Raw genomic sequence first — 71,864 nt, forward strand, 5'->3', positions numbered from 1 at the left:
CCTTTTTCTCTGGGGCTTCTCAGGTTCCCAGGAGCAAAATCCTGGGCGAAGGGATTTTCCCAGAAAATGTGACTGCCACATCCAGGTGCTTTTGCAGCCATAAAATTGTCTAGATTGGGAAAAACATCTAAATCATTAAGTCAAACCTGGACAAGCAGCAAGGGGAAAGAAAGATGTAATGTCCTGGCTGTAGGATGGAGGGTGGAGTGCATTGGTGTGGAATGCTGAGGGTGTCACTGGAAGGGTGGTGAGATAATTCACCCGCTGGATGGAACATCTTAATTGGTGTGAGCCGAGGGAATCCGGCAAAGGAGAATCCTGTGTCACAGGGATGGGGTCTGGGAAGGTCCTGGCTGCCATCTAGTGGAGTAGGGATGTGTCTTTGGACTAAAATAAATATATAGGTAGCACATATCACAGAGAAGCAGTCTGTGATCTGTGGGATAATTCGCATCTTTACTCCAGGAAAAAGTCATAAAAAACAAAGTAGCTTAGAAACCAGTGAAACTGGGGACAGAACCACACTGTAATTGCAGGAAACGGGATAAAAGATCAGGAGGTAAAAGAACCCCTCGTCACTCTTTTTCTGGAACAGTTTGTGTCCTCCTTCTTACCTCCATGGAAAACCACAAAAGGTTTTTCATGCAAACTAAAGAAATTTGGGCCGTTTTCAGAGTAATCAAATGAAATTTCTGTTCCCCCACCCCAGTGTGTGGTCTACTGTGTGCTCTTTGCAACACAAATGCACTTTTTTTTGCTAGCAAAGGGGGTAGATGTTTTAACTGGAAGTTCATTTTGGAACTTTCTGATCAGCATTTTGTTCATGCTGTCCACCAGTGATGGTGGTCAAACCTCACACCCGGAGAAGAGGGGAAGCTTGGGGCAGGCATGTGGTCTGCTTCCCAGATTCCACCTGGTCATTTTCCAAATTTTTCATTCATTTCTCCAGCCTTGTCTTGAACCCACTTAGACTTTGCCTCTCTGGCGATGCTTTCAGTGTTGGGCAGGGTGTGAGGGAACTTTTAAGGAAAAACGCTTTCACTTCCACCCTGTTGCTGCTCATTTTCCTTTAAAATGCTTTGTTTTCCCTCATGGCATTTTACCTTCTCTCTGTAGGTCTCAGTGGCTGAGACGGCACAGCTAACACAGAATAAACAGAATATCTGGGAGTTGTTTTCCCATCAAGCTGATTTGGACTCAGAGTTCTGTTTTATTCAGTGTCATTATCTGTTCGCTCAGGAGATGGAGAAAATCCTTAACTTCTTAAGGCACCCTGTGGATTAGGTGTGGGTATTTCTCTGGTTTCTAAAATCCCTTCAAATCATCAGAAATTAACTCTTTTGCCAAAACCAGGTGTTTCTACAATTTCCTGTAGTCCTAATCCTCTGGAAATTGGGGCATTTTCTGGCTGGAAACCCAAGTTATGAAAATAAAGCTTGTGCTTAGGAAGGGGAGGAGAGGCACTACCTCACCCTCTCATCATTTCCTAAACTTGATTTAGCTAAAACAGCTGGAGATAAATCCCACTCCCAGTTTAAATGTGTGGTTTTAGTTTTTCCTGAACCATAGAATTCAAGAATGAGTTGGAAGGGGCCTTAAAAATCATTTTGTTCCAAACCCCTGCCATGGTCAGGGACACCTTCCATAGACCAGCTCTGCACAGGCCCAGCTACAATATACATAAAATGTCTCAAAAGTTAGCTGAGTGTTATAGAGGAAATAAAGAAACACAGATCCATTGCAGACATTTGTGTTAAAAAAATTAAAGATATATTGTATGTGCTCCTGTCACTTTAAGGAAAGTATTTATTGTCCACTTTGACACAGAGTGGTTTTGTTCAATCACATCCAAAATGACAGGAAAATCCTATTGATCCATGAAATTACAGATAATATTTTAGCATTCTTTTGCCATACTGTTAAATTTTAATATATATTAAAAATCGGTGGCGTTTGAAGCAAAATATAGTAGAAACAAACATCCCATTCATTTAATTCATGTCAAGAAATACGAACACAATGCATTTTCATTTGCAGCTAAACAACATTATTTTCTGCAAGCCCAGGAATCATGAAATATTCATAGAAACTGCAACTCTTTTTTTTTTTTTTTTTTTTTAGCTCTTTGGATATAGGATTTTTCATAGTGTGCCATAAAACAATTTCCCCTGACCAAAAACTTCCCCATCATCCTGACTAATTTTGCAGTGGGCAGGAGCTGATGAAAAGCTTTGTCCTTTAGGGACAACGTCAGAACTGAAGAGTACCATATTAACATCTTAATTTGGTAATGCCAGAGCACAATTCAAGCCAGACAGTGCTGGTGTAAACGCGATTGTGTCTCTTGCTATCAAAGCTGATCTCAATTTCAGTTTCCAGAGCTCTCCCTGACCAGCAGGGGAGAGCAGAATCATCATTAAAGGATGTTCCAGGCTTGCTCCCAACCCATCACAGACTGTGACATCTCCCTGTTCCTACAGGTACCCACAGGCATCACAGCACATCTGGGATCTTACACGGAAGGATTTCAGCTACAAATTGGTTCAGGTAACAAATGATGCCAGTAGAATTTTATTGCAATAATCAATCTAAAGGCCCTTTGGGCCATTTTTAATATTGCTATGTTTTCTTTTCTCCAGTGTCCTACTCCAAGGTCGGTGTCATCACTGTGGGACATCCCTTGGAAGAGGTACCAAGGATTTGCTGCACCAGAGCGTGAATCATAAGTCAAATAAAACAAAGTATTGAACAGTTATCCTTGCTGTACTGAAAATCAAAATTATTTCATGGTATAAAAACAATAATAGTGACCTGTCCTTGATGTCAGATAAAGACAGAAGAACCAGAGGTGATCTCTGATAGTTATGGGATACACTGTTTAATTTTGTTCATATAAAATATATTCTGTTAGTAGAAGAGAATTTGCCATTAAACTTAGCAGTTACAGTGTGTGGGGAAGCATGTAAGGCACTAACCTAGACAGAAGAAAATCAGTGTAAAAGGGTTATTGCCTGACTGAGGGAAGATGAAAAAATAATGACAAAACTAGTGGGCAAAAGCCCAACAGAAAATGCCACCTGAATGTGAATGTAAAAGAAACAAACCAAGTGCTCCTACAAAAAAAATGCGATGTTTCCATTCAAAAAACTAATTGGAAGGCATTCCTTATTTTTAGGTATCTGGCAGGTATTTTGGAGGATAGGAGCAGAAAAGTTAACCAATATCATACAAACTAAGTGATTTAACTTATACCTAAGCAGGCAGAAACTTGAAAATTAACACCAAAAACTGGTTTTTTTTTTTACTTTTGTAGCCTGCAGTGAGAGCATCTCATACCCCCAGGCCTTGAAGCAGCTTTTCATTTCTGTCTCTACTCATTGCATTGTAAACCCTGTAGCAATTTGCACACCCTTGAATAATTTTCTGTCTTCAACCCAGCTTTTTGTTGCTCTGGCCCTACTTCAAGTGAAAGTAAATCACACTTAGTCAAATTTATTCTTCAAAGGTTAAGGAGTTTCTGCTGCCTATACTTTTCATACTTTTGTTATCAAACCTTGCATGTGACAGACAAGAACGTGTAGAAAAATAATCTTGTGTGATAAGTGTGCACATGCTCCTAAACTCATGTTAAGGCCATAAAAATAATCTAAAGTGAATGCAATTCCCATCCTGAAAAGCTGAATTGCTTCAGTTTTTGAATCCTGCTCAACATTTTATACTCAAAATAGGATTTAGTAAAAACGTAATGCAATCCTAATCTCCATGTCATGCCTTGTCATAACTGATATTAATACTCTAATTAAATCATTTGAGTCATATCTTGTGATTTTAACCACTTCTGTTTCCAGTTTCAGCTATCCCTGAGAAAATATTCCCTGGATAGTAGCTAGGGTTTCTTTCAGGAAGGAACAAAATGACATCTTTAAGATTCCTACTCTTCTTCTTGCTAGAAAAGCTGAGGTGACTGGAGAAAGACAAAGACTCAGTGTGTAATAACCCTATTTAGGTGAGCATGGATGCCACAGGTACTGGAATGCAGCCAAATAATTGTGCCTATTATATATGATACAGAGCCAATGGAAATTATTTGGGCAGACCAACTTATTTTTGATGCAGAGGGATTTGGGTCAATCCCTTAATCCAAATTTCTCTAAAACCAAGAGCCCTGAGAAGTCCCTGTGTTCATGTGTCTTCATATCTGTAACTAACCCATCCTTTTAAAGTCAGAGTCGACGTGGAAACCCCATTTCAGAATGTCAGGGGCTAATTACAATCCAGAAAATCCATTTGATATGGTCAAGAGTCTTAATATGACACTTTGACCTCAAACAAACATTGTTTGAGGCAGGGAGACCAGAAAGTGCCATCAGACATTCAGAAATCAGCTGAGCCTCACAGTGGTTGATATGTTCAGCAGAAAAAGGAATTTTATTTGGTTTTTATTGCTTTTTGTCTTATGCTTTTAGAGCATGATGGTATTCACAGTAAATTTGCTGATTTTTCCACCAGCAGCAATGCAGCAGCTGCAAGAAATTTTCCATCTATATATTTAAGGGAAGAGATGGGTAAAAATTATCTAGTTTTCATGAGTTATTATAATTTCAGCTGATAGAGACCATGATCTTTGGGAGGCTGAGAAACATTTCTCTCCAGGAAAGAGCTCATGTTTGCTGGTTATGCCACTTTTCCACCAGAGCTGGGTGCTGTGGGACACTGAAGGCCATGTGAAGGCTTCTCTCTGTCAGTCCCTTTCCACCCAGATCTGTTTGAATTCTTCTGGATAATGGAAGGAAACCAGTAAAACTATATCTTGGGCTCCACATTGTAAAATGTGTTCCATGGAGTCACTTCAGAAATGGAAATAAACAACTTCTCCCACACTCAGGCCTGAATCCTGCCATTGCTGCAACTTTCACAGGGAGAAGAATAACCAGGAAAAAATACTTTCTTTTTTTTTTTTTAATGTAAGAGGAAAATGCCTCCTGGGCAGTGAACTTTTATACAAAAACTAGGTGAAGCAACATTCTATTTCTTCATGTTAGCTGTAATTACCTGGATTCAGCAAAGGGAAATTTCTGGTTTTTAATCAGACTTTGCATCTCACTGAAATGCCCAGAAGAGCAGGGTGAAGTGTATTGATGCAATGATCCTCACTGGTTGGTACAGCTTAACTTTCTTCACACCTTTCCAAGCCCTGATATTCCCATCAAAAAGTTTAATCAATCTTTTAATCTACAGGTTACAATCACCATTGTGGGGAAAAAACCCAAAACCAAAATAAAACAATACAAAACCACTCAAGTACAATCACTGGGAATCCAAGTTTATTTTCAAGCTTCTCAATCTTTTACAACACTGGAGAGCAAAAACAGTCACACATAAGAAAATATTTAGCAATATTCCCAGCAGTCTCCCAGTCCATCTCCTGGGGGTATCATTCTCTTTCTGTGCAAAAATTGGCTTTTTCTTTTCATTTTCTTGCAAAGAATTTCCTTAATGATTATCATATGGAGCCTTGGCCTTCCCAATGCCTCCCTTTCCTGCTACTTGGCTGTCAGGAATTTTCTAACCTGTAACTCCTGAAATAACATCAGAACCTGAGAGTGTTCTATGGTGAAATTAAATATTTTTTGCTACTAAATAGACAATGTAAAAAGGCAACATAAAAGGGCTTTTTGTGGCGCAGTTCAGCAAGACTTTGGGTGTCTTATTTTTATGCCTGTGGAATCAGAGCATGGAACAAAGCTTGAAGAAGATGGATAGACTCTAGCCCCCACTAAATTAGAATTGAATTCTGTTTTCCAGGGGGGGTCATCTGTGGTGTCACTCGAGGCTTCTACTGGTGTCCACTTATAAGTACTTTGTGCTCTATCAGTTAAAGTGTAGAAATGAACCAGAATAAGTGATTTTTATGTTTGCTGTGCTGCAGAGTTGCCAGAGAGAGGGTTATTTTGTGTTTGGAAGGTCAGTCAGGGTTTAATCTGTCCTTGCAATGCTTGTCCTGCAGAAAGGCCCCATGGTCAGAACTGTCGAAGTGGATCCTCCTCCAATTTGCTCAGGATAAACTGCAATAGTTACGTTTGGTAAAATTTGGTTTCTTTGGTTGGGTTTTTTCCCCTCCAGAGCCCGAGACCATTTTCAGCACACAGATGTGGTCATTTTCACCCCAGAGCTGGAGGGCACAGTCCACCTGGTCCTCCTCCACACTGGCACCAGCCCGTAGCGCTTCCCGTGCCACCTCCGGCCGATTTCCGTTTGCACCTCAGGAACAAAGGAAAAGGTTCTTTTGTGGTTGAATTCTGGGGAGCAGACAGTGGGAAAGAAGCAGGACAGAGAGAGGGGCTAGAAAAGACCTTTTTAGACATCTCTGGACAAGTCAGTTTCCTTTTTAGCTGATAGGGAGAAGTAGAATCCTGTCTCAGCGTGGCCATCTTTCTGCACTGATGAAAACTCCTGAAGTTCTATCAGTACTAAGCTTGAGATCTCTGGAACTGTAAACTATTTTGTCCATTTCCAAAATATCTTAGCTTTTTTTCATGTACCTTCTCATTTTTATTCTTAAATATTCCTATGAATATTTATTCTACCATCAATCTCACCAACATAGCCTACACAATTAAATACGTTTTCTCCACACTGCCTGCTCTTTCTCAGTTGCTAAGGGATGTTGTCTTGGTTCCATCTGCTTCTAGAAAAGTATAATCTGCAGCAAGTTTCTTAATCAGCATTCACCAATTTGTGGCTGGGAAACAATGCTGCTTTGCCATTTGAGATGATGAGGGGAAAGCCAGCAGCAGCCAGGAGAGGTTTGCTGCGTGTTGTTGACAGCTGTGTCATTGTGTGTCGTGTACTGGCATGTTCACAGGAGCACAGAGTGGGTCCAGGCCACCCACTAAAGCCTCCTGTCACATCTGATTCTTGTTAGGAGTGTGCCTCCCCGGATGTTTAATAGGGAGAGAATTTCTGTTTGGAAGTGCTGTGTGTCTGTGAAGTCGAGCTGGATGTGTAGCTGTGGTCTGTGGTTAGAAGGGATTAGGGTTATTAATAAACCAATGACAGGATTTTTATCTAAACACAAGCATCATTAGAGCAGCCAGTAATTCATGGCCATAAACTGAACCAAAAGGCTAAGAATGTTAATATATTTAAAAATATTTAATATTTCTGATATATTCTGATATATTCTGATATTTTCACCCATGGCACATGTAGGTGATTAAATACTGTTTGAAAGTTTAAACAGCCCTTTAAACTTTAAACTGGAAAATGAAGGTTTGGTCAATACAGTCCAGGGAGTCTAGAGTGATCAGGGATGGGATTCATCTCCTAAATACACCTTTGACACTCCAGGGATGCTTTTTCTGGAGGGAAGGGTGGGCATATATGGAACAGGATTCTCCTTTCCAGGAGCTGCAGGCAGAATCCAGCAGAGTGTTAGTCTGAAACTGAATCCCAGTCATATTCCAAAGGAGCAATCTCAGCTACTCTGGAGTCAGAAAATGAGGGGAAATTCCAGAGTTTCAACATATTCTGAAATATGGAGGATAAACTTTCACGTTTTCTGTATATTTCTTTCAAGATGCATTATTATCACATCTAGACTGGAAGTGGACACTAACCTAAAAGGAAGATCTCCTCTCCCATCAACGGTAAAATTCTGACTTAAACATTCTAAACAGAAAACCAGATTTACCAACGTGAATAAATACTGAGATGCTTCATGAGACTATTAAAAATACTAAAAAAATATATTTCACTATTGGGCAAAGGTGTGCATTTAAATTCTTTCCAATTTAAACATAGACCTTTAGTAGATGGAGATGTCTCTGCATCACTGAGGTAAGTTGTATTTCCAGTTTTGGACTTAGCAGGGGTTTTCCAAGCCCTGCTATAGGACAAAAATGTGCAGAAAGGATCAAAAATAATTGACAGAATAGCAAAGTAGTAAAAGTTCACTTCTCCACTAGATGGCTTCATTCCCATGAAGATCATTGAAATGCAATTCATCAACATTGTTACCCATGTAACAGTCATAAGAAAATGAAAGATTTGGTTATCTTTTGTATGAAACTGATTGTTAACTATATATTTGCCACTGAAGGCAATATTGTAGAAGATATATCTGATATAGTTTCCTTACCTCTTGATTCAGGAAACAGTAGAGAACTGCCACAATAAACCCCTGAAAAAGACCAGGAGAAAAAGTTTTGAGGGTTAACACAGTCTGAAAAAGCTACTAACATTATCTGACTTCATGGTATGTGAATTAGTATCACTGTAGGGGTGGGAGGTTGCTGGAAGTTGAAAGATAATTTATGGATCTCCAATAAAGCTGAACAGCTTTAAAGATAAACACCTGGTTAGTGGCATTTCATCAAAATCAGTCCCATGCTATAAATTCACAAATGTGATTGATGATTGTGGAAGTATGGTCCATTCTCCAGCCCAACTGACAGCTGATTCTTTATGCACTCTAAAGGAAGTAAAACAGAGACTGCAAAAGGAGATCCGTGGATGGAGCTCACACAGCTCTCCAGACAAATTCTGTGTCTCTGTAGACTACCAGATGAGATCCAGCTCTGGCCTATTGAATGTATTTGCTAAGATTCTGAACTGAGATAAATCCAGGACAAATCCTAGGAGGTCAAAGGACCTACATGACCAGATCCTGGCTCAACACCTCAGGCTTTTATTCTATTAAATTATTCATTAAGTATTCATTAGCTCAGTGAAGGTCCCCTCCCTGTACAGAGGGTCAGGATTGATGGACAGGGTTTGCTGGGCAGGACTGACACAACAGATTCAATCCTCAAGAGGAATAAACCAGCACAAAATTCATAGATTGCTGGTGGTGCTCCCTGAGAACCATCCCATGAACCAGCCCATGGAACCATCCAGGGAGAGATCTGTTCCCTGGGGAGGTTTGGAGGCATTCCCACAGCTGCTGCTTTGGACTGAGGTGCAGCACAGGGAACAGGAGGGAAGCAAAGGGAAATGGGGTCCTGCCCAGCTCATAACTCAGGCAGCAAAACCACCTGGAGGGGACATAGAGCTGGAGTTTTCTTGTCAGCATCAAGCTCCTCAAGCTGTCCATGCCCTGTGTGCCAATCCAGAGCAGTGGGGAACCATCAACCCAGTATTTGCAGGAGGGGAAGGGATGTGGCATCCCCACAGCAGCCTGTGTGGGGCTGGTACATGCACCAGGCACTGCTTGATGCTTATGTTGAATTATCCATTCATTCTTTGACAAAGAATTAGCAAGGCAGCTGGACACACAACTTTGATTGCCTCTGGAGGATTTAAATCAGCTCAAGTTTGCTTGAATTTGTTAGTGAAGTCAGAGAAGGCAGGTGGACAAGTACTGGTAGCAAGGAAGATTTTCCACACTTGACTTTGGCCCCCACATCCAATTTACACACTTATCTGAAATTTTATATTTCCAAAATCTGGAGGCCAGCCTAGAGCCAGGCAGGATTTGTCACCTCTTCAGACATTTTAACTCAGCAAAGAACCAGGAATGTTGTGAGCAGACTCTGGTTTCAGGATCCAAGGATTTTTTTTTGTGCGGTTCTTGTTGTCATAAGGACACAAGGCTAAAAAAGAAAAACAGGTAAGAAGGAACCAAAGGATCTTGGTAATTTTACCTGAAAAGAGCCAATGCAGAGCTCCAAATAAAGCCGAACCCCCAGGCTGGTATATTCTGGGAGGAAGTTGAAGACAATGTAATGGGTTCCAAATAATGGAATTAGAAGCAGAGTTGACCTTGAGAGACGTCTAGCACAGAAGATGAGAAGAAGTAAGGTAATATTATTTTTTCTGAGTAAAAACTAAGGCATGCAGTGTGCCACAGCAGTGAGCAGAAGTAAAAAAGAAACTAGAATATATAAAAATATAAATAAAATAGAAATAAATATGTTGGCTTCCTTTATGGTTCTCATATAGAGAAAGGCAGCTATAGAGGGTAATTTTTCCTCTCTTAATAAGAGATTTATTGCCAATTCAATTAATTTTGTTGTCTCCCCATTTATTTTAATTGGAAGGCTGACATCATCTGACTACATCCCATTGGCCAATATGAGGTGACTTGAGTATCACCCTTTGACCAATTTCCTTTGGAATGGGATAAGGTTGGGAATTCTAAAATTTAATTCCAGTTAAACTGAGCCTTTCTTTGGCACTGAGCAAGTACTTTTCTGTTTAGAAAAGACAACATAACTTTTTATTATATAGTTAAAATAATTGAGTTTTTAAAAATTATTCCATACATTACCTGTACTGAGAAGAATTATTGAAGTTGATTTGTCGAGGGTCTAGTTTTTTCAGCAAGATTCTGATGATGTTGATAAATAGGACAAAATTGACCTGTTCACAACATTTGAGAGGTCAGAGGGAAGAAAAAGATAAAGATAATTTCTGATATAAGACTTTGCAGAGAAAAGCTGGTAATGTTTGTTTTAGTTACAATGTAATTTGTGCAGTTTCAATGTAAGGTCGTTAATATTATTCCTGTTGACAGCATTCAAGTATTTAAATTAGTTGCATTCCTGCTTGAAGAAACAGCTGAAGTTGAAAACTTGATAATTTCACCTTTTTCAGCAAGATATTCTCATCAATAGCTTGTGTGACCCTCTTTTACCTTTTGTAGCTCAAATCAGTTGGATTCTCCATAGAGACAAATATTGCATTAAATTCTGGCTGGTATTTCCGTGCACTATTAGTAGAATTTTTCTGCCTAAATCCCTCTACAATGAGATATTTCCATCAGAGCTGATCACCCTGTTCTGCCTTTGCAGTCAGTAGAGAACCAGCCAGGAGAGTTAACAGAGCTTCAGGTGGGCTTGGGGGCAGCTCACCTCCTCCCAAGGTAGACACTTGTTTTAAATCAGGTGAATCTGAAACTTGCCAAAAGTGCATATTTCCCTTTGTTGGCTCTGAAGGAGCCCTTGAGGAGCATTAGCTGAGGTCCAAAGCAGTTAGGGTCAATCCTAATTTGCAAATCAATTCTTCTACAGTTGTAATTTGGCACAGCTTTATGCAAAGTCTGTGAGGCTGCTCAGTTTTCCATGATCAGAGGAATTCTCCCCATGCATTTTTGGAGTGTCTGTACACACCAGCTCTTCCTTAGGTGAGGCTGAATGTTTAATTTTGTCTAAGAATGTCCTCATTTTACCAGAAAATCCAACCTCATTCTATCCATTAGTGATGCTCTGTGTGAATTCCAGCAGATGAAATAACAGAGGTAGAAGGACATGAAATATTTTATTGAAACACAGTGAGATCTGGCCAGAATTCAACTTGATCTTCTTCACTCACATTGTTTGTGTGGATCTTTAAGGCCCCTTCCAACCCAAATTCTGTGATTCCGTACCCCTCATTTGCATGCATCTATCCTCCAATTAAATTAAGATTTTTATAGCTGACCTTGAGGTCATCCATTAACTGCTTTCTCAAACACTGCTTGGGTTTAATGACTTTTGGGAGTAAACATTTATGATAATCATTTAAAGCCCATCAGTTTATTCAATAAATGTCAGGCTCAAGAGCTGTTATCAGTTGTCAGCTCTGAACAGAAACCTATTTCCCTTGACAGTTTTGTTTTAAAATTTATGGCTGATTCTGAGCTCTTACGCTAAAATATTGTTTTCAAGTAAGGAATATTTAGTCCACTCACTTGCTATTAATTTCAACTAAACTGACAATTCTAGGAAAGTTTCAATTTGTTTGAAAGACAAACTTTTTCATTTGCATTGGACACGGGCAGTTAACAGTAGAAATTTACCATCCCTGTTCCTACAACTCAGCAAACAGCAACCCAATTTTAATACAAAAGCCTTTTTTTCTTCTAAGTAATATCAGCAAACTCAGAAGTACCTACCCCCACAGAAATCATAATTGGTCCCTTGATTAGCCACCAATAAGGAGAACCTTGATTAATATCCCAGCATCTGTGAACATAATAGTAAGTTTAGAAAAAAGATGAGCATGTAATCACTGCAATCAATTAAAAATATAGTCCAAGGATAGGGAATAATGTGGGAAACGATGACTTACGCTGTGTCTTCAAAGTAGAATTTGGTCAATATCCATATAAGGGTGAAAAGTGTTGGAAAACCTGTTAGTTATTTTAAAATAAGGTATTATTAATCCAAGCCTTGTCCACTAAAACTGCTGCAATAATACAGATCATTTTTGAGAGCGGGAATTATCTGTTGGGGTCAGTTCCTGTAAAAAGAATTGTTTTAAATACAGTCCCTATTGTATTGTTCTCATTTGTTTTAAATACAGTCCCTAAAACAGAAAAAGTTATTCTATTTGCTGAGTTGTCAGGCCTTTCTTAATCTTTGGTGGCAACAGGCAATGGATTTCCCTCCCTGAAGCAACAGAAAATTCCTCTGGCCAAATACATTCACCTGCCAGAGAGGAGTGCTCTGCTTTTTCCTTCCCACAGCAACTCCCTGTGGGCACCCACTTGGTTTCAGATTTCTAAGTGTGAACAATTCCAATTTATTCCAGACAACAACAAAATCAGAGGGGAGATGTTGCTGCTTCCCTGCCTGTCCTGTTATTTAGCTTCATTCATATGATAGCTCAGTGCAGAAGATGGGCTGTAGAAATATCAGGAATAAAAGATTTCCCGCTTAGGAAAAAAACAGTTCCCTTTCCCAACCTGTGTAACCATTCTGCACAAACAGGAGCAAGGCAGATTGAACTCTGGTGTTTGTGATAACTTCTTAGAGGTGCTTTCAGTGGGGTGAAGAAGGTTAAGACTGGAGGATGCCTCCTTGTGCATTCTCAAATATAATTGATTTTCCACCCCTTTCACAGGGGCTTTATTGCCATGGAAAACTTGATTGCTTCTGGCTAGTATGTACATAAAAATAAAATGGAAGCAAGGCCCAGGTTAGGTTCTTTAGTTAGATAAATTGGGAACCACATCCAGTATTTTTAATGGGAATGGACAATGGAATTACAGAATCATAAAATTGTAGTCACAGAATTGTAGAACCATGGAATTATGGAATCACAGAGTCATAAAATGGCCTAGGGAAGAAGGCACCTTAAAAATCACCTGGTTCCAACCCACAGGGACACCTTCCACTGTTCCAGGTTGCTCAGATCCCCATCCAACCTGGCCTTGGACACTTCCAGGCATGGGGAGTCCACAGCCTCCCTGGGCAACCTATGCCAGAGTCTCACCACCCTCACAGTATGGAATTTCCATGTCCCATCACTCCATTCCTTAGGAAAAGTCCCTCTCCAGCTTTCTTGTACCCCTTGGAAGCTGCTCTGTGGTCTCTGTGGAGCCTTTTCTTCTCCAGGCTGCACAGCCTCGTTTAACACCTTGCCTTTCACTAATTTCCTGTAAAATCCAGACCTACCCCAGCCAAAGAGAACCAGCCACCAAAAATATCTTCTTCCATGAGAAAGGGATGAGAGCAGCAAGCAGTTCAGGTAGAGAGCCTCCACCAGCAACCACATGAAATTGGTCATCATGAAGTAGTGGCAGAAAACCACGGAGATCTTGCATTCGGTCTGGGGAACAGGAAAGTCACAGTTTAGGCACTGCTTGGAGATACAGCTCTTTGGTTTGACCATGGAGGAGACATCTGTGATATTGGCTGAGTTCTACCAAGAACAAGATCTTTAAACTGATGTTTAAACTGAGAGCTTCAAATGTAAAATGGATTTCTGAGTAGTAAGGCTTTAACCATTGTGGCATTCACATTTTCTGGAAAAATCCCTTCACCCAGGATTTTTCTCCTGGGAAGCTGAGAGGCCTCAGAGAAAAGGAAAAAAAAATTCTTATCTCATTTGATTCTCCTGTGTTTTGCTTGTCTGGAATGTGTTTGGAGATTGTTTACCCACAGGTGATTGTTTCACTGGTTTCATGTGAATTGTTTTCACTCTTTGGCCAATCAGGGCCAAGCTGTGTCGAGACTCTGGAAAGAGTCACGAGTTTTCATTATTATCTTTTTAGCCTTCTGTAAGTATCCTTTTTGTATTCTTTAGTATAGTATAGTACAGTATTCTTTAATATAATATAGTATAATAAAATAATAAATGAGCCTTCTGAGAACATGGAGTCAGATCCATTGTTCCTTCCTCCATCTGGGGACTCCAAATACAATAAGCCATCATAACACCTTGGAATCCCCTCTACATTTTGCTTTCTATCTCTGTGTTAGAAATGTAATTTGGGCTGCCAAGCATGTGAGTTCTCTCATGTGAGCTCTCTCACAAATTTCCTACCTTGAGTTTCAAATGCTCCTTGAATAAAGGTTCAAGGACCCATTTTTCTCCTTCTGCTCAGCTCTAAAATTCTGTGTGGCTGTGAGCAGTGCAGAACCATCCCATAAACCTCTGCTTGAAACCCATTTCCAAGATCTGGGGCTGGGTGAATGCTAAATTCATTGCCTGGTACCTTGAGTGCTTTGTGCTTTGCAGATCAAAGCTTCCAACCAGAACAGAAAATCCAACATTTCCAGAAGAATAAGCTTTAAAAGTTGTTCTTTGATGTACTCAGAGATCTTCAATTTTAGGCTTCAGATTATTGGAACATAACAGCGTGATGATACTATTTTGTTGCTATGTGAAAGTCCAAATTTCATTTAGAGTGCTGCAACATCACAAATTGATGCTTTAAGAATATAGGAGGGCATAATGTACCTATTTATGGAAGTAAAATATACTGAATGAAAGAATGATATCATTTTCACTACCAGGTTGGAAGGGGAAAAAAACCAATAAGTAGTAAAACAGAGGGATGAAAAGTGAAACCATAAATAAATGGTACATAAAAACATCAAATACCACAATATCCCGCTTTTCATGTGCTTACTGTAGAGAAGCTGCAGTGATCAATGCCTTCCTCCTGGAAAAGGACAGCATCCTTAATGAAAATGGCAATGGCCTTTAAGATGAATGTAAAAAAGAGCTGTACGTGGATATAATTCCTGGGACAGCGAAGCCTCCTGGAAGAAAAGAAGAGAGGTCCCTCTGAGGTAATGAATTTACTTATGCTGGCAGGTATTAAAATAAACAATAGCCCCTTGTTTTATCTCAGGTACTTCCAGACACATTTAGGAAGAACATTTTGATCCACTGAGCTCTTTCAGAGAGAGGCAGAAAACTTCCTCATGTGAAGCAAATCAGCCACAATCGACATTTTAATCTCTTTCCTTGTTAACCAGAATTATAGTTTTTTCCCTTACTGTGCCAAAGTTATTTTGATGAATTAAGTGAAAGCACAGAAGAGCTTTAAAACAATTTGGCACATCTACTTTAAAATCAATAAATTCAATTTACACATCTACCTTAAATTCCCAGTTAACTAAGAATAAATTTTTGCTGTTATTATATACAGATTTTTGAGGGAGTTAAACAGCTTCAACTTCATGTTTTCATTTGCAGATGAGGACTTGAGTTAATGATCAAAAAGTTCCACTGAAAGCCAAATTCCATCCAGACCCAGTAATCTGAGGATCACCTAATCTGAAAGTTCACCTGGATTGTGCAGAATTTTATTGCTGACCTCAAATGTCAACCCCATTGTTAATTATGACTTTTTCCTCCCTATTACTACGTCTCCTTATGTCCATTGTTTCTTTCTTTCCCCTCATTTGGGCTGGTTTGTTTTCCTGAGGTCAGAGTGGATGTCAATAAACATATCTGGTGGCTTCCAGACATGAACTAGGAACCAGCAGAGGTCAAGAAATTTTCCCTAGAGAACCCTGATTCTCACAGCATGATAATAAAACTCCTGCCTTTTTTTCTTTCTTGATTGTTTTTTGTCTCACAGAAATACAAGAAATAAACAAAGATCAATAAAATAAATCCACATGGTGGAAAACATTAAATCTGCATGAAATTATAAAATACTTCAAATACTCTTAGATAGACCTGAAAATACCTAAAAAATAGGTATAAAATACCTAACTCAGTAAGAAAGAATTCTCATCAAATGTGACCAAATTCTGAAACTAACTTTAAAACATGTCTTTAGTGGTAAATGTTTCAATAGTAATCAATACAATGCCATAGGAACCTTCATTCAGAATCGAGTCCTTTGTGTATATTATTAAAAATCCCCTGGAGCTGTATCAGGCAGGCATGCATAGTTTATGAAAAAAATCTTCATTCCAGCCTAAAGCAAGCAAATTTTTCTGTTGGTTCTTCAGGATCAGAGTGAGTTGCTGAGTTTTGCCAAGAGACAGCCAGGGTTTATTTCCCAGATCTGAATCTTCTTATTCCTGGCTCTCTCTGATGCCTTTTAATTTCCAGCGTCAGTTTCATGGCTGGATTTTTAAATTTTTATTCACCTGAATTTCTATTTCTATTATTTTGTTATGTCTACTGTTGTCTTCCATAGTCTGAGAAATTAAGAACTGTGTAAAGAATTGAGGTTAGAGGACATTGTTACCTGAATGCAATCAGAACTGTCACAGCAATGATGAGGGAGGTGATGGACACGCTGTATCCCACAGTGTAGATGATCTTTATAGTAGAAAAGTAGGATTGCTAGAAAAGAAGAGAATGGTTTGTCACACAAGTTGCTGTTAAATGACAGCTTTTTTACTGGTTCTGTCAGTTTTGCTTTGCTTGGTGCTTCCATTCTGTTGATGTCCCTGACTGCCTTTCCCCCCCTCTTCTAATCCCACAGCAAAATTCAACTTGAATCACTCATTATGTTTTTTTTGTGCAGTCCCATTCCATAGTTGTGTGGAAACAGCCCAATCTGATGCTGAAATATGTATTGATCAGGGTAATTTGAAGCTCATTCAAAAACCATAAAACCTTGCACCACTCTTTCAAATGCTGTGTTCTATACCATGTTTTCTCCCCAGCAGCAGCAGGACAATGCTGCTGGCAGCATGGTTAATGCAGAATTCTGTCAGTCCTTCTCTATTTTTCTCTACTTTCCTGCTCTCTGCTTCCCTAGTTCCATTTTTGCTGTCTACTCCTCCTTTCAATGTTTATTGTGTTGTGGTGGGTTGTTTTTTGGGGGGTTTTTTTGTTTGTTTGTTTGTTTTTCTGGGGTTGTTTCTTTCCTCTTTTTCTTGCTGCCAAACTCAGCTGCTGCTCTTTGGAATGCCAGTCAAAATCCATTTCAATTTAAGTGGCTCCCCTATCAGACACAATCCCTGAGTGAGGATAAGTTGACTTCAGCTATCACAGATTAAAGCAGAAAACAGAATGAATAAGCTCTAGGCTGGAAATGTAATTCCAGTCTAACATGATCTGTCTCTGGGGTCCCATTTCAATGCTTTTATAACCTAAAATCTGCACAGCTGTGCAGTGCATTCCTGCAGTTCACTTGGGGAAGGGGAGATGCTCATTTTGAGCCTTAAGTGGAACTTTAGGCATTATAAAACTGACATTGAGAAGGGTCTATTTAATTTATTTATGTGCTTAAAAATTAGCTGTCTAAATATGAGTCTATAGTAGAATGAGAAGAGCCTGGCCACAGGACTAATCTGTTTAATTATTAATAGAAACCTGGGCTTTTTTTTATTAATAAAAACTTGTTTTTTATCATCCTTTTTATTTTATAATTAATGAAGGAAAACACTTTCAGAAGACAATTCAAGTCTTCAGAAGACAATTCAAGTCTTCAGAAAATCAGACCTTATTAGTTTCTGTGACCAACAAAAAGGATCTATCACTACACCTGCCTTAGAAAGAGCAGGTCATAGAACCATAAATCCTTGACTGGTTTGGGTTGGAAGGTACCTTAAATATCATCTGCTTTCAACTCCTGGATTAGTAGAGTGAAATCTTTTATGCCAAGGACTTTGCATCCAAGTGTGCAGATTTATGATTGTCCACAGTCTGTTCCATGGGCTGAGCTGTTATTACTGGTCAGAGCACAGCAGGTGCACCCCGGGTTTGCTTTCCAGTTCAATTTTAACCATCAGAAACCAGATTATCCTTTCTGAGAGCATGCCTCAGTGTGAATGCAGTAAGTGGGGACAGCCAAGATATATCCCTGGAAAATTCCCACCTGATCCTGACCAAAGCACTGAGACATGGTGCAGAGATTAGCTCCAACTTTCACAGCATTTTTTTTGAGATGTATGAAGTTAAATGGGTGGAAACCAGGCATAATGGGTTCTTTTTGTCTAGTGGGTGAACTGTGAGTTATATAGAATTTCCCAAATCCCTGACTATGCACAATTCCAGCCAGCACTCACTGAAGTACCTCAGAGCTCCAAGGCTTGCCAGGAAGTCTGAACGCACCACTCCATGAGAAATATCAAAACTGTTCTAGGCTGACCGTGGCTGGCAACAAATCAGATGTGTGAAACAGAAAATAATCATCTCCTTAAGTGGATAAACCTACAACTGAGGAGTTTCCTCTAGGTAGAATAATGGGATCATCACAGAATGGATTGGGAGGGATCTTAAAGAACATCCAGTGCCACTCCCTGCCATGGTAGAGACAACTTCCATTATCCCAGGGTGCTCCAAGCCCTCTCCAGCCTGGCCTTGGACACTTCCAGGGATCCAGGGGCAGCCACAGCTTCTCTGGGAACCTGTGCAAAATCTCCCCATGGTGATATGAACCATTTTTTTATCCTTACCAATTAGGGGTCAAGCACTATGTTTTCCCTCTGCCTGTAACCTCAAGATATTAACAACAGCAAAAATCTGACTAAAGAAAAATTTCAAATTCTGATCTTCATTACAGAGATTTCAAAGATTTTGGACTTTTTTTCATTGTTGAATTAGATAATTCATGAAGGATGGAACACCCAAAACCCTTCTTTTCCTTAGATATTACTAAATTTGGAACAGTGGTCTTTTAATAGCACATTTTCTGTACAGATGCTGTGATACTACAAATTCATCTTGCTGACTGATATTAATGAAATGTCTTAATTCACATTTTATGAACATTTTGTGATACATCTTTGTCTGTTACACTCGTGAATTTACAGCTGGCTTTGTTATTGTTACACCTGAAGAATAAAACATTCTCAGTTATCTTACAAAATAGGTGGCCAGAGTAAAAATGGAATCATATCCCATACTTAGAAAGAAATTTCAGCTTCTTCTGAGTTTCCCTCTTCAGGAATAGAAAGGACTTCTATAACATCAGAGCACCACTCATATATATTTGTGGAATTAAACTTACTTCTTCAAGAGGAATCTCATCTTCTACTGGACAGGCCACATGGTAGGGAGGGAATGGGTCAGACCAGCCTTTTTTTGTGCAGTTTCTTTTTATCATCCCAGCTGAAAAAGAAGTATTTAATTTTCTCAGTGAAGGACAAGAGAAAATGGAAAATAAAAGCCAGGAGAAGACCTCTGGCTGGTACAAAGTTGTACCAGAAGAGGGTCATTAGCATCTCACAGAGTTGGTAGGACAATTTTCCTGTGCACATTCAGGTCATTAGACACAAAACTTTGTATTTTATTTATAGACAAACAATGGGAAGAAGGGAGAGAACAAAGGTGATGGGGTAGAGGTGGGAAGGACTAAGGAAGGAATTGTATCAGGCACACTGGAGAAGATTGGGAAGCACTGCTCCATAAATTTCTGCTCTGCACAGCACTCACTCTTCTACCGTATCTCTTCTCATTCCCACCTCCCCTTGGGTTTACTCTTCCCTAGCAGATCAAAAGCTGGACACCCTTCCACCAGGACAGCACACTGCCACAAAAAATATTTATGAGTCAGATGAAGGAGAAGTCAAGAATCCCAGGGCAGGAAATGAATCTGCACAGATGAAAGGGATTTTCTTTATCCCTCGTTTATAACTAGCGTGTGTTGGATGTGGCTGAGGTTGGGCTTTGCAGTTTCTTTTTCTTGTGGAACTGCCAAATCCAGGTCTTTCCTGGAAGGTGGTTTGCTCCTTGTGGGCTCACATTTTGTTGCTGGCCATGCTCACCCAGAGAGGGAGCAGACACAAAGGCATTTGTTTGCAGTTTTGCAGCACATGTGCTGCTCCAAGGCCCAGATTCTGCTTTGTATCTCCAACCTTGATCTTAAAGAACAATCACATTGCTCATTCCTCTGCCTTTCATTTCATCCCACACCAATCACAGCATAAATCTCAAGAAACCCTAAGCTTAAGTTCTGACCTAGACAGCCTCCAGATGAGCTTGGTAGGAAACTCACACACCAAACTGATCCCAAAGCACATGGAAACCAAGGAATCACTCCTTGTATTTCAGTATATTTTTGACCCAGGGCCTCATCAGAGACTATGGAAATCAAATCTAGTTATGGATAATCCTTAAAATATGAGAACTGCTAAGGTCCTTCAGGTCCTCCTAAAGTCTTTGCAGTACTTCTCTGATCTCGCTCATGGGAACATGAAATTCTCTGTCTTCACCCTCCCTTTCTAGAAATGTCCTTGCCAGACACACAACAGGAGTAACCATGGTAGGACATCACCTGGCTCCTTCATGAAGTGAAAGAGGATGTTTGGACATGGTAAGGCAAGAATCTCTCCAGCATCTGCCTCTGGCCAGCACAGCAATTTGTCCCAAGTTCTCTTGCAACCTCAGACAGAAAGTGAAATATATTTTTAAGCATGGTTAAATTTGAGCAGAATAAAACCCCAAACCTTTTTAAACTCTGCCACTCCACCCCTTCCATATCTTATAAAAATAGTTTAGCCACAGTTTTTATTATGAGAAATAAACACCCCCAGAGTGCTATTTAATCTGCTTTAGTTAGACCCCTGTGTTAGACTGAGGTGAGTTTTCAGAAAGAATGCAATAAATGAAGAGTGAGGCTGGAAGAAAGATCAGATCACTATAATTGTTCAGGGGTTGCCCTATTTTTAAAGATCAACACACCCTCACAAACAAGCAAGCATGATGCCAAGAAATTAGACAAGGGCACAAGGATTCACTCTGATAAATTGACTGTCCATGTTTGAATGTGAAGGACTGTGGAAAATGAAAAAAAATGGGAAGGAATGGGAGTAGACGGAAGAAGAGCTGACAGGACAACAGCACGTGGGACCATAAATAAAACCCTCATGTCTTTTGGCAGCCTGGCCATGTCCTGACTCTGGTCCCTTCCCTCTCCCTCACATGCGGATGGATACCTGGTGATGTTGCATTTCCATGCTCTTGTAGGGCCTCCAGACATTCAGCCTCCTTTTTCTTCAGCTCTACCATAAAATCACATTCTGGGTGGACATTCCCAGCAACCTACAGGGCGGAGAGTTTGGGGGGATTAGTTAGAAGGGGTTGGATGGGATCTCATCAAGCATTGAGTCCAGAGCTACTTTTGCATCTAACAGGGCTGGTTTAAGGACATTGAACAGTGCTTAGGGTTTACATCCAAAGGCTGCTTGTCTCTGCACAAGCTGGTAGTTACAGCTCTGCACTGGAAAGTTCATCAATTCCTCTGGCTACATTCAGAATGAAAGATCTCTTTGCTAGAGGCTGAGTTTGAGTGCAGGATTCATTTAGACCCTAATTTCAGCTAGACCCTGTTAAACATGGCCCCAGAAAGGCACACTGCCCCCGTTCAGGCTCATTTTCTCATCAGTGAAGGGCTCAGTGATGCAGGAAATGCTGCAGAACCTGCGCACAGACAAACCCCTGCCAACCTCCAAAGAAGCATTATCATGAAATCACAGACAATTAATGCAAAACTGTCTCCTGAAAGCACTCTTCACTCCAAAAGGAGAGAATCTGTTCTCTCCCTTCTGCCATCTGCCTTTCTTTACACAGGGTGGGAGGCAAAACTCCTTTATCGGGAAAAAAAAAAAAGCATTCTGCACCAAAGCATTTGTTGGTTTGGAAGGATGGTGTAAAGAAAAAAGCGACACCAGGGTTTTAATAGCAGAAGACATTCAGTTGTTTAGTCCTCATTTAGACTTATATGGGAACCACAGAAGGATCTGAACTTTGAGAACTGAACAAGGAGAACTTTGGGCAGCAAAGGACAAAATCTGCCAAGGCTGTTACACTCAGACTGCTGAGGATGCACCACTGGACTGAAGTGCAGAGGACTATTTCACACAAATTAAAAAATAATGAGCTTATCCAGCCTTAACCTCTGTCCCCAGTCCCAAAAGATGAGTTGTGATCAGAGACACTCTGACTTTTAGCTCTATGCCCTGGCCACTGGTGCTGGTGTGCTCTGCATGTGTGAATTCAGATGCAAAAACACAGAGACAAAACAGAAAATGAACCCAGGATGAGACTTGCATGGTGAACAGGTGGCTGGCATATGGCTCAGTTTTCTTCCACCCAGAGAATATTAATATTCAGGGAATTTGGAAAATAACTCTCTGGCTTTCAGTTCATTCAGAGGGCAGATTGTATCCTTTCCAATAAGCTGGTGTTTCCCCTCCATGTTAATGTCCATGTCTCGTGTTGGCCTGCAGAGCATTTGAGCTGCATATTGACCAAAAATTCGAGGCTCTCAGGCTGCTGGAGAGCAGTGGATTAATTACACAGCATTTGTTTTTCTGGGGTTTGGGCCCTGGTAGTTAAAAATGTTATTATCTCCACATGTTTGCCCTGCAAGATCATCTGCTTCCCATCTACTGCACTTTTGGGAGGATGTGGTTTTCCTGCCAAATTTGCAGACAACAGTGCCATGGATCAGTTTAAGGCAGCAGTGAAAAGCAGGGCTCTTTCTCCAGGCTGAATGGAGTTTGGTGTGTGTGAGAGGAGGGGAACTATGGATGGATGGATGATGGATGGATGGATGGATGGATGGATGGATGGATGGATGGATGGATGGATGGATGGATGGAGTAGAGCACAGACATTGCCCTTCCCCAGGAGCAGGAGATAGGGTGCCCCAGGGCTGTCATCCAAATCAGTAAAACCAGGGGTTCTAGGGAGACCCTCCATTTCTCTTCACTAAGAAATGCAATGTCAGGCAGAATTACAGAAAATTGGCATCTGTCTTGAAAAAATTTGCTGCCTTGATGCCTCTTTTCATGCCAACATATATTATTTCTCCCCTTGTACTCACCCTGGACAGTGACTGCAGGAAAACTCCCTAACCACGGCGTATGACAGCTATTGCAAGAAGCAGCTTTATTAGTCAGTAGAAAGAAACAGTCAAACCATTTACTGAAAATCTCTTTTACAACATTCTCTTGGTTCAGTGAACTGTGCCCAGAAAAACCTCAGCAGGAGGAAATGCACCCATTTCCACTATTCTAAATTATTTCTCCTGGCAAAAAAAAAAAGCATTGCTAGATTTTGCCTGTCAAAACTCTCTTTGCTTTCTGAAATGTTCATGGCAAGAGCAAAGCTTGTTTGGCTCATTCACCAGTCCAGGAAACTCCAGGAAAGTCTTTTTTTCCACTTTTACTTTCTAAGTCTCCAGATTGTGAGAACACTTAATTTAGCACATGCATCTCAAATGAAAAGATGAGGCTGATCCAGTACCAGGTGCTTAAATTGTTGTCTCTTCCTTCACAGCCAGCCTTAGGAGGTGCTGTCACAGTTTATTTTCAAGTCAGCACTAACCACTGCCTGAGCAGACACTGAGTGCCAGATCTGATATGACAGAAACTCAGGTTAAATAAACGAAAAAGATTTATTCCACTCCCAGGTTGTGTTTTAGGTATATTTATCACCTCAGAGCACTTTACCTCAAGCAAACCCCCAGTTTAAGGAGATGAGAGTCAGTCTCTTAAGCATTCCAAACCTCTCCAGGAGTTGAGTTCATATTTTCCAGAGAAAGCATATGAAAAAAATTACACCACCAACAAAAACAGAGAGCTGCTTTTCCACCATTTCATACTCAAATGAGGATTGTTCACCTATCCTCTAGTATGCAACCCATGCTAGGAGACTTTCATTATATGCTAACACATAAACTTGGTTTTGATCAGTGTATAATAATACAGAAAGCAACTCAACTTTGTGGAGGAAAATTCTATTTCTCTTGGCTAAATGAGGCAGGTTCTTACAGAGATCTTCAGTCATCTTTTCAACCATTCGCATTGGATCCTGATATTCTGCATAAGAACAATCAGGGAAGTGGGTTTGTCACACAGGTGATATAAATGAATCTCTTGTTTCACATCAGTAAGAAGTCTGTGCAGCCATTTCACAGTGGTTTATTTTCTTCAATGAAGAAAAAAAACCCCAAGCTGCTGTGCCACCCCTCAGGAAATGTCCCTTCTGGGAAGAGATTCCCAGGAAAAAGAAAGGATGTAGAGGAGGCATGGCGAAAAGGAAGAGGCTGAAGATGTGATTGTTCTCAAAAGCAAAGATAATATCCTGCCCTTGATTTGCACAAACATTTCCTGAGACTGGTGTGATCCTGGATCTTGGTTTGCCAATCTCTGTCCAAAGTGAGATATCAACAAGACCTCCAAGCTTTTTAATGGCTTTGGATTTTTCAAAATCAGCCCTAAACATCCCTGCTGGTTCCACTCTTTCGTTACCTGCAGCATCTCAGCTGCTCACATGCCAAATAATATCAATGCTACCACCAAGGCAGATGAAATTGTAACAAAAAAAACCTGCAGAATCTGAAATTAAAGAAACTCTACCAAAACTCAGCTGCTCTGGTGTAACAGCCCTCCTCCAGTTTTTTCTTCTTTGTCACTGTCTTTCAAAGCCCACACACACGAAATAAGAGTTTCTCTTTATGTGTTTCTTTACTGAGTGTGTCATAAGAAAGCAGAGAAATAAACTGATATAAAGATCCCACAATGTGGGTCCCTTCTGCTGCTGTTCACACTTTTCATTGCATCTTGCCTTGTTTAACTGGAATCCAAAGCAAACAGAGAGAAAAGAGACTCATAAAAAAATTTAAAAATAAAGCTGTATCTGACCATCTGCTCCCACAAGGAAATGAACAATTATTGAAACACAATGAAGTAAAAGCTTTTTTTTTCATGCAATTACTTACAAGTACTGCCAGACTCAGGGTGTGCAGGGCACAGTGATATAAAGAACAAGAGTTCATGTTCCAAAGCAAGAGCCAGACCTCACTTCTTGAGCTTCTCTTAACATCTTTCACCTGCTTTTTGACTTCTCTTTCTCCTCTCAGGTGCTGATTTGAAGCATTTATCTTTTTGCACAGAAGTGACGTAACAGGGATGTGAAGTGGGAGATAAATATTAACAATTCTCCACACTGTGTTTAAGCTTTGCAACTTTTTGACTTTGCTCAAAGACTGGACTGGATGAATTGAGTGATTGATGCCAGGATTATGGGAATTCTCTATGCTCTTGGCAAGACTCATTTCTTTTAACACAAAATGGTTTTGGGGGGATGGACAGCTCTAAATGTTACTAATCCCATATTAAATCAACATGATTGGCATGAAAAACACTCTCCCAACAGTTATTAATTTTTTATCATGAAACCTTTTTCTTATGTGGGTCCAGTGTATCTGGGTGTTTTCATGGAGTGTAATGACCACAGTGCTACTCTTTATATTGCAAAATCAAAGCCTCCTGACAGGCATGTGAACACAAATTTTGCTTTCTACCTGTCTGGGCATTGAATTGAAGGCAAAATTCACAGAGGATTCTTCCAGTTTGCTTCAGACTTCTGAAAGTTCAGTGTCTGAATGTCAATGAGTCAAGTCTTTTAGCCAAAGTCTAGAAATACAAACACTCAGCTCATTCATCTCATCCTGAGCTTCAAGGCAGGCTAAGTGAATCCCACTCCAGAAATGCCCATTTTCACTTAGAGCTAAAGGAAAATTTATTACATTTGTCTCTCAGTTTGTACTATCTTGAAGGCCTTCCAATTCCCCATCAACATTAGGCAAATGTCAACATTGCAAGATCAGAAACCCAAGATATGAAATCTCTTTCAAATTTTGTTCTCTGCTCTTCTGTTCTCATATCATGCCTTCCTTAAAGTAATTTATAAAGCCCAGCTCCCAACTTCCCACACCAAAGTCCATCCTACAACCCTGCTTCCACCTTTGGCACTGCTTTTTGTCCATCAACCCTGCTCATCTTTCTTCAATTATTTCAAGTATTTTCTGTCTGCTTCTCTACACAGATTGTGGGAATGCTGAGAGCCTGGAAGAAGCCTCTCACCTCCCAGAGTCATCACAGCTGTGAGGAACTGAAGTTGTACCTACTTTTGGGAATATCCGTGGGATTAAAGCCTCCAGGGCTTGGTTGTAGGTTGGGTCTGGGAGGGAACTGAGCATATCCAATGCAAGAAAGTGTCCTTGGAGAGCTGAAGTGGGCAAATTTTCCTTGCAGTGCATGCTTAAGGATTTATTTCATTTTCCTCTAAAGCCTTATGCCTTCCTTATTTATGCTAACTTTCAAAGGCTTGTCTAAAATAAAATTAGAGCTGTGTTCCTGTCACTTTTAATCAGCTCATTCCAGAGGATGAAGCCCTAGACTGGTAAATGAGCACTTGTAAATGTATTTATCAGGGGAAAATCTCACACTTTTTTCCTAAACTCATTTCAGAAGCTACAGAATCTCAAGAACTTCAAGATTTCCCTGCAGAGGTGTAACATGGAAAAATTTCAGCCCATAATGTTAAATCTACTTTTTCAGTCAGTAAAGTTATGAAAAAAAGCTGGTGAGAGAAATTAAACCTACAAAGTTTTAATTCACCATCACTCATACCTTCAAAATAACGTTTGGTGACAATATTCAGTTCTTACCTGCATTTTGCTGATTGCCTTGTATTCCCATTGGGGAGAATGTAAATATTCAGGTTGTCCTGAATTCAAAGTGCTTTCAGTAGTGAGACTATAACCGGGAGTTTTAGCTGTCTTACAAACATTTAATATTATTATAACCCTTGAAAATCTTATAAAACCATCGTGACCAGTGCTGTCATCACAAGCTCATGCCAGAATCTGGACACATTCCCCTCCTTCCCAAAAACATTGCAGATTTAAGAACAAAATTCTGACTGAGCATCCATCAGGTTTCCTGCAATGTATCAGTGCTTTAAGGTTAATAACCTTTAAGCTACTTCAACAGCACAAATTGTCTACTGACCATGCACGCCACAGTCATTTCAACCAGTGCTTGATAAAGGATCATGAGCAGACCCATTTCAGAGGAGCAACATCTCCCACTCCACGGGGATGCACTTTTTTGGTCCATGTATTAGAAAAATAAATCGCCTCTGAGTAAGCTTCTGGTGTCCACATCAGAATTTTCCATTTCAGCCACCACATCTGAAGCACTCCATGTGTTTATTCAGTGCTGTTGAAGTCATGGCTATAAAAACCACAGAAGGCATTGCCTGCCACTTTTCATCCTAGGAGGGAATCCAGAGAAAGCCCAGTGTAAAACATCTCAAAAGGTTTTCATTTTTCAGGCAGACTGAATATTGGTATGGAGGGGTTTTATGCTGAAATCTACAATATAGCAGCTCTGATCACCATGGATCATTTTGGAAAACCTGGCTTTTTTGTGTTTTCAGCCTGAGTCTGCCATTCTGCAGCTCAGACATTCCATTAAAATGAGTTCCTTCCTACTGTCGCTGTTGTGTGCAAATTTCCAGCTGTTTGTGGTTAAGGAGAAAGACACGTCTAAAGGAAAATAATGGGCTTGTGTGTCTTTTTTATTATTATTATTTCATTAAAATTGTTTTTTGTTGTTTTTGGGGGTTTTTTTACATTTAAACAAAAAAGTTTCCACAATAACCAACAGAACTTCGAGCTGCTTAGTTTCACCATAAAAGCACATCTGAAGGACCAGTTTTCCACAGGCACAAACTTCTCACTTCCTACCAGTCCTTGAACACCACCACCTCTGCAAGCCTGCTCCCACACTCCTCCTGAGCAGAGGCAGGCACGTAGTAGATCAGTAATTACTACGTCTTCTCTCCACTCATCACCTCCACCACCAACACACTCCCTGTTCCAGCAGCTCCTCTGCCAAGTTTTCTAGTGGTGGCATTTTGCCTTCAGGATGGCACAGCTGCAGAGGAGACACTGGATATGCAGTAAAAGGAGCTGCTTTTCTTCCCTTGAGCTTTCCAAAGGTGAAAACACAGACATTTTCACGACTGTCTCAAGGATTCCCTTGCAGCTTGTTTTGTGGAATGGTTCTAGTTTTTGTTAAAACTTTGCATAGTTTGTAAAGTATTGGCTGATTTCACAACAACTTGTTGCCTCCTCCCGGGCATGCCATCCCTATTTCTGCACTCTTGTCCCTACACATAGAACAACATCCCAAAACTTTTAAAAACCCTTTGGATTTTTTTTCTGCCACTTTTTCTCCCTCTACAACACCCCTCCATTATCACAGAATCACAGAATGCTTTGGCTTGGAAGGGACCTTAAAATCATCTGGTCCCAACCTTCCACAACACCAGGTTGCTCCAAGCCCCATCTAGGCTGGGCTTCAATATTTCCAGGAATGGGGTTTCCACAACTTCTCTGGGGAAACTCTTGTACTTACAAAGACATTTACACATAGATTAATCTACAGCTGAAATGTTCAACAGGGTTGGACAGGGCTTGGAGACACCTGGGATAGTGGAAAGTGTCCCTGCCCATGGCAGGGTGTTGGAACTGGATGGTTTTTAAGGTTCCTTTCAATTTAAACCAGTCCATGATTCATGATATTGGTTTTCTTATGATGATGGAAAGATGGAGGTCGCCTTAACACTCTAAATTATTATTTCACAATTTAACTAAAAAAGGCAGTGACAACTCACTTCATTGACATATAAACCCCATGGATTTTCCAAAGCTAAAAGCGAACAATTTGAGTTGAATAGTTACAGTTCTGAGATGACATTGCTGCAGCTTCATATCTCCCAAAGAACATGCCCAAAAAAAGGTATTAGAATTCAATATTGGGGGAAAAAAAAGCTATAGGTGGCATTTTTCTTGAAGTCATTAATGCAACCAGCAGTGTCCAAAGCGAAAATGGAGCTAGGAATGCTTCTGTGGGCTACCAAGGTCACCCTCATCAGCACAGACTGCTGTGGTGAAATTTGTAATACTGCGAGCAAATCTACAGAGAAATAAAAGGAAATTTCAGTCTCTACTGGTGTCTCACGGTCTCTTATTGCCATGATGTTTCTCTAATACTATTGAAATTTAGAGGGAAGGTGTGGGAGGGGAGGGAGGGGAGGAGGAAGGCTGGGCCTAAGTCATTTAACCACAGCTCCAAGAATAGGTGGGTTTGCTGTGCAGATGTGATGGATGAATGTTTCGTTTCCCAGGAAAAAAACGGAATGTTCAAAACTTTGCGCAGCCCAGAGCTCAAAGAAGCATTATAAGTGAGGTGCTGAATTATCATTTTTTAATATTGAAAAATATATAGAATCAATAATCATGCAGTGAAATTAATTTTTCCTTGCAGTGTGAGAGATTTGTCATTTTATTCCTTTTGCTCATATCATGTATGAAATGGGCTGATGGATTTCAACTAAAGCTGCTTAAACAGCACAAAACGTAGATAATTAACTCTTCATCATGTGAAATTAAATCTGTTTAAGCACTAGAATACTGGGGCCTGCACTATGTGCTTAATTGATTTTATTTCCGCTGGGATATATTTTTTTTTTAGCTTGCCAGCAAGGCTATGGCACAGCTACTTGCCCACACAGTGCTTCAGCTCTTCTTTCCTCTCCCATTTCAACTTCTTTTGGGCTGCTCCCTCTCTGCCACAGCTATTTGTGGGCATTGCAGGGAGCAGGAGCAGGGAGCTCATCTAGACTAGGAATAGACTTTTTTTTTTCCCCCAGCAGAATCAGTTCCCCAGGGCACCTCGTGAATGCTGGCAGTGGAAGAGAGAAGGCAGCCCCTGGCAGAGGAGTAGGGCCAGTTTTAGGAGAGGGCAGGTGCCCATCAGGTGATGTTTCCAGACAAACAGACTTTGACATTTGAGTGCTGCATTTAACATTTCTCTTAATGGGGTAAAAAAAAAAAAAAAAAAAAAAAAGATCTTTTTGGATGCTGAAATACCTGAAATACAGGAAGATGATTACTGTGTGGTCCAGAAATCTATCTCTCTCTTGCTCCTCTTTTAATTAGTTACTCATTAGGACCTTGCAAGTTTTAAAGATGCTCCTTAAATTCACAATTCCTCATTATCTGCTGGTCATACTCAACCAGTGCCTTACGTCACAGAAGAAAAGTAATTCACTTTCTACATTAAGAATTTCGGGATAAAATATGGCAGAAACAGCTGCAAAAATCAACAGGCCTCCAAGAAAGCACCCAAGGGTTGAGGTGGCTACACAAGGTGAATAAATGATGCCAGTGATGTCACAATAGCAGAGAAAGGGCAAAATTATTGGGTGTATAAATGAGGGAAGCACTTCTTTCCTGCATAAAGCAATACTTGTGGTAAGCAGTCAAACTGCCAGAGCAACTTGGCCAGTCTAAGATAAAGCCTTTTTAGGAAGTATTTTTCAAGAAAGCTTTGGATGTGCAGGAAAGAATCCAGAGGCAAGCAGAGAGTTTGAGGAGAGGCCAGGAAAATGCAGAGTAAGGGGAAAGGTCGGAAGGAAAGCAATGGTTTTGCCAAAAGAGAAGATGAAGTAGATCCATCACAGAACCACAGGGTCATGGAATGGTTTGGGTTGGAAAGGACATTAAAGATCATCCAGTTCCAACCCCCTGCTGTGGGCAGGGACACCTTCCACTACAGCACAGTGACATGACATATCTGGTATTTTGAAAGACCTTTGGAAAGGAAACAGGATTAATTTTGCTGTGTCAGATCGGGCAAAAGACACTGGATAGAGGTGCAAGAGGAAAATTGTGGATGGGATGTCTGGGAAAATCTTTGTATCAGCAAAAGTTCTTAAAATCTTTAAGAAATGAAGAGAAGAAAATGTAGAATCTCTGTCATTGGGTGGGTTTTGAAAAAGATCAGACAAACACCATGGGAGTGATGTCTTAGACAGCCTTGGGGCTGGACAATGGCTTGGTCGATGTCTTGAAGTCTTTTCAAGCTGTTTTCCTGTATTTTGTTGGAAATCTATCCGTCACAGAAGATCGATCCTTGAAGTGCTGTGCCAACAGAGTTGTCTTTAGGGGTGGGCAAAGTGAGTAGAATTTGAGAGGAGAAAACAGTTTCTAATAGTGTCATGCTTCCTCTTCCACACCAGGAATTCATTTCCTAGTCAAACTGGCAGAAAAAACAGAATTAATTATTCTATTTTTCTTTTTTTTTTTTTTAAAGTTCAAAAACTAATGAGAGAAAAGACATTTTTTCTGCCCATTTTCTTTCTAGAAAAGATTGAAACTGTCACTACTGCTCATGTCTCTGAGATGAACTTCAGTATGAACTCCATTGTGCAAATGTTCCAAACCTTGTAAAATCACAAAATATTTTTACGGAAGGAAAGAGTAGGAATAAGATATAAAAGGGATATTATTTTTCTAAATTAATGGAACAATTCCTGGCAAAAAAAAGTTCTTAGTCAGTGGAAATAGGAATGTTTGCCATGCTCTCAGTAAGAAGCAAACCCATTTCTTCTTGATACACCATACAGAAAATCACAGATAGTGCTAGAATATTAATAATAAACTAAAGAGACCCACTGAAGCAGTCATTAGGGGCCTTTATCTTTTCATTGAATAGAGTAGGACTGAGGTATTTTTTTTTCTAACTCTTCTGTAATAAACTCTTGCTATCCTGGCCAGGAGTTAAGCAAAATTCACTCAGGAAGGACATTTGTATTTAATTAAGCAGGTGGATAGCAATTTCATTACTTAAATTACAACCCTTCTCTTTTACAAAATCACGTTTATTTCTTTTGAGCCCTTGCAATGCCAAATTTTACTTTGGGAAGGGCACTGGCTGTTCTTTTGATTGTATCATTGGCCAAAGGTTAAGATAATCATTAAATCCCTGAACACCGTAATCATGGGAGAGGCTGAGAAAAAGTGGGCTGATGACAGACACACTGAGGCTTTTTGATCTTTTTTTTCCCCCTGACTAATGGCAATACCAGAGTACTCTGCATTCAAAAATGGAATTCATTAACCATGGATGTTGGAAAAGCCAGGACTCTGTGGTTCTGCTTCACTCTCTGTGCTGCCCATTAACAAATCCAATTCTTTTTAGTGCAAGAACACAGTGCAGCTGTCTCATGACCTGGGGTGAGCAGCAATGTGATGAGACCTATAAAGGATGGCTGAATATCTTTCTTTTGGCAGTGACTTTTTTTTACCTTCCTAAAGGAAAATTGCCTCCTGACACATTGGAAAGGTCCTTGTGGAATTCAGTGTGCACCCAGACATCTGGGATGGGATTCAGTTTCCTGACCATATGTGGTTATTGATATTTGAGCTGTTCTAGTTCATCCTGCTCAGCCTCCAGCCAGGCAGGAATAGCACAGGTGTTCCCTGAATCCATCAGCATAGGTGTGTTCAATACCCTGGCATTTCTCAAATGTCCACAGACATCATGTTAGGACGAGGACACTGAGTGCCTGGGTCAGAAATTTCTCCCTCTGCACACGTATGTTTAGGTGCTGAAAAAAAGGTGCCCAGATTTCAGTCTGGACTTTGTCCCTGGCTCTGCTGGGCCTGACTGAGGTGGAATTAATTTTCCACAGGGCAGCTGAGCTGTGTGTTGGTGGCTAGAAAGGTGTTGGGGACACAGGAGCATTTTGGCTACTGCTGAACATCAACCTGTTGGAGTGTGTCCAGAGGAGGCACCAGGATGATCAGAGGGATGGAGCAGCTCTGCTGCGAGAATTGGGATTGTTCAGCCTGAAAAAGAGGAGGATTTGGGTGACCTTGTTGTGGCCTTTCAGTACCTGGAGGGAGCCTGCAAGAAGGATAAAGAGAGATTGTTTACAAGAGCTTAGAGTGACAGGACAAAGGGAAATGGCTTCAGACTAAAGAGGGGAACTTGGTTTAGATTTTAGGAAGAAATTGTTCCCTGTGAGGGTGCTGAGGCCCTGGCACAGAGAAGCTGTGGCTGCCCCTGGATCCCTGGAAGTGTCCAAGGCCAGGCTTGAGAGGGCTTGCAGCACCCTGGGATAGTGGAAGGTGTCCCTGCCCATGGCAGGGGAGTTGGAATGAGATGAGCTTTAAGCTCTCTTTAACCCAAACCAATCTGAGATTCTATGATTTTCTCTCTCACTAACATCTCTCTCACTCTAGCACTTCTCTCTCACTACTAGGCAGGGTTTGGGCAGGATCTTGGGAAAGGATGCAGTCAGGACAACTGATCCAAACCTCACTTACAGGACATTCTGATACAAGAATCATCAAGTCCAACTTTGAAATGAATGGCCCATGAAGGGACTGAACTCACAACATAGCACCTGACCAGAGGGATGCTCCACACCATATCACATGTGCTCAGCAATAAAAGTTAAGAGAAGGGGCTGGGAGGGCATTTTTTGTCACAGCATTTGTCTTCCAGAGCAGCCACCAAGTGTACTAAAGCCCTACTTCCCAGGAAGTGGGACAGCCCCTTCTGACACCAAGTAGAGAATAAATATTTTGTTTTTCTTTGCTTCTGCATGAGGCCTTTGCTTTATTGACCAGGCTTTTCTTGACCCGTGACATTTATCCATTTTATTTCCTTCCCTCCCTCCCTTCCTATCCTGCAGAGGAGAGGAGTAATAGGGTGGCTTGGTGGGAACCTCACATCCAGACAGGGTTGCCAATCATACTAATTTAGAAGTTCTGATGATATGCTGCTTCTAGAACAAATGGACAGAAGAAGGGTCAAAATTTGAGTGAGGTCAGACACCAACCTCTTGCTCAGAGACCTTAATTTCTAGAGACTCAGTAATTATCAGACATCTTCACACAGCACCCAGCAGACTGGGAGCTTAGACTGGAAGGAAAAAAAGCCCACTAATGAAGTCGGTGACACCCAAGTGGTGATGGTGGTGTTAATTATGAGTGGCACGAGATGAGTTAAGTCAACTCTTCTCTCTTGGTGGCCCATGGGCTACAGATAAGCCCGTGCCTGTGGTTATTCTGCAGATGGTTTCACACTCTCACATTCTGGGCCAAAAAGTAAGGGTTCTGGTTGAACTGGTCACAATGGTGATGAGAAAAGTAAGAAACATATTATTATTTTGATTGCACAGTAGTAGCTGAGTAATTACACAACGTGGTGATTCAGAAGTGACTAAAGAGAAAAGAGAACCATAATTAAGTCCTCTATCTTGCAACACAGACCCTTATTTGAGGAAATGACATAATAACATGGCAGTGCTCTCTCTTTACAAACCTAAGGGCCATAGAAATAGTTCTCAGCTCAGACAAATTGTTCACCTTCGGGAAAAACTGGAATAAAAGCTTTTGAAGGAAAACAGCAAGAAATATATACAAATAAAAGTATAGATGAGTGTGGAAGTGGTTCAACTGTGATGATTATGATACATTTTCAAGTTTGGGGGAAGAATAAATTCTAATTCTATTCTAACAAGATTCAATATCTTTTCATGCACAGGTTTGAACTGCTTTCCTAGAAAGATCAGGAAATATTTTAATTTTGAAGACTGCATATTAAAATCCTGAAACAAACTTCAGGGCTCAGTAGAAAGACAAAAGATGAAATTAACCCAATAAGCCAAGCCTGTGTTTCAACCTCTACAGATAGATCAGGATATTTATGATATGACTGCCATATTTTATCTAACCCTTGAGTAGCTCCATAATTTAGGAGGAGTTTACGAAGACTCTGGGTCTTTCTGTATGAGAAATTGGGGTTTGTTTCCAAAAATTCTCCATTGTTCCACTAAGTGCTATCTTTAAAAATCAGAATTGATCACTGCTCTTTTTGCTAGCTCCTTAAAGCTCCTGGTACCCTCCAGAAGTTTGTGTCTTCCTGAAGTAAAGTGTAAGGATAAAAACCATCCATGCAGAAGAGAAGAAAGGAAGAGACAAATTTCAAATTTTAATCTATTTTAATAATTCTATGATGAACAGAAAAGGGACAGCTCACCATGACTTTTTTTCTCACTACCATTTAGACTAAGGCATATCTGTACCTCTTTTCCTTACAAGGAATTCCTTATTCAGCTTCCTGGGATGCAAACAGATTTTGGAAGTTTACTTGAAGAACCAAGAGACATATTCTCCATCTATCCCATTACATTTGCTGTATTTTGGTGGTTTCCTGCAATGGATAAATAGAAGGAAAAGCAAAATGTAGCAGCTGTTTTATTACACAATCCTTCAAAGACACAGTGCATAACAAAAGAAAAAAAAAAAGGAAACAAAATCTTAAACAAAAACCAAAAAAGCAGGTTTCACTTCGGCTATCCATAATTATGAATACCAGTTATGCAAGACTTGCTCTAACTGCAATAACATCAATAACTAAGTATTTCAACCTTAATCAGACACTACAATGGAGATTTAATTCTGCAACAGATGGCTGTTCAACTATAGAGATCTTCACTGACAGTGATTCACATCCTCCCCTTGGCAACCAACTCCACTGCCTGGTTTTCCTTGTAGTTATGAGGCTTTTTTTGTAGTTGTAATGTTTTTCCTAATATTTGGTCTAATTCCTCCCTTCTGCCTTGTAAATCCATTTCTCCTGCCCATAATGATGAGAAGGAATAACTGATGCTTGTCTCTTATGTAACATCTATTTTAGCCATCCTCAGTTAATCATGAATCTTCTTTTCCCTCTGGAATCACATGCCCAGTTCTTTAGGGTTTCTTCTGGATCTTGTTTACCCAGCTTCTCCAGTCTTGCAGCTTTGTCCGAGCTCACTCTGGTCCCTTTGTTTTATTTAATAGAAGAGTTACAGTATTTATAAGTATATTGTATTAAAAAAAAAAAAAACACCCAAAAAGCAAAATTTTAAAGATTCTTTTAAATGCTTCCATGTAAAAGCCAATGTGTCAAAGACTTTACTCCCAATGTAAATGTGACCAAAAGGACCATGACAATTCTGCCAAAGATTGGCTATAGAGACTAAGAAACAACTTGGAGAATTTTCTACCTTTTCTGCAGCTCTCCAGTCCCCCCTGCTCACAGAACTGGACAGTTCTTGCAGAACTATGGGATTTCCACATCAATGAGTTTTCTGGAGGGTTTGACGTTTTCTTTGTAAAGAAGGTGGCTCTACCCTTATTTTCTCCCAGCTGATCACAACCCTGTTGGAAGTTTTTCCCAGGAAGAGTGATAAAGTTCTGGAATGGCTGCCTGGGGAGGTGGTGGAGTCCCCATCTCTGGGTGTGTTTAACAAAGCCTGGATGTGGCACTGGGTGCCAGGGTTGAGTTGAGCTGTTGGGGCTGGGCTGGACTCAATGACCTTGAAGGTCTCTTCCAACCTGGCCATTCTGGGAATTCTGTGAATTCTGTGAGGTTAAACTGCAGGCAGCATGTGGGTTGTGTGGCTTTCTAAGCTTGGTTCCTCGTAAAGACAAAAGGAGAGGGCTGAGAATGACTGAGCCATCTCACTGGAAATGGCCAGTGTGACCCACTGACCTCTGAAACAGCAAAAGTCATCGAGCTTCCCGTTTGTTCTCTGCTCAGAACAGGAGAAGTGTAGTAATTTCCCTCTCTCATTCCCCTCTTGCTGTGTCAGGACAGCCACCCAACTATCTAATCACCACATCCATGCCAGGGTGGGGAGGGGCTTGTTACAGGAAGAAATCAAACAACTGCAAACAAAGCTGAGTTGTAAACTTAGCCAAGAGGCCTTGTCAGAACCAGGAAAACATTTATAAATCTGCTTCACTTCTGGGAATTTGGTGGTATAGGATGTAGGGAGGGCAGAACTTGTGCAGCAGCAATTCTCATCTGGTAGGCTCCTAGAGGATGAGCAAGGAGGCTCAAAAATTTCCTTATTATTCATATGGTAGCAATGAAGTGCAGTGATCAGTGTGAGTGTGCATTCCTTGTGTAAGAACAATACAAATGAGCACTGAAATGTACTGTCTTGCCCTGATGAGTGCAAAGAAACACCCATTTTCCCCCCATGAATAGGAAGAAAAAAGCAGAAATGTGCCTCCCAAACTGATTCACCATTTCAGGCAATGCCCCTGTGTGGATCTTACTTCACTTGGAAGTTCCAAGCAGTGAAATCATTCCTGACACCTTGGCCCTGCCCAAGAACTATGCGTGATTTTCACACCAAAATGACTCCATGATGGGAGGTTTGGATGAGGATAAGAGAGCAAAGTGTCAGGAACATCTCAATTTGTGTGACACAGGACACAAGAATGCCCCAGCTGGAATTTCTGTCTCCAGAACTGCAGCCTTTGATGTTGACAGCAGGCATCTCACCACGGTTATTAGATCACTGCTTGCCTCTGATCACACCCATTAATGTGAGGTTGCTGAAACTCTGAATATCAGCCCAGAAAGAAGTGGTCTCCTGTGGATAACACACATTATAGAAATTTTTCTTCAGGTTTAGCAACAAAGCACAACACAGGCCCTTGTTCTCTTTGCCTTCTCCGATGGGCTGGGGAGGAAAATTGGAAAAGAAAATAGAAGTCATGGTTCTGATAAGAACAGTTTTATAATTGAAACAAATAAAAGATAATAGTAATGATAATTATTACAACTATTAATGATAATCACTATAAATAGCAGTGGAAGACAGTGCCATAAAACCCAAATGCACAATGCAGTTTGTCACCACCCAGTGATTGAAACCCAAATTGAAACCCAGTGATTGAACCCACCCAAACCCATCCCCTGGCTGTGATTAGCTCCACTTCCCCCAGTTTCTGCACTGGGCATGGTGTCCCACAGGATGGAACATCCTCTGGCCAGTTCAGGCTGGTGTCCTGGCCATGCTCCTCTCCAGATTCTTGTGTAGCTTCTCACTGGCAGAGCATGAGGCACTGAAAAGTCCTTGATTTAGGGTGATCACAACTTAGCAACAACCAAAACACCAGTGTGGTGTCAACATTATCCTCCTGCTGAATCCAAAAAACAGCACTGAACCAGCCACTAAAAAGAAAATTAACTCTCCCTGAGCCAAACTCAGATTTTTGAAACCCTTTAAATTAAGGGTTTAGTTTTTATTTTGCTGTTGGATTGCTTTGCCCTTTTCAGTACACATATAATCACTTCCACTTAGGTCATGAGGGCTGACTTTTAATTGTTTTATTTTTCTTTTTCAGAAAATATTTGATTTTCCCAGTGTGTTAATATTGTGTGCATTGTCCATACTCCTGTATAAACCCTTTTCCAAGGACTATGTGACTAATATTGGTTGGTTTTTTTTTTTTCAAGTTATTTTTCTTCTTGCCATAGAATAATTAGCTTTCTCCTTTTTCTGTTTTTGTTTTGTTTTGGGTTTTTTTTGTTGGGTTTTGTTTTGTTGGTTGGTTGGGTTTGAGTTTTTCTGTTTGTTTTGGTTTGGTTTGAGGGTTTTTTTTTTGTTTTGTGTCGTTTTGTTTTGGTTTTGTTGAGTTTGTTTGTTTGTTGGTCTGGTTTGGTTTGGTCTGGTTTGGTTTGGGTTTTTGGTTTTTTTTTTTTGTTCATTTCAGTTTGATTTTTGGTTTTTGAGGTTTATTATTTTGCTTTTTTTCTTCTCTCCTCTGGAATCTCATTCAACCAGAAAGACCCAGCTGTGAGTGCAAGGTAACTCACGCCCCGTGAGAATCTCATTCCCACTGACAGAGCAAGTGCAGACCATCAGCACTGCTTGGGTGACAATCCTGGGAGTTTCACAGGAACTGTGGCTGCTTGTGAGTAAGTCCCTCACTACTGACTCTATCTTCTGTGAGTTTGAAAAGGTCACGAGTTCATCCCTCTTGACCCTGGCAAAAAGGCAAATTTGTGGCCAAAGATGAGACTTTGAGCAATAATTCTCCAGAGGTTGAAGAGGAACAGTTATGAAGGAGGAGAGGGAGCTATTTATAAAACAATTTGTATTGTAAACCATCAGTGACATCAAAGAAGTATCTGCTAAAGTGAATAAGTGAGTTGAAAACTGTATTAAAAACCAGCAAAACTACATCAGCAGCATCTTTATCTCCTCTGAAGCACTTCTGAAATTGTGAAAGGGAGAGAATTATTTTAAAAAATCCTCAAAAGGCTCCAAGAAAGCAGAAGTACCAGATGACAGTGTTATCATAAATAGTCAGGCATTTAAATACTCAAATACGTAGTGTTTAATTTTGTTTTTTTTTTCTTTTCTATGCTTCCAGCTTGGACACAAAAATTAGAATTATTCAGCTCAAAGCAAGATTTTATTGTTTCTTCTTTTTTCTTCCTTAATAGCTCTCCAGAGAACAAATTGAGTGGGACACCAGAGCATCATTTTAATTAATTACACATTATATTGTTTGATGTAGATCTTATTAAGGCATTGTCTTGCCTTTATAAAATATTAAAAATACACACAGGACTACAATGCAGCAAGGACCAGATTTAAACCCTCAAACCCGAAGAAACAGATATTAAGCTAGAAATATCTGCTATAACTTCGTCCTGTGTAATTATATCCATTAAAATGGCAATAAATACTATATGAAAACTGTAACTCAGAGTAGTTGCAGGGCTTAAGTAATTAAAGTTCACAGGCACTTTGTATGGTAATAAAATGTTGCTTTTGCAGCTTTAATATTAAAATTTTGAGACAGAGCTTGCTGCTAGTGATGGAATTTATATAAATGTTCAATTACTTTTCACACACAACCCCAGACAGAGATAGGAAAACACAGGCTATGACATATCACAGGCATTCAGAAATGTGAGTGAATTAGGAGCAGCAGTCCCCAGAAAATAATGTTGAGATCTGAGCTCCCAATTCAGTCCAATATCTTCCAAAATCTCACCTGAAAGGAAGAAAAGTACAACTTGTGTGTTTGTCTTGTGCATCCACATTTAGGTGCATGTTACAGTGTGACACCAGAATACTTTGAAGTTCTGCAAATGTTCCAGGTTTGGGTGGTGGGCTTTTTTTGGTTTGTTGGGGTTTTTTGGTTTAATTGTTTGTTTGTTTGTTTGTTTTGGTTTTTTGTGTTTTGTTTCAGTTTTGGTTTTTGGGGGGTTTTGTTTGTTTGGGTTTTGGGATTGTTTTATTGTTGTTTGTTGTTGGGTTTTTTTGGTTGTTGTTCTTTTTTCTTTTTTTTACCAGCTTTTATTTGTGTACTGCTTCTTTTTCCTTCAGGATAGCAAATATTGCCTAACATGATTTGTCTGAGACATGAATGGAATTGGTGGCTGGACCAGGAGCAAAACCCTTCCTCCACTCTCACTTTCTAGACATTAGCTCATGTTATTTGAAAGCTTCATGCTGCACCTTCACTGCTATCACAGTCTGCATTGTGCTGTAAATTAGGATGACTTGGCTTCTGCTGTGCTTAACTGGACCCCTTATCACAGCCCAAAAAAGCTCTCCGTGTGTGTTTTCCCAGAACACAACAATATTGGCACAGCCCCAGGCTGGCACTCTGCACCCTGTGCCCTGGCTGGGAAATGAAATCTGTAAATACATCCCCATGCACCCTCCAGAAGCACTGCAAACTCATTTGAGATGTAAAAAAAACCAAACCACCCCACCTTGATCCAGTGTGAAAAGACCAGTTCCCACTCTTGGTGGCTCTGAGGTCACATCTTCTAAGTCCCTGTAGAAGAGTTGCTACAAATTTTTAAATAGGGTTTAAGAAATCACTATTTTTTCCTTTAATTGGAGCACATCCCTGCTGGTATCCCTTCCTTTCCCAGTTCCTTTCGTTGCTGGCAATATTTATGAGAGGCAGACACCCAAATCTTTGTGAGTAGGGATGGAGAAAACACACTGGGCATCCCATCCATGTGAACTTCCTGGCAACTTACTTGGGTCTCACTGTCTCCTTATTCTGCTGGTGGGAAGGATCTATTTTTATTTTTCTTTAAAGAGCAGATTCCTTCAGACTGGTTAGTAACAAGCCCTGTCTCTGGCTGCCAAAGGGACAACACAGAGCCACTTTGTGAAGAAGAGAGAAGGGCCTAACCAAGAAGTGCACTTGGATGGTGCTGAAAAACATTTGTCAAGCTGTCAAAGGGTCTGTGCACCTCGTTGGAGACAGCCTTGGGAGAGAGAGCAGGGAAATCTCCATCCCCTAAGTGTCTCCGTCACACTGAGAGGTTGAGAATTGGCCTTTGTCCTTGGTGAGAGCCAGGCAGGGGAGAGACAACTCCTGGGAGAAACCTCTCTGTGTTCAACACACTTCAACCAAAAATCGTGGAGGTTTCCCTTGGCAAGCTGCACTGGTCTTATCCCCTCCTAGTATCTGTGTTTTGATTGTCTTCAAAATGCCTTTCTCTCACTAAATCACACGGTGTTCTGCTCATCCCTCTCTCCCAGCCAGTAAAAAGGACACTGGGCAAGAAGCACCCAAAGGAAATTGTTGGAATCCTGGATGCTGAGAATTTTAAACTTTCTGTGCTTAAAGGCACAGACTCACAAGAGAACACTGCATTTGACCTGAGGCCATGGAGAAGGCTTCCAAAATTGATTGAGAGTACTGAGATTGTGGGTGTGTAGTTGGTTAGAAGTGGGTAATATCACAGGGTGGAAAATTTAGAGTTTGGGATTTTGGAATATAGAAATAAATATGAAGCAAGATGGAGGCTTTAGGGTGGAGGCAGGTTGTTCTTCTTTACCTTCTTTTTTCTTCATGGGTTTGGGTGGCATTTTGTAATTGGACAGAAAACTCCACATTGCTCTGTGGGATCAGTTATTGGGTTAAAAGGGAAAATAATCCAGGTGTCAGTTCTTAATTGGACAGTTCAGTCTTAAAAGACCTTGGAAAAAGAGATAGTTAGCCCTTTTGTGCCTTGCTAATAAAACACTGCTGAACTCATGGTTGTGAGACTGTTTTACTGATAAGAAATAATAAACACCTGAATCCAAACATGAAACTACCATCTCAAGTGCCTTCAATCCAGACCCACAGAAACCAATAGAACTCAAGGTATTAACTCCCCGTGCTGCAGGAGGGCTCTGACACAGCGGAGAACTCTGAAGACAATGTGCTTCCCACTGCAGCAGGTCTTAGCTTGGCAAAGCTTTTCCATCAAGTGACTTATCTGCGTGGGCAGCAGTACTTCCCTCTCCCACTTCAGCCATTGTCAACCTTTCAGCCACAGCTGTAGCCCAGTCCAGCAGCCGTCACTTCTTTTGTCCACCCTTCAGATTGTTTTAAGCTATCTGACAAAGCCTTGAAATGACTTAATCCATGGAGAAAACTCCTGAAGATTACATTTGCTGGAATAAATGCTGGTTTTGGGTTTCCTGTCTCTCCCTTAGCTCAGGGGAGGAGGTGTGTTCCTCGGTGACATAATGTCATCAAACACAGGCTGGATACTGTACCCACCATATGATTTCTGCCTTTCTGCTGCTCAGATTGCACTGATATCTCTCTGCAAGAGGCCTCAAGTCCTGTCCTGACAGATCAGGGATGTGGTTTTCTTGTTCAACACAATTATTCTTCGGAACTCTGTCACTGAAGGATGGCACATTCCTTCACCACTGGGATGTCATCGAAGGTTTGCTGCTCACTGGAAGAAATGTGAGCTTTGCCTTCAGGTAGTTCAGCTTGTGCTATGTTCCTATTAGTTTATCAGCCTAATATTTATTGTCATTTCAAATTCTAATGAGGTGGCTGGGTAAAGGCAAGAAACAAAGCAGATATTTTCCAGCCAGCTGAAAACAGAGACAGTAACTTCTACAGCATTTCATGGAAATGCTCTAGACACAAATTAAGAAATCCAGGTCTGTAAAATGCTTTAGAGCATCTTTTTCAAACCTGATATATTTAAGGAAAGTGTCTTTCTTCTGTGGAAAAAAAAATATAAAGGAATTCAAGACAAAGAGAATGAAAACAAAATAAATGCTCCAGCATTACCAGCCCAAGCCAAAGCTGTCCGGCTGGGAATGCTACTGGATATTTTAGCAGGTAAAATGAAAAAGAGACTCCTAATTTTACCTACTCCAAAATATGGGTGTCCTAAATACATGGATGTGCCAGAAGTCCTGTGAGAAGGGTGGGAGCTGAGCTGCCCAGTGCTGTTTGCCTCGTGTGCTGCTGGGTGAAGAACATCTGCTCTGAAAGCCGGTGAGGGAAGACGCTGCATATCTGAGAGAACAAATTCCTTATAAGGCAGTGACAAAGGTGTGAAATACAACATCATCATCATCATCATCATCATCATCCTTGATGCCTTATGAAGGCTGACCTAGAACAGAGGCTAGACAGAGTTAAAGAATAAAGCAGGGATTTATTCAAAGGCCTCCATGGATGCACCTTGGGCAGCACAAGAGCCCAGCCAGGGCTGCACCCAAGATCAACCCAAATGGTCCCAAAATGCACGAGCGCTCCCGGGGTCTCTCCCTTGGCTCAGTTCTGCTCCATTTGCACTTTGCAGTTCATTGTCCCATTCCAGCTTTAGCCCAGGCACTCCCACCCTGCTTGTTTGTCTCTCTGCAGCCCACGCTGTTTGTGCTCCTGGGCTGAGCTTTGGATCATTTGTCCTTGGTGCCCAGCTGGAGCAGGAATTGTTTTGTCTCCCTGCTCTGTGCAGAGAGCTCACGATCCCCTACCTAATATGAAGCTCAGACCCACACACTAAAGCAGCACAGAATCTGAAAATATAAAAGCTAAAACTTGAGGCATCATCATCATCATCATCATCATCATCATCATCAGGGACAGGTGCTAAGCAAAGAAAGACACCAAGACCAGAGAGTTTGTGGATGCCTCATCCCTGAAACTGTTCAAGACCAGGTGGAATTGGCATCTGAGCAATCTGGTTCAGCAAAATGCATCCCTGCCCATGGCATTGGGTTGGAATGAGATGAACTTTAAGCTCCTTTTCAACCCAAACATTCTATGATTCTAAATTTGGGGCTGGCTTGATGACATATTCCAGTGTGAAGAAGAGGAGAAGCAAACCATGCCAGGTTAAAAGTTAATGAAGACTATCTGAAATAAAAGATGAAAGAAAGGGAGACATGCAAAAAGAATGCAGCATTCTGACAAGGGATGTTCTCTGTAAAGAAGCCAGCCCTGTCCCATCTCCAGTCTGGTTGGCTGAAGGAACAAAGCAGAACAACCTTCCTGAAAGGGTCTGAAAGAATCAGAGAGCAGCTCCTGCTGTGGCTCATTTTTTAGTCTCCAGTTCAAACACAACAGGGGCTGTTTGTTCCCACAGTGCAGGCCTGACCTTAAAATCCTTCACGAGCTTTTACAAACTGCAGCCCAGCTGGTTGCAGAGCTCCAGCCATCTGCTTCTATTTTTAAAACTCCAGGTTGCAGATGGTTTTCTTTAGTTACCAGTCCTCTGGGATTGCCTTAAACAGAAGTGCACAGAGCAGCAAGTCCCCTGTTTGCGTCCCAGGGATCCTGAGGGATTGAAGGGCAGCAGGAAAGGCAGCAGGCACCTTATATAAATGAGGGTGTCTAAGGGAGCATCCATTCCTGGGAAAATTCACAGAATTCCCAGAATTACCAGGTTGGAAGAGACCTTCAAGATCATCGAGTCCAACCCAGCCCCAACAGCTCAACTCAACCCTGGCACCCAGTGCCACATCCAGGCTTTGTTAAACACACCCAGGGATGGGGACTCCACCACCTCCCCAGGCAGCCATTCCAGAACTTTATCACTCTTTCTGGGGAAAAGCTTTTCCCTGCTCTCCAGCCTGTATTTGCCTTGGTGCAGCTCGAGGCTGTGTGCTCTGGTTGTGTCAGCGCTGCCTGGAGAAAGAGCCCAGCCCCAGCTGAGCACAGGCACCTTTCAGGAGCTGCAGAGAGTGATGAGGGCAGCCCTGAGTCTCCTTTTCTCCAGGCTGAGCACCCCCAGCTCCCTCAGTGGTTGCTCTCAGGGTTTGTGTTCCCAGCCCCTCTCCACCCTGGTTGCCTCCTCTGGATTCAATCTCAGCTGAAATCTCAGCTCCAGAGGGGTTGGGAGGCTTCAGGCTTCCACCTGAAGGTAGAAGATAACCATCAGGCAGAAGATGGAAATGCTGAGTGAACTACCAGCTGGATTTGGATAAGGAAAAATGGAACTTTTATGTCACTGTCAGAGATTTCCTTGGCCCAAGGTGGTTGTTGGAGGCCACAGACATGGACAGAGAAAGTTTCATACACACTTGCCCTCCTGTTAGAAACATTGCTTTATGTATCCAAATTCAAGGTTTCTTCTATAGCCTGGGACTCCATAGCCTGTCCTTCCTACTTCCATCTCCATTAGAGAAGATTTTGGCTCCAAGCATCCCCAGGGAATGCCCCCAGTTCTGTCCCAGATCTCATTGAAGACTGAGATTCTGAAAGTCTCTGCAGAGCAGCCAAACTGCCTCCACCAGCCCAAGGCATGGATTAATCAGACAACTGTGCACTAAAATTTTAGTGTTCTGCTGGATTTCTATTTCAGGACTGGCAAATAATTTCTGTCTATATCTAGATGTGATTGAGAGGCAGTTGACACAGTTGAATATAAAATCCTTCTTTCTCACCAGACAAGACTACATTTAAAGTCTTCTCCAGTGCTTGTCATTCTGTCAAGGAAACACATTTTATTTTTGATAATTTATATATTTGCCTTTTAGTTGTCAAACTCAGCTATAAGGTAAAAACCAGAGCATAAAGATCCATGTCAAATATTGCAAATACTTTTATTTTTGTTGGATTTTTCATGACTTTAAAAAAATATTCTCTTCAAAACTACAGATCCTGTCTTGGTGTCCTGATTATATAAATCTGTACAGGCATATACAAGAGAGACAGGTTTCTATTAGAGTCTATCAGGATCCCATCAATATTGTCAGGGAAGTTTTCAGTTATCCAGTTAAACCCAATTTAATAATTTGAAGACTTTTCACGTTTCACTAAGGGAATTCAGTAGACTTGCAGTGACTTTATTGAGCCTTTAGAAAATCAGCTCACAAGTGAAGTCCTGCCTTGCCAACAACTAAATTTATAAGTCTTGGCTTGCAAGTCAAAATATATCTTCCCTGGAATAACAGAATTAGGCAGTGTCTTAACATTATTAAAAGTAATGATCTGCTTCAAAACATTCACAAAATGCTGTATGAAAAGATGTTTCCCTCCCCAATTAAAAAAAAAATTAAAAAAAAAATCCAAAACCCTTAAAGAAACAATAAAAGCAGCTGCCCAAATCATGTCTATGAACTTAATGTCAGCTGCCACCTGCATCTCCATCAAAACTCATCCAATAATTGCTTTGTATCTTCACTGGGCTAACAAGAGTTGGAGATGTGTGTTCCACACAGACTCATCAATAATTTTACATAACTCTGGCCCGCATCTGTGCTTTTCCATGTGTAAGACTCCAGGCACAGTTTTATACACCTACACCCACTTTTTATTGAGTCACATGGAAGTCAGATGCCAGCCTGAGGATCCAGCCTGGCACATTGTGGGATCCCACTGGTTTCCATACCTCAGCTACCACCAAATCCCATACATTGCCAATTAATTAAATCTGCAGACTTTGCAGTTCTTCCGTTCCTATTCCATTTTCTTTATTCATGCAAAACATCCAAGTGACTTTACTAAGCAAAGCTCGTAAGACTGGGCACAATTTAGATCTTTTATGCTGGTTTATATTTGGAATAAATGCATAGTGGTGAAACCCTGTGGTTTTTCTGAGGCCATTATTAAAATTTAACAATGAATTCAAAGTTTGAATGGGTTCAGGAAAAAGCTATTATGTATCAAGGAGCCAAAGTCAAGGCTTTTTAACAATATTGAACAAAAGCAGTTAATTGGACAAACAATCCTTTAGGGAAAGAAAGAGGCTATTGTTCATGCAGTGGAAACCACAGCATAATAATTAACCACTCTGGATGTTTTGACAAAAGGTCAGATGCAATAGAAGCATGAAGTGCTTGAAAATCCATGTGAGAAGTCCTCATGTGACAAGCCAAAGTACTTGAGTGAGGACAGAAACACAACTCAAACATGTGAACCTCAAGTGCCCAAACCACCAAAGTGTTCACACAGGGACCAGGTTGTCTTTAAAGCTCCCCAAAGCTGAAAGTTGAAGCTCTGAGCAGATTCAAAGCTTCACTCCTGCCAAAGCTTGAGCAGGAGACAGAAATCAGTGATTTCTCCAAGTTGTCCATAAGCAGCCACTCCCAGCTGCACACAACAGGGTGGCCACCTGGTTGGAGCTCAGTTTTGGAAAAGCTCATTTCTGTGCACATACTGGACAGTGAGAGGTGACAACTGAGAGTGACAACCTCCTAAAATGTCACCAAGATATATTACTTCAGGATATGTTTATATTAATAAATAAAATTATCAAGTTCTTGTCTGCTAGAGCCAAGAGCAAGTAGTACGATATGACTTCTAATAAAAAAACCAAAAGGTACCCCCCCCCAATTTCAAGGTTGCTTCATCCAAGCTGTATATGGCAAATCTTGAAAATTCTTGAGCATTCTTGAGGTGTTTCCTTTTTTTGTTTTTTTTTTTGGTAGTGAAGTACAACTCTCCCATCCTTCCAGTGTTTTCCCTACAAGCCATGGAAATGGAAATGTGAACTTTGAGTCATAAAACATTTTCTGTGCATTCTCCAGGCAAAGGTTAATTAAAAATTATGCAAATCTGGCAGCCTCAGAAATGACACAAATGGAAAAAAAAATAGTTCTAGAGACAAAAACCGCACCTGTGGCAAATAAACCAGTCTATCTGATCAGGTCTCCTTTATCAATACTGTTTACAAAGAAAGGCTCATTGAGGTGCACTTTGAAGTTTAACAGAAATTGAAGGACATGGATTAGCAAGGAATATGTGTAGAATTGGCACATCACAGGTCTTTTTTCACAGGTTGGAATAGGTGTTTGAGACTCACTCCCTTGCCTGGCTTGAGCCTTGACAAGACAGAGCTGAGGTCAAGTTTCTTACAGCCCACATGAAAGCATGAACTGCCTCTCCCTAGTACCACAAAAAAAAACCCATTTCACATTGCCATGACAACACAAACCACTGTAAAGCCAGATAGGAATATAATTTAGTTCCTCTTTCACTCCTTGAACAATGTTAAATAATTTTGAGTAAATCAGATCTGGCTCCAAGACAGAAAACACAGTAACACTCTTCCTACACAGCACTGATAGGATGTAGCATCAGGCAGGCCCATCATTTCTCTCTCTCCCCTTTATTTCTTGCCAGGTTTTTCTTGATTAAGCAATAATGTGAAATGGTGAAACAAGAAAAAGTTGGAGATCCCCAAAGGAAATCAAGTGTGTGCTGCAGCTCATTGTTTTTACAGTCACATCTGTCTTTTGGACAGATTGGTACCTGCAAGTGCTCCATTTACTTTTCAGGGGGAAAAAAAGAGAAAAACTATGACTGTTTCCAGCAATTGCACTTAACAGCCACTTTTAGTCAAGAGTTTCTGTTTGGCTCCCATGCTTCCAGGAAACATTGTTCTGTTTGCTTTCAATGGCAAAGGAAAAATGAATTAATAAACCCTAATCCCTCCAGGGTTTTGTCTAGGAGTAAGGATACACCCTTCAGAGCAGGGAATTGAGCACAGGCTGAAGGGAGAAGAGATTAAATGGAGACATCAGCTGTAATGGTGCTTCTCAAGACTGTGAAAATAATGTGTAAAGGAAAAGGTGAGAAAGAGGTAAAATTTTTCTAGAAATGCTAGAAAAATGGACCTATATTAGCACTACACTGACCATTTTTCACCAGCTTCTCAATTCCTGCTCTAAGACAGGAATAGAAACAAAACAGAGGAAAAGGCACAATGAGGGCAGTTATTGGCAAACTTTAGGGCATGACAGATCAGGAAGTTAAAGAAATCATGAGCAGGGGAGTGTGTTGAGTTTCTGGGTTTTTTTGGTTTTTTTATACAAACCTATAAACCTGATAAGAAAATGATTGAAAAAAGGTGAAAACCTCTTGCCCAAGGTATAGCTCTGGGGCAGTAGGGCACAGAGTACAACCAAGGTGAAAGGAGAATGAATCCTTCTGAGTGCTATTAAAATCCACAAACCAGTCACCTCGTGTGCCCTGTGTCACTTCCCTCCATCCATTCTGTGTTCCTGTGTTTATTTTGTGCTCTGCCCTTACCAGATTCTGGACTATACAGTAATTTATCACAGAATTACAGGCAGCAGGCCTGTAGAGGAACAGGAATGGCCATGGGCAGGCATCCATGGCTACTTGGGAGTGGTCAGGAGTACAGGTCCCTGGAAAGTTTTACTTTCCAATAGCGAATGGGAACCTGGAAGTCAGCAGGGATTGAGCCTTCTCAGGAACATCATTCATAGCCCTGCCTGGCAAATTAATTTCAAGAACCTAAAGTGAAGTGATCTCATAGATGGCTAATGTCTAATTAGCAACTAATCTATTTAGGAAGAGTTTCTATTTCATGCTTCAGCTTTGGAAAGTCTATAAAATGATGCATTTGCCCCAGAAAGGACTCTGGGCTAATTTAGGTAATATCAGACAACTTATATACAAAAAATTTGGTAAATTCAAGGGCATCAAGCTTGAATGAAACCCAGAACCATTCTTGACACAAATGTTTGCACACAGATGTTTCCACAAGCCCAGGCTCTAATTGAATCATAACATCCATATACCTGATATAATTTATTGTGTGATACTTGGCACGTCCAAACTTCAGCTGGGTAAAAGCAGCAAAAACACTGAAATGCGATGAGAAACTTTATATTTGTATTATTGTGTTACCCTAATTTTTAAAAACATTAGGCTGTGGATTGTGACTGGTGCAGCTGGTGGATATGGAAGGACAATGGAAGCTTCCTGGAGTGCTGGCTGTCATTATGTTAGGTTTCAATTGCCTTTCTTTCCTTGCACGTGTTAAAAGTCTGTGTAGATGAAATCTAAAATTAAATTGCTGCAGTTACAATGGGGAGGCAGAATATGCATTTAGTTCTAAAGATAGGTGGGTAAAAGTTAAGGCCCAAATCTCCCTAGGTTGTCTATAGAGTCAGTGGAACAACAGGGCTTTCTCGGGGATGAATCCAAAGCACCTTCCTCAGGCTTTTGGTAATTGCCTTGTGTTGGAATAAGCAGAGAGGTTTGTAACCTGTGCAAACCACAGAGCGGGAACACCTGCACACTCCTGAGATGGCACCCTGCACTCAGAAAAAGCAAATTGGAACATCTTTGCTTTGCTCAGCTTGGCCCAGGAAAAATTTGGGATATTTGGGATGGCCCATAGCACTGACACCCACGTTCCTGGACTCAGGAATGTTTCCTTGTGCTTTTTCCTACAGAGAGTGTTTGGGATGCTGTGGAGTACCTGAAGCGTGGGACTGAGACCATGGGAGGGGGTTCCTGGATAATCTAGGGAAGCATCCACCTTCAGCATCTTCACTCAGAGGGTGGGGAGGCCCTGGCACAGGTGGCCCTGAGAAGCTGTGGCTGCCCCATCCCTGGAACTGTCCAAGGCCAGGCTGGATGTGGATTGGAGCAACCTGGGGTTGTGGAAGGTGTCCCTAGGTGTTCCTAGGGTTTGGAACTGGATGACATTTCAGCTCCCTTCCAATCTAAACCATTCCTCTGACTCTGGTCCAGGGGTTTTTTTCAGATGCCTTCTGTTCTGCTGCAGTCGCCTGAAACTGATGCCTTGTGCAGGCTGACCTAGAACACAGGCTAGACAGAGCTAAAGAATAAAGTAAGGATTTATTCAAAGGCCTCCATGGATGCACCTTGGGCAGCACAAGAGCCCAGCCAGGGCTGCACCCAAGATCAACCCAAATGGTCCCAAAATGCACGAGCGCTCCCGGGGTCTCTCCCTTGGCTCAGTTCTGCTCCATTTGCACCTTGCAGTTCATTGTCCCGTTCCAGCTTTAGCCCAGGCACTCCCACCCTGCTGGTTTTTCTCTCTCCAGCCCACGCTGTTTGTGCTCCTGGGCTGAGCTTTGGATCATTTGTCCTTGGTGCCCAGCTGGAGCAGGAATTGTTTTGTCTCCCTGCTCTGTGCAGAGAGCTCACCATCCCCAATATGAAGCTCAGAATTACACACTAAAGCTGCACAAAATCTGAAAATATAAAACCTAAAACCTGAGGCACCACTAGGATTCTATGTTTTTTTCCTGTCAGAATGTGTGATAAATGGAGGTTTGTGCCTCGGGAATCACCAGGGCACAGACAGCCCACATTAGTCCATGGATCAGGAGCTCTCAGTGCAGACACCACAGGAGCTGGTTGAACAGTGTCCCAGGCTTGCTTTGCCAGGGACACTTTGTTGAGTTTCTGGGCGATCACATTTGCCCACTTGACACTTGTTAGCAGTTTCGATACTTGCTGCTTCATGCCTTTAATTCCTTTGCTGGGTATGTTTCAACTATTTTAATGAGCCAATGATAAGTTTGAAGGGTGCTTGTCTAGCACAAAGCAAAACCATTTGTGCCGGGAGTGGGAGCACCATTATCAGCCATGGCCTGAATCCCTGCTCAGTTCAGGGTCTAAGTGCTACAAAAGCACTTTAAAATACACTATTAAGCTTCTCCTTCTTTAAGAAGAATGGAGGGGTTTAAGCCTGGAATTCACCTTAAATACTTTTTTTTCCTTAAGAGCTTTACTGTAAATTGTTTAAACATTGTCACTATGAATACAAGGTCTACTGGAAATAGTCCCTGCCCACAGTAGTGGATTGGAATTAGATGATTTTTAAAGTCCCTTCCAACACAAAACTTTCAATGATTCTGTGATTCTATGAAATATACAAACAAATCACACTTCATTTACTTTGATTTGGGTTTTTTTTGTTTGTTTGTTTGTTTCTTCGCTAGGGAAACAATTATTGTACGTCTTTATTTTATTTATTATTTTAATGATCATAAGCTAGAGCAGCTAATATGGTGCAGTCCTATCACAACCTAAATGGACAGAGAGTGGTTTTTGTCTTCACAGTTTTGGACTTTGAACCATAAAAAAATAAGCCAAGTTCTTTGAAAGGTGTAGGCTAAGGAACAAATTGTGAATTTCACATTTTCCGCACCATTAACTCTTAAGTTACCTGAAACTTTTAAAAACAAACTATTTACTGCAGGTGAGTTCTGCAACCGTTCTGGTTCTCTCTCTGGCCCAGAGATTCTATAAGATAAATATGGTTAATTTGGAGTCAATGGAGGTACTGGGATAACAGCAGATAAAACTGAAAAGATATTCTAGAAAGTGGGCACAAGATCCTGGTTCTCTGCTTCATTTCTAAGTATAATTTGGAAGAGTTCACTTCCAGTTGAGGGTTTGCTTTGTCTGCCATAAAAACGAAGAACATTTCCTTTCCCTAAAGGGAAGCATCAAGTGAAGAGTAGTAGAAATTGGCAATCTTACAGGTGGGCACCTGAAAAATTGTGCAGAAAATTAAGTTGTATTACATGAAAAATTAAAAATGAAGAATCATCAACAGTTCGTATGTTAGCACAACTGATTTTGTTTATTTTTAAACCACCCCAAAATCCAATCATGCTCTATGTACATAGGCAATACATGGGATAGCACACCAAATGTAGACAAGAAAGATAAAATATATTCTGGTTTATTTTGCTGGTGATTTTCATTTTTATTCTTTTTTCATTGTCCATCTGCTCAAGTTGATTAAATGATCCAACCCATAGAGATTCCTATGCCAATCCTACCTCACCTCCCAATCCCACCCTATGTCTCAGAGAGGAGAATCCATCCCATTACCTCTGGGGGGTTTTGCTGAATGCTGGAATGTGCTGATTTTCCGTCAGTTCCTCTGGGCCTCATTTCTTATGGAAATTTTTTTAGTGCAGAACAAGTATATCAGCACGTGTCTGCTTGAACTATATTCTATAGTTAGTAGGTAAGACCAGCTAATGCTTTGGGTTACTCAGGAAATCATAAGTAGCACACACACACAATTTAAACAGAAAATAATCTTCCACGTCATTTAGAGTGTTAATTTTCTTTCTCATTTCCAGTGTCGTTTATTTCGCTAAGCACTGCTGCAATTCTTTCCACTTGTCTTTATGCTCTTATTTTCTTACAAAACAGTACACTAGGCTTTCTGTATAAAACATATATATAAACATTTATATATATATATATATATATATAAAAACAAAGCAACCACCCCCAAAATGGACTTACAGATATGTATTTGTCCCTCATTATAAAATATACCGTGTGTTCATCTGTTTGTGGTCCCTGAATGTCACAGCGCTGGCTATTGGAATAGGGTCACAGAGAAAGGGGACTTCTTTTGTCCTTGTTTTGCTTTAAATCACATGATAAATTTTACAAGGTGAACAAAAGCAGAGTAGTCACAGGAACCATCAGATCCTGTTTACACTCTGGCACCATGTCACTCTTGTTGCCATTGTTGCTACTCTCCAATTTGAATTCTAGTTATTACTTCCCAGGAGTTAATATTTTTATTTTTTTTGTCACATATATTCTCCCCTCACGAGCAGATGGATGCAGGCTCAGGGAAAATGAAATACTAGAAAGTCTGAAAGATCCTGTGGCTCTGGAAATTCTTACCCTGCCTAACTTTTCTGGCCCTCTTTCTCCAAGATGATCAATCATTTAGGAATTTAGGGATAATTTTATCTAGCAACTAATCTTTTGTAACCTTTCCTTCCAAAAGATGCTTTTGGATGCTGATTTGAGACTGGTTTTTTTTTTCTCATTGATTGCTGGTATTTGATGCCAGCCTCGCATTTTTGTATAAATACTGTAAGGTCTCTGTTATTGGTACAGATGATTCTCTGTCCTCAATATCTATTCTTTCAGGAAACAAACTGGTCATTGGAACTATTTATCATTACTGAGTGATGTGGTGGGGGAACCCCCCCATGCTAAATACACCTCAAAATTGGGTGGCACCAAGGGAAGGGTTAAACTTCAGCCCAATTTATTTAGGTCGTGCAAAGGTGACCTAAATAAGCTTCACCCCATTTTGTTTAGGTCATGACTTCTCAGCCTAAAGACTCTGTAATTGAAAAACCCCAGATACAAAAAATGTTATAAGGACTGGGGGCAGGGAAAAAAAAAAAAAAAGGAAAACTGTATTGAATTAAAAAAACAAAGTACTGCTTGCTGGTTTACAAAGAGTCTATAACACTGATAAAATCTTTGGAAACCAATGTGCTGCTTTTTTTTTTTTTTTTTTTTTCTTTTTTTTTTCCCTCTCTCCATGCCCTTTTTTATTTTGGCTTCATTTCAACCCGGGAGTTCATATCATCCCCTTCCAGGTCATATTCTTCTACTTGGCCACTGGTCCACACCTTCATGCGGTCGGTGAGGTCGCTGGTTCTGGGCGCCAGGATGAAGTCGTAAATCAGGGCAGCACTTGCTCCTCCAATGATTGGGCCAACCCAGAAAATCTGGAATACAAATCCAAGCCATTGCATCAGGGATTTCTGCATTTGAAGCTCCTCTGAGGATTGTCACAGTGAAATCTACAGCCTGTCCACCTGAATGTTTACTTAACCACGTGGCATAAAACCAGGAATTTGTCACCATGAGTTGGTGGTAGACCCAGAGGTGAATAACTGTGATTACATTATCAATTTGTGATATTTAAAATCAGTTGCCTACTGCTAAAACATCTCTGCTACTCCAGACAGAATTGGCAGGATAACGTAATTTCTAAAACAACAGGGCATTAGTTTCCATTCTCCTATTAAATTCCAGTGATAGGTGAATTTGAAAGTAATACTTAACGAGGACTTAATGAGGGGCTTAATTTACCCCTAGATGCTGCTTAGCTGGTGATATTGCTGTGATTGAACTGGTAACTACTTAAGAAAATTACAATTTAGAAAGAGAGGTAATAAAAGGATTTTAGTAGACAAGCTGATTTTGTTAGAAATAACCAAAGATACTGAAGACTTTGCAGGGCCAAAGCATTACTGAGTCTGGAAAGTCTTTCTTTCATTCAGCAATATCAGTAGTTTAACACAAATTATTACATCTATTATCTTCTGTATCTACAAAGGATAATAAATTTCCTATTAAATTCTGAAAATATCACCTCTTCACTTAGTTACTTTCCTTTAATATCCTAATAATAATGTTCAAGTGGTAGACACTGCCAAAATTTCCCCAGGGTCCTCCTTTTATGTTTTACTCTTTAGATGAAAATGGAGTCTGTATGCAAAATTTTCACAACCCCATTGTATTATCACTAAATTTCCACCTGTGCCTATGTAACTGGCTGCCAAAATCATGAGTAGGAGAGTTGGAACAAGCCTCATTTTATATATTCAAGAACACATGTTCATTTACAACTTTATATCAGCATTCTTTATTGAGCTTTGGTGAAATAAATAAATTTTTGTGAAGAACCTCATTTTAACCACATTTCAACACAAGGAATGATCTAAACTTTATAGTGTTTCCAGAGCACTTATCCTTGAAAACACGTCAGCAGACACTCAGCTTTAAGATGCTGAACATTTTATTAGCTCTTAAATATTGGACAATCCATTTCAGTTTATAAACATGCTTAAGAATCTTTCTAAATTGGGTTTTGCCAGATTGGGCAGTAGCACTTTACCAACTTAGTCCGAACAATAAATAAACAGTACAGGATTCTGTGTAATAGGGCTTAAACAATTAAAATGTTTGAAATAAATAAATATAAAGGAGAACAACCAGAGAAAACCTACTGTATTACTTTAAGTACAGAGACTGAACGAGCCTGAGGACTTTTCTGTTCGCCTGAGGGTGATCAGGATTTAAAGGAGAATATTCTTTGTTAGATGAAATAAAAATGCCAACTCTCTGACTTGGTCCTAACGAAACATGTTGAAATGTTTCTGATCTTGTAGGTTATGTGTTTTCAGAGCTTCTTGTGAGTTAAACAAGCTTATTCAACTTACCCAGTGATTTTCAAAGTTGTTGGCGATGAGCGCTGAGCCGAAAGATCTGGCTGGGTTAATCCCACAGCCGGTGTAATCAATCTAGGAGGTGGAAAGAGAACCACAGGTGAGGCACAGATGAAGCTTCCCCATCATCTCACTGGCCCACCCCGAGGTGGGACATGGAAGATATAACCTCTGAGGGCTAAAACTTACAGCAAGAAGATGGCCCAAGGCAACGGAGAGACCAATGGCCAAAGGTGCCGATCCCGAAACGTCATTCCTTCTCCGGTCTGTGGTGGCCAGGACGCAGAGCACCAGCTGGAAGGTGGCAATGATTTCAATTCCCAGCCCTTGGCCTGCATTGATTCCCTCTGAAAGCTGCATGGAGGCAAGAAGGAAAATGTTATTTCATATTCCTGCATGACTTCAGGCAGTGTAACAAATTTCTGAGGTATCTATTTCCTCAATATGAACCTGCACATCCATTTCCCTCCTGGGGTTCCTTTTGCTTCAAAGGGGGGAAAAATAAGAGGAAATAAATAGAAAAAATTGAAGAGGAGTTAGTTTCGAAACACTCCCTGCTGTACTCAAGCCTAGGCATAAGCAACTTTTTTTGACCCAATGTGGTCGAGTGGTTGCTGCTTCCAGCCAAAGTGAACACTCAGCCACTGGGCACAGTGAGAGAGGAATTGATCTATGTGCGAAAAACAAATCAGCCAGAGAGACACCTCCAGCAGAGTTTACCTTCCAGAAGTGAACTGTGGTGCCTTAGGGCAGTCACTCATTGCTTCAGGGACTTCCACATTAATACTAAGATATTAATGTTCCACCTATACTGTGAATTAATTGCCTGAAAATATGCCTCTAATACCACAGGAAATACCCTGAGATTTCCACAGAGTTCACGGGGGACTGGTAGATGTGACAGAAGACCAAAAGTATGTAAAACATCTCTAGATATTTATATTTAGTCAATGTATCTCTAATTTGCACAGATAATGGTGTAGTCAATGGAGGGGAGATCCATTCACCTGATGAAAGGAAGGAGATTTTTTGAAAGCTCTGCCTTTTTTTTTTTTTTTTAAGATCTCATTTGACTATAAACAGCTTAGACACCTAACTCACAGCTGAACTACTTTTTGGTGCTTTAGACTCAAACTGAAGCACATTTAACTTCTTTGGTACATTTAAAAAATCCCCAGTTAAGGGATCCCAAGGGGCTGATGGGAGTGCTTCAATTTCCTACTGAAGTGGATTATCTAGAAAAACTGAAACTGTCAGGGATGAATATTCCAATGGAGTTATTAGTCATGAAATCAGCAGAGTTCCTTGTAAGTGCTGTAGAGCATACTGAAACCATGGTGATTCGCATAAATGGACATTACAGAGCAGAAATGCTGTCATATTTCAGGAGTGCTGCTAAAAACTTGTGCCTAACAAGAAACCATGGAGGTAAACCATTTGATGTTATAACAAGTTTTGAGTTTTGCTTTTAATTACTGTGTTCAGGGGTGTCTTCATTAAGTCAAGGCACATCTGTTACTGAGCTGAATAATTTGATGTTAAGCAGAAATAACTCACTTGCATGGAAGGGATGAAACATGAGCTTGGCCACAGGCCAGAGAACTGAGAATGTGACCCAGAGTAGAAAGCAAACTCTGCAAAACTTATATTAATTTGTGCTATCAGTGGGTTATCACATCTGTCAGAGTCCCTGCATTAAAAACTGCTGGGTCATTCGTGGCAAAAAACATAATTACATGTTATTGTGACCTGTCCAGAACAATGAAACCACGGGAAATCCTGCTATTAATCTGATTTTGTGGTATATGCCCTAATTTCCCCAAAGCTAATATTTGAAAAACTTGAAGATGGTTAACTGAACTATTTCACTTTCCACAGGTGCTGTTCACATTTCTTGTTTCTTCTCTGTAACAAAGTTTAATATCAAATTTCTAATCAATGAAAAAAATGTCATTTGAGGCTTTTCTCAGCATAAATCTGATTTTTAAATCCTGCAATTCTGAAACACAAATAATGTATTTTTATAGCATGTTCTTTAACATGCAGGAGTGATATCCTCTGAGTTGGAAGCAGTTTGTCCACAAATAGAAGGGAATTCTGGTTGAAAGGATGGGTATTTTGGTTCCTTCAGCATCCATAGATTAGAAACTGAAATCCATTTATGAAACCTTCATCATTATTAGGACTTTCACATGAGAAGTGTGAGTCTGACATAAATGCATCCATATAAGATGCACTGAAAATTTCAGGATCCTGAAATTCATGCTTGATATCTCTGAATTAATATTCTATTGCGTTGTAAGTTTTAAAAATAAGCAATTTTTTTTCCACTGTAGAAACAGTGGTATTTTTTTTCTCTCAGCAAATTAAGTTTCCAGTGCATTTCCTTGTATCAAAATCAATTTAAGAATCTGGACTATTTAACTATATACCCTCTGGAAAATCTTCTCTCTCATTTGGAAGGCCAAATGGCCAAATTTAAAACCAGGTAGCAAATAAGTGACTGATGTGCACATGCCCAAAAGCAGATAAGAAACCAAGTTCTTTCCTATCATAGCACAACCCCAGAGAGCCCAGAGCTGAGGTCTGACACATCAACGTTAGCATTTGACAAAGCCTTGACATTTTAAAAGATTAAACACTGGCCAGACATTGGGCTTTCCCCTCACTTGAAGGGCTTCTATAAAAGACAATAAGAGCAAAATTAGTCTTTAAAAACCTGTGATAATCCTTATCTTTGAGAGGTGGAAATCATATTCTTCCTTTCCCTCCAGGAAAAACACATCCTACAGCTGACGTGACTTGAGGTCATTCTCCCTGCTAATCAACACTTATTGATGGGCTCTGTGGAATCAAAGAAAACCTGGAAATATTATAGGAAACCTTTTGCTTTCCTCCAGCCATGCAATTTTACACAGCCTGCCAGGAACATTAAGATTCTACTGTGAGAGCAAGGACTCTGGGCCGTGCTCCAAAATGGGACAAATCCAGGCAAACCTTGGATGTCCTGCTGGGGCTTGTGGATCTGCAGTGTGTAAGAGTAGGATAACAGAATATTTATTTGCCTCCTTATCAGGGGTAAACTATCACTGCAGCAGCAGCCTGGGCCATCCATGGTACACATGGAACAGCACCAATGTTCACCATCCCAAGCACACCCCAGAAAAGCTTTAGAAAGTGAATAGGAAGGTACATTCCCTTCTGTAAAGTTAAAATGTACATGTACATGTGCATATTTATAGTTACATTTATAGTTACATTTATATTTATATTTATATTTATATTTATATTTATATTTATATTTATATTTATATTTATATTATTTATATTTATATCATACTCATTCACAGAAGATTTGCAAGTCTTACTCAGATAACCTTTTGCACCTTTTGAATCTGCTGGTATAAGCTCTTGACAGAACCAGGGAGGCACAACCAACATGGGTTTGTCATCCTTTTCTTGTATTTTCTGTATGTTATTCGGGTTTTTAAGGAAAGTTTGAAATTTTGTGGAAGATTTTGTAGAATACCAGACTCCAGAAGCTTAGGGGTTGTCTAAAGCTTAATCTGAATTTAGTAGGAAGAAGTATCACACATTAGAGACCTGACTAAAAATCAACAGCTGTTCTGAACATCTGCCATTCTGCTACTGAGAATATCCAAAATACAAGGTGACCAATATCTCTGGTTCCTAAATAGACAAAATAATGTTTTGAAATGAGACACAGCCACTTCTAGTGCAGTATTGGGGTGAAGAGGACCCCTTCCAGTGACCTGTACCCACACTGCAATGCCTTTTTCCCTGCACTGGTACCTCCTACCAGTGGTCATAGGGTTTGTGGGCTGACACTGCATCTGTCCTTGATGCTGGGAAATCTTTGACATCTTCTCTTTTCAGTCCAATAATCCTCATTAAGGTAACAGAAAAATTGTCTAGGGGCAGAGAATAGCACAGCAACTCCCTGAGCTTTTCAGGCTTCAGACCTTACATGCTTGAGGAATGGATTCAGTGCTTTAAGGAACCAAACATTCTCTAAGGGGTTAAATGAGACACACAAGCCCGTATTCATCTCAAAGAGAATCTACATAGACTTCTTTTCCTTTTTTGCTCATATGAGTAATTCCACTGAATTTAATTTCTAATGTCAGTGTTTTGACAGAAGAAGCACCAGAAACACACATAAGAAATGGGCTGAATCATTGGCAAGATGGGAGAGCTGTCTGTGGACACATTTATCTGATCAGCTGAATCAATCTTGGCTGCATCAGCTCGCAGTGAGTGATTCCCCCTCGACCTCACAGCTCCCAGACAAGAAGTAGAACATGTAGACACCCCAAGGGTGGTGCTTCGTTCCATAAGCTGAATTCCACCATTTCCAGCCTTAACAACCCCATGGTTAATATTTTTTCCCCTCTGCTCACTGTGAATCTGAACAAGGTCATGGAATAAAAATCTACTGGAATGCAGTAAATGTACAGAAGTCACATCTTATTCAGAAAACTCCTGACATGCAACTGATTGGAAACTAAGGAAGCACTGAAGGCACAGTGGCTCAAGAGACATTCAAATGAGGAGTATTAAACCCCAAAAACATTATCTAGACATGAACATGAGAGCAATTAGTTGAGAGGAACACCTACTTTATGTCATAGCAAATGGGCAGTGGTTACATCTTACATCGCTTCCAGCTCTCCATAACATCACACAGGAGATGGGAACTGCAGAATTTGTTTCCCAGAAGTGTCCTTAACTGCCATGTTTAGCTGACTGACTCCCACAGCAATCATTTGGGCAAATTAATGGTATGTTTTTTTTCCTTTTGATTTTTTTTTTTTTTTTTTTTTTTTTAGGACAGGATATTTATGAGTTGTCCGCCTTCAGAAGAGAAACGAGGACAGGAAATTAAACTGGCCCAAGGTAAACCCCACTGTGTACTTCTCTAGTGGCTTCATATTTTTCTCATTACCAGTGGAAGTATATCAGGTTCAAACCTGTTTCCCTTTATATGGATAAGACACTTTGTTATGCAAGGTGGTTCCATCACGTGGGGTTGAGCTCCATCTCATCCAACAAACCCTCAGCCCTGCACTGGAGCTTCCAGGGCCCAGCTTCCTTTCATATAACAGGGATTAGTTTCTCATTGTTCCAGAAAAAAAAAAAAAAAAAAAAAAAAGAAGAGGCCTCTGGTATTGCAGAAGTCTATTTTTTTAGTAGGGGAATGTCAGCTTTTCCCATTCTTATGAAACACCAGAACAAGTCCTGTCTGCTGGTGTGGTTTTGAGGGAGAAAATTTAAGCCACAGCATTGTAAATGGCTGGGACTCCTCTTCCTTGTATATCCTCACCATCCTATCAAAATTATTACCTTTTCTCTGCCTTGGCAGACATTTTTCTTAAAATTAGCATTTTATTCAAGTAAATTCTTGCTGTCTTACAGGATTTTCTTGTTATAGCTTAAAATTTCCCTCTTTGACTTGCCTTCTTTTACTGAATAAGGAAAACTCTTCACAATGGTTTAGATGGTTTGTTCTCTCTTCATCCCCCACTCTTTTGAAATATTAATCATTCTTTTTTTATGCCAACTAGCTATCATTTTGCCAGTGTTTGGCTGGCAAAGTTCTTTAATGGGATGTTCTACAAATGTAATCTCAGAAATTCATCTCTCTACTTCTCTCCAAACCACCTCCCACTGTCTTGCCTGTCATTTTGTTTGACTTTTCTCACTCTTTCAGCTCCAACTCTGTCATGAAAAGAACTTGATGATTTCCATATTGATAAACACCTTTATTCTCCTGGAAGTCTATCTCACATCTCTATAGCTCTAAACCTTGAGTGATAGTCAGAATTGATTCAGACATTCATCCCTGGCTGCTTAACTACAGTTATTCACTTCTACCCTTGCTATTTAACAGTATCAATCTGAAATGGATGTTTCTATACCCATTAATTGAGCATTAGGGGTTCAGGGAGTATAAAAGTCTAATTTCTCTAGTAAGAAGAGACAGGCAAAGAGCTCAAGAGTTTCACTTAAAATTATACGACTGGAGGACTCAGAATCTGCTAATAAATTAGCTTTGGATTGTATCCTACATCAACAATGGAAGCATTCAGCAGAACCTGGGGACAAAACACATTGTCCTCTGCTAGATTATCCTTCCTATAAATACAGCCTTAAGAGCTCTAAAGGGGACTCATTCAATTCCCAGAGCAGAAATCATATTTTCCGTTCCTTAGGCAGCAGACACCCTCCAGGAACGAGGCTAAGCTCCCTCCTCCCACCCTCTGCAGGCCGAGGAGAAACTACCCAGGGCTTTGTGTTTTAGTGCCATGGAGAGAAAGAGAGAAGAATGATTATTATATTAAACCAGAGCACATAAAATTTGTATGTCAGACCAAGACAGGCAGTAAAAGTCAGTTCCTCTACAGGACTTGCATTTAGCACAGCTGGTCAGAGACAGGCAATTTTTTTTATTTACACTTTTACTTTTTGATGTGCCTCTGGGAAAGCTGCTTGGGAGAAACTTCTTTTTTTTTTTTTTTTGGCTAAATGTTGCTGCTGAGAAATAAACAACTTCTATTCAGAGGATGAGGAATTGTGAGGTTTTGTATTTTTTTTTCTTTACCCAGCCAAACCCAAGCAAATAGTTAATTTTCTGTAATAGTTGAAGCACTCATTTATACCACAGAGTTGTTTATTATTTCCTCTATTACCAGCCCAGGAGGAGATAGTATTTCAGTGGGGAATTTTGTGCATATCTGAATTTTGAGCCAAATAGGATCATCCTTTTAATGTTGTTACTGGAATAACACCTGGATTTGCACAAACCTCACTGTATGGTTGTTGGTAATTTCACCAAAGTAATATTAATTTTATATTTCTAGACACATTCCAGCAAATCCGTGAAGTTCTCAAAATTTATGAGTCATAAATAAGCATTGAAGACTTGGCATTTCCATGGGGTTAAAAACCAGCTCTGATCCTGTGCAACGCATTTCAGGAACTGGGGAGGACAATTCCAGCTCCTCCATTTCTCCACCTTGTTCATCAAGCAAGAAGTCCTAACAAAGGAATGAGGAGGGGCCAAACCTGACCTTACCCATTCCAAGCACAGTCATCAGTGCCCTCAGGAGGAGTTGCGTGTGTAAATGTGTAAGGAAACGTGGCACATTTCTGCTCTGAAAGCCTTCATTGACTCCACTTGTACAGAATTAGCACGGAGAGCCTGGAAAAGTTGAGTTTTCTGTGACACCTCCCAGCGGTTCCTAGAGAGGAGATGCACAGGACTCCTCTAGGGAAGCACACATTGGATTTCTTTACTCCTTTCTAGTCTAGGAGTTGTGTCTTGCAGAGCTCCCAGGCCACATTTTCGCCCTCCTGCTGTTTATAGTTTCCTCCAGGATGCCTGTCGGGCCCTGTATATTTGATTTAACAGGTTGATGTTGTGCCTCAGCCTCAGATCTCCTCAGTTCAATGGAGCTGCAGCAGTCAAACACCAGCCCCAGCTCTGGATGCCAGAAAGATCAGCATTTTCCCATCAGTTACACATTAATACTCAGGGCTCAGAATGCTCCCAGCCAGGCCAGAAAAACCTCCAGGAGACAATTGTGGTACCAGGTAAAGACCTCTCTGTTATTGAATTCTCTCCATTAAGCTGGAGAATGAACAAATAAGCAAAAATGTACTACTGCCCTAAAGAAAACAGGCAATTTCCTCCAGAGACAAACAGGAAATTTTTCAGGGGCTATCTTTTCTTCCATTAGTACTTGTGATGTGCTTTAAAAATGCTTCACTTAAAAATATCTATACAGAGAGGGATAGTTTTTAGGATTCTCTGATTAAAGAAATGTTATTCTCAGCTCCCTGAAGGTTTACATTAACTGCTAAAACCCACGAGCCCTGCTACAAAAACCTATATTTTTTTTTTTCTTACCATTGCACCAATTTAACCAGATTTAATCCCTAATATTAATTCTCTGTCTGTGGACATTTCCATTTGTTCTCAGGCTGTGGTCCTTGCCATGTCAGATCTTGGTTCAGAACCCACACCTATTAATAGATTTTTTAAAAACTATCAAATTCATTTATATTAAAAATTGAAATGTGGGTTTATCTCATCTGAAGAATCTTTCTTCCCATCTGTCTCTGGTGTGTGAATGTGTTTGGGGGTGTGCAAACACATAACACACAACACACAGAACACCCAAATATACTTGGTGTAATCAGAGAAGTCTGTGGAAAGGAAACCAATTTTAATGGTTTATTGACCACTCAGGAAGTCTGGGGGCGAAATGAATTTTACTTTAATCTTACTTAGTTTGACAGTTGATCTAGCACAGAAAAAACAATTCTCTGAAAATCACACTCCACTTGTATTGCAATATTAAATAACCTACCAAATTAATAATGTTTTTAGATCTATGACAACTCATTGTTTTAAACACCCCTGTGCACCCTTTTCAGGAATTTCTACCATTTCTAAGTAGAAATAAATGAAGAGAACCTTTGAAGCTTGCAGAGCATTTTCCAAATGCTCATCCTTGGATCCACTGGCACAAAACCCACTTTGATCTGCTCTGTTCTAGCACAAAAGGACAGGGCTGCAGGAGGATGCGCACCCAGGGCCTCTCCTTGTCCCAGAAAAGGCTGTGCTGCTGCATCCCTCCGTGCTCCCTGCCAAAATCCCGGGGTATGGCTCTGTTATTGGAGAGGCGCTAAGCAAATCTTCGTGGAAATGGAAATCAGATAAAAAGCTCTGAGATCTGAGATAAGGATTAGAGCCATAACCCCAAATTCTCTGGGGAATGGGTGATAACCATCAGGTTTACATCTCAGCCCAGATGTTTCTGCTGTCACTGTGTGAACTCATTAAAAAGTGGCCGAGACCGCGGCCAGTTTTGAGCAGGTGCCTTTCCTGTGTCCCACCTGCCCTGCCTGGGGCCTCTCAGTACAATGCTGGCAAGCCTTAAAAGCCCTGTGCTGCAAAAACTGACAGTGAACAATGAGCTATTGTTGTGACAGTCTTTGTTAAGAAATAAAAATCCCAGATCAATGTCATGTACCGGAACCGTTTTGCTCATTTTAAAAATGCAGCAGCTTTTTGTCCCTTGTGAATGTTCGAGTCCTCAAGCATGCAGATGGTCCCAGCAGAGCCAAGGCTGGTAGGAGAAGCCTAACCTGGATCAAAAATAGGCAGGGCATAGGGCAGAGACAGGGAGAATGAAGCTCCTCATTGTCCTAGACTTGAGAAAGGCACAAAATATTATCTGTATTGAAAAAAAAAAGGTCATCCAAGGATTTTTCAATAAGCACTAAAGGTCAGGATCTCAGCTGCATGTCTCGTCCATCCAGCAGCACCTCTGGAGCTGCAATTTTCCACAGTGACTCAGAGGAAAAGCAGCATCACTTACTCAATTGTCCCCTCACACTGTCAAGCTCTCAGTTTATTTTGGATGTTCTTCCAACTGGAGCCGGCTTTGTTTAATTGGAGGTTGGAGAACGGGCTCGGAGGGCGCGGGCACAAGGAGACAGGGAAATCACAAGGCAAACACTGAGTCATCCAGGGCAACCAGGCAAGTCCTGCTCCCCATGGTGAGAAGGCCACTGGTGTGGACCAAATGTGGGGAGTGTGGTGATTCCCATAGGGAATCCCCTCTGAGACAAGTTTCTAAAGGATGGGAAGCATCCAATGGGGAATATCAGGATAAACACTTCAGTGCTGACCCACAAACACCATTAAAAGGTTTGGCAGGTCTCAACTACACAAAAGGGAATTCCCAGTGCTGGTGCAACATTAGGTTTGCACTGGAAATGCAAACTGGGAATTTGTTGGGAGAAAATTCACCAGCATGGATGCCCTAGAGATAAGATCATCTGCAGATGACAAGGATCCACACACCTTATCACGTCTTATGCTCCACTCTCCTGGAGACAAAAGATTGTTCATCTTCCCCAAGTAGCAGACTAAGACTAGAGCGTGTAGACAGTAAAGGGAAAAAAACCTAAAAATCTCCAGCATTGAGGTTCCAATTTGCTCTGATGTTGCTGGATCACAATCCAGCTAAGCGGGAGTAGTTGTGGAAAGAGGACTCATTCCCATCCCTGGAAGTGTCCAAGGCCAGGCTGGATGGCACAGTGGGAGGTGTCCCTGCCCATGGCAGGGGGTTGGATCTTTAAGGTCTCTTCCAACCCAAACTATTCCATGATTCTGTGGTTCTGTGGTGTGCCTTTGGTGAGGTTGGAAGGTCAAAGCAGCAGATACTGGCCTGGCATGAGGAGGCAAAGACAGCAAAGGCCTCTTTTTTCCCTGTCCTTGAGAAATCTAGAGCTGGACATGGGGTGTTTATCCCCAAAGGACATGGCACCCCCGTGTGCACCAACTCTGCCCTGGCTGATCCTGACCTGGGCAGCCCCAGGGAGCAGCTGAGACACAGCCAGCCACAGCAGAAATTCAAAGGGTGTTCCAGCAACAAGTAACTCTCCATGTTCCAGGAATAGCATCCATATGAATATTCACCTGTCTTAAAATGACCTTTGAATCCACTGACCACAGATCTCCTCTGGCTTTTACAGAGAGCTCCTTGGTTACACAAACAACATTTATCAGTCCACTGGGTGTTTTCTAAACCCAAGCCCTCCTATTTGTTATTCTTGGTTGTTTTTCTTTTCCCTTTATCTACCCGAGCAACGTTACATTCAGGTCTGTTTTTCTTGCCTACAATTTTTGATCCACTTATAACTTTTAAAATAATATCTTTCATCATAAACTCGAAGGAAGAGTTTTCAAATAGTTTCCAAATTACAGCCCCGAGAGTTTGGGGACACATTTCCTGGCACTCTCATCACTATGCCAAAATACAGAAAACTATGAAATTGTGAAAACTGTGAAGTGGTGTCTTCATTTGTCACAAAATTCTAATTATTTATATATACACCTATATATTTAGCTCAGGTTATTTTTATATACATCTATAGATAGATAGATGGATAGACAGATAGATATAAAAGTATAAAATAATCTGAGCTAAAGAAATTTTCTAACCATGTTTTTAAAAGTTTGCTAAAAGTTCTCCAAATGAACATTGTTTAACAGCAAATGTTGTGTTACTTTACAGCACAGAAGTCTCTTCTCTCTCCTCTTTCCTGCTTGAGCTCTTTGTTGGTCATTAACTGCCTGTGCTGAGTAGTTTGTTCCATTATCCAGACTCCAGATCTGTCCTCACCAGACAATAGCCAGCTCTGCTGGCAGATGAGTGCATTTTGGATGTGGTATTCTCTATTCTTACAGCTTTACCTAATGGAAATTTGTAACATGCAGTAAGCCAACTTTCAAAAAAAAAAAAAAAAAAGACAAGATGATGTAAGGAAAAATATTTTAATATTTAGAAGAGCAAACATACTGCATGCTCCTTTCCAGCTTCTCCAATTCTCAGTTTTTACTTTGGAACCCACACCACTACTAAAATATATTGGAAGTTAAGTGTCTTAAAAGGATTCAGTAATCTAAATACACCTCTGAGTGTTGTCCAAAATGTCTTACTTGGGACCAGCCAAAGTAACTAAAAATATGTCTGTTGACTTAAGCAAAGTTTGGATCGAAATCCTAATGTGTGACTGGTTTGCTTGTCTTAGTGTAAACCAGACCTTAATACTGAACATGCTAGAGGAACATCCTGCATTTTCATCCTCCCTTCTTTCTCCTCAGCCTTGCACTGTGCATGGCTGGGTTTTGTGCCTCATTTGATTGTGTTTCCTTTTGTGCAATGAGAAAGATCTGGACTTATCCCACTTAATTTTGGATTCTTAGCAGAGGTTTCCAAGCCTGGAGCCTCAGCATGTCAAAGAGCAGCTGGGTGTCTCTGGAAGCAGCTCAACAGATCTAAAGGTTGAAGTGCTTCTCTTTGTCCCTCATTCTCTGTGGATTAGAGAGCAGCCAGTGGAAATGGGTTCTCAGCTTGGTGCCTCAGTGCAGGACCTGCAGCCAGGCAGGAGAAATCCAAGTTCAGGCATGCAACCCCACCCAGGATCCACTGGGAACACTGGATGGCCACTCACTCCATTACACTGCCCCCACCACATTTTTCATGTTAAAAACACCTCTCCAAGAGCACGGCAGGGTCAGAACAGAGGACAAAGCCACAAACATCCAGACCCTCTTCCCAACCTTATCAAACAAGCAGCACTCTCTTTCTTTCTGTTCCTTTTCTGAGCAGGGAATCCACACCTCGTTATCCACAAGAAGGACCGGAGGAGAGAGCATCTGGCAGGGATGCCAGCTCTGAGCCTCCCCTTCTTATCCTCAGGTTAAAAACTATAATAAAAGCAAGTCTTTGGTTTCTCCTTGCCAGCTCTCTGCTGAAGGAGGCACCTCGGTGCTGTGGTGGCAGGATGAGCCCCGTGGAGATCGGCTCTGCACGAGCACAGCTCCTCTGCTGCTGCTCCCCCCTGCCTTGGGCTCAGACCCAGCTCCCCCTCAGCCCTCCCCTCCCCAAGCACTCCAGGCTTGTCACTGGGAAATGAATGGATTTGCTTTCCTTTCCTTTCCTCTCTAGCTCTCTCTCGCAAGGCAGAAGAACAGCTGCTGCCCTCGCTATCCCCAGGGGGGTCTCCCCACTGCTCCTCCAGCCAGAGCACTTGTAAGTGGATGTGAAAGAAAAAAGAAACAAATATCTGAATATTTTCCAATGACAAAAAGTGAGACCACAGCTTTTAGAAACTATATTCTGTTATTCCATTGCACAGAAATTGCTGATCGATTTGTAAAATTGATACGATGGAGACTTAACTCTGCCTGGATTTGCCTTTGTAGCTTGAGGAGTTACTGACTGAGGGGCAAGGAGAGCTTCACCCCCCCCTTCACAAATGGCCAGGTTTAGAGCTTTGGTTAGAGGAAGGAACTAGTCATCAGGATTTTATGGAAGCAAAAGGGAAAAGCCAAGCTTAAGTGCTACCAAAACCAGACCTCCCGTGTTTAATGGCAGTTGGACCTCTCGAGGAAACCACTTGGGCAGACACCCTGTCCCATGTGGTTGAGCTGTTCCCTCTGTCAGTGGTTTCAGAGGAAAAGATCACATATCATACTTGAAGCCAGAGCCTTCTGGAGTCAATAAAATTATTTTCTCTTCTTCCCCAAAATGTTTTGGGTTAACCCATCAAAATTTCCAAGGCGCTGGCAGGATGGAATAGCTGCAGGCACCAGGAGAGAGGGAGGTGAGCAGCCAGCTCATGAGGGTGAATGATACTGAGCTGCCAAGGAATCACCTTAATATCAGATTCGACTCTGTTTTGAAAACTTGACTCATGTTCTGAATTAACTGTAATGTCAAATTACAGTATGCAAAACCATATTGCTGTTTTGCCTAAGTTATTTTAGAAGCAATGTAGCATTTGCAGTTTTATGTCCCAAATATCCTTGTGACTACAAATGGGCAGAAGATTTTAAATTAGCTCAATTTACAAACTGTAGTCAGGAATATTCTGAAAGAAAGAGGCCAAGGAAAATATATAAAATACTTGTTCTTAAGAGATCAGGTCAAGTAAGTGACCAGAAGGAATTTCCATTTATAGCACAGCGTGTCCTGCAGTGGCTGTAGCACTGCCTCTGATAGTGGGATGATTTCAAGTTTAGAAGTGTATTTATCCCTTTTTCTCTCCTATTATTCTGCAACAAAAACAGCAAAATGACATTTTGAGGAGGAGGAGTTGTGGCCAGGCAGTTTTTAGGCAGCGTGATGTGAGCATCTGGCTAGGAGAGAGCTGGAACCTGCACCCCAGTTACCTGTAGCTGCCTCACATTTTCCACCAGTGTACTCGAGAGAATTCAGGATTTGTCCAATTTTTGCCCCAAAATGCACAGAAAGGGCAGCTGGGATTCTGCCAGGCAGGATCTGAGCACTGTGCCTGATGCAACAGGTACTGCTCACACCTTTGGGGATGGGATTTCTCCTGCTGCACACCTCTCTCTGCTCCCACGGGCTTTCACTGCAGTATCACCAGTATACACAAACCATTAATTAAGTACTGAAAATGAACCACACTCACAGAAGCCAAAACAACACTGGTGTATGCACATTAATCTACATGTCACCTTAGAGACCCTCAGAACCACTAAAGGTCATAAAACTGCCAGTGATTTCAGTGTTAAATTGGCATCAAAAGCCACCTTTCAGCAACTTGGAAGTACAAAACTGAACATAAGCAAAACTGATCACAACCAGAATGTCCTAAAGCTCCAAAACGAGGGTGGGGAGGAAGGACCATCCCTATGACATCCTGGTTATCAGTCAGGACTGGATTCTCTCCTACAATAAACAGTCAGGCTCTCCGAGGTCACCAGCACCAACAGAACCCCCACATCTTTAGTAAATTACAACTGCTACATTTCTACTCTAAAAAAAAAAGACAATAAAGAAGGAATTCAAAGTTTCTACTTACAGCATTAAGCCCCAGGGAGTTTCCTGGGAGAGAGGAGGTGACTCCTGAGAGAATGGCTGTGGCCACCACTGCCCCCAGGCACTGGGCGAGGATGTACATGAGCGCCTTGAAGATGCTGATCTGGCAGCTGAGCAGCAGCCCCAGGGTGACAGCTGGGTTCAGGTGTGCCCCACTGATGTGGCCCACGCTCTGGGCCATGGTAGCGATGGATAACCCAAAAGCCAGAGAAACCTTCACGTTGTCCTGAGACCTCGTTGATGTTTTGTTGGCCACCACGGGGAAGTTGAAGCCCAGAGCTGAGCCAATGCTGATAAAAATGAAAAGGCTCATGGCCAGGAACTCAGCCACCACTGCCCTCCAGAATATTTTCTTTCTGAATTCACTAGCCATCTTTCTTCTTTCTCTCTCTCACTCCCCTCCTCACTTTCCCTTCTCCCTCTCTCCCTTCCTTTGCCTGATATTTTTCCTTTGAGGTCTGAAGAGAAATCTGGAGGAAAAATACAGTCCTTGGATTATTTATAGGGCTTTGGGTGGTCTGTAGGAGGGAAGGGGTGTTGCACAAAAGGAGGAAAGAACATCTACATAGATGCTGACTGCTAGATTGATGTAAGACACTGTTTGCCTGCCAAAGTTTTTTTCTTCCTTTTTTTTTTTTTTTTTTTTCTTTTCCCCTCCCTTAACAGCGTTCGATCTCTGCTGCCGTTTTTAAGAGGCTTTTTAAAATTCTTGGAAAAATCTTTAGGAGAGCCTTAGGAATTTCAGCCTCACTTCTTTAACTCCTGTGTCATCTTTCACCGTGTGGATCGGGATGAAAGCTTTGAAGGGATTTGTGTCTGGAGCTGAAACAGAAAGCAAAGTTATCAGCGCAGGCTGGTAAGTTATTCACGCTCAGCTTCAGCGGCAGCAGATAACAGCTGAAAGTAGTAAATAAGACTGACAGCTAAATCCACACTCCAGAGGCTTCAGTAGCTCTGTTTCTTTTGAAAAAAAAAAAGGTAGAAATGTCCCTTCTGCTGGCTCTGTGGACTCGGAGATGTTTTGGATGCCAAGTCTGGCGGCTGTACGGACACTCTTGGATTTACACAGCTCACACGAGCTGGTGTTCGCTCATGAGGGATCATTTTTAATCTCTGTGTAAATCTGCCATAACACTGTAGTAAGCTGGAAGCTTTAAATGCATGTAATTTGGATGCCAAGGATGATTTTTTTTTTTTAATTTATTGGTTTACATTTATGTCATTTCTTCACTTTTCTGCTTCCAAGCACGGAGGCGTCTCGGGGTTTCCCCAGCCTCCCCCTTCTGACTGGCAGGAAAAAAGCCAGTCTGGGGGCTTCCCAACCCAGGTCCTGCAGTGGAAGCCCATCTCTCACCAGGCTGCTGAAGGTCAGCTCAGCTGTCCTGGCTGTCTCCAGGGAGACTCTGCTGCCGCTGAGCCACAGGACTGGCCAGACAGAGGGACAGAGGGGACAGCAAGGGAGAAGGGAAATTACATGCTTGGTTTTGCAGACAAAATGAACCTCCCGGCAGTGCCAGAGCCTCTCGGAGCAAAAGGTCTCAGTGCCTGGCTTTACCTCGGCAGGGCTCGGACACACGGCTCAGATTAACCCCTGAGCTCCCAGATCCCTGCCCGCTCCACAGCTGAGGGTGTCTCCAGCTGGAAATCCCGGAGTCTGCTCTGACTTCAAACCAAGGAAAATCTGTTCCAGAGGCAGGAGGTAATTCCCCAGACACAACTCTTGAAGGATGGATGTTTAAAAGCAGCCTACTTCTTTGCCTCCTC

General features: G+C 41.1%; 2 protein-coding genes across 2 annotated transcripts; both read right to left on the bottom strand.

The window, feature by feature from the left end:
• Positions 1-6,138: 6,138 nt before the first annotated feature.
• On the bottom strand, positions 6,139-24,910 carry GHRHR (growth hormone releasing hormone receptor). Its single transcript, XM_038130090.1, has 13 exons — positions 24,854-24,910; positions 21,063-21,168; positions 20,402-20,509; positions 19,136-19,236; positions 16,421-16,518; positions 14,840-14,972; positions 13,380-13,533; positions 12,052-12,112; positions 11,876-11,945; positions 10,271-10,362; positions 9,645-9,774; positions 8,141-8,182; positions 6,139-6,261 (listed from the first exon to the last, which is right to left on the bottom strand). Exons 1-13 carry the CDS (start codon positions 24,908-24,910, stop codon positions 6,139-6,141), a joined length of 1,275 nt encoding a protein of 424 aa, XP_037986018.1.
• A 27,296-nt stretch (positions 24,911-52,206) lies between these two features.
• On the bottom strand, positions 52,207-70,602 carry AQP1 (aquaporin 1 (Colton blood group)). The gene is made up of 4 exons (XM_038128309.1): positions 70,084-70,602; positions 55,843-56,007; positions 55,648-55,728; positions 52,207-54,147 (listed from the first exon to the last, which is right to left on the bottom strand). The coding sequence occupies exons 1-4, from the start codon at positions 70,471-70,473 to the stop codon at positions 53,968-53,970; spliced, it is 816 nt and encodes a 271-aa protein (XP_037984237.1). The 5' UTR covers positions 70,474-70,602; the 3' UTR covers positions 52,207-53,967.
• Between the last annotated feature and the right edge of the window lie 1,262 nt (positions 70,603-71,864).

Source organism: Motacilla alba, chromosome 2 (assembly GCF_015832195.1).
Source record: "Motacilla alba alba isolate MOTALB_02 chromosome 2, Motacilla_alba_V1.0_pri, whole genome shotgun sequence".
NCBI classification, from domain to species: domain Eukaryota; kingdom Metazoa; phylum Chordata; class Aves; order Passeriformes; family Motacillidae; genus Motacilla; species Motacilla alba.

What these genes read in the sequence shown, in the direction of transcription:
- GHRHR (XM_038130090.1), bottom strand. Translation starts at nt 24,910, where the DNA reads ATGAACTCTTGTTCTTTATATCACTGTGCCCTGCACACCCTGAGTCTG. An exon ending in ATGAGATTCCTCTTGAAGAA is followed by an intron (nt 16,519 to 19,135) that starts GTAAGTTTAATT and finishes CTTCTTTTCTAG; the next exon opens with CAATCCTACTTTTCTACTAT. An exon ending in ACAGTTCTGATTGCATTCAG is followed by an intron (nt 14,973 to 16,420) that starts GTAACAATGTCC and finishes CTTTTCTTCCAG; the next exon opens with GAGGCTTCGCTGTCCCAGGA.
- AQP1 (XM_038128309.1), bottom strand. Translation starts at nt 70,473, where the DNA reads ATGGCTAGTGAATTCAGAAAGAAAATATTCTGGAGGGCAGTGGTGGCT. An exon ending in ACTCCCTGGGGCTTAATGCT is followed by an intron (nt 56,008 to 70,083) that starts GTAAGTAGAAAC and finishes GCCTCCATGCAG; the next exon opens with CTTTCAGAGGGAATCAATGC. An exon ending in ACAACTTTGAAAATCACTGG is followed by an intron (nt 54,148 to 55,647) that starts GTAAGTTGAATA and finishes TTTGTATTCCAG; the next exon opens with ATTTTCTGGGTTGGCCCAAT.